The following is a 72,089-nucleotide window of genomic DNA, read 5'->3' as shown; positions in this document are numbered from 1 at the left end:
ACAGAGCTTCTTTATATGTTTCAATCTTTGAAGTAAATGGAAGCTATGAGCTTGGAACAGATAAACTGGATTTCTGAAAAAGTATGAGATTCAGTCCACATTTGAATTGTTCAGATTATATTTTAATGGAAAATGAAGCTTGAAAAGAAGAAATGGGCATGTCATTAAAATATCTAATTCAAGATGGTAGTCACAACCCAATCATGCTGCCTTAGACTCTTTCAAGCTTTAAAAGTTTTATTTTTCAAATATTATACTGTATTGAAGCATGGAAATCCTCCCCATAGGCTATAGTCAAATAGTGCGTTGTAATACTAATGTTTATATCTTGGAAACAGTTGCTGGAATGTGCTTCCTAAAGAAATGGATCTTGAAAGAGACCAAGGATATTGCTCCTTCAGTGAGATAGTGAAAAATGGTTCACTGCATTTTTGAAATAGGTACTGAATTGTTACAAAGAGTAAAAGAATCCAGGGAAATGAACTAAAAGTGATAGAAAAATACTATTTAAACTTTAAGCTCTGTTAACTTCCAAAAATAGAACACAAAATATAACAAATAAAAAATGTCATTTTTCTTATTTTGGGGTATATATTTGTATGTAACAATATAGATACATGAAGGGAAAAGGAACACACAACTTTTATGAACCTAAGTATTTGTTTAGTTAAAAAATGCTTCACATATCAAAAAAGAAATATTTTATTCATAATTAAGGGTCAGAGAAATAAAAGAAAAACATGTATCAATATAATGGCATGGATAGTTTTAATTCTTTATATGACAGTCTGATTTATAAAGCACTCTTCATGGAGAATTTTTTTTTTAATCTAAAATCGGTTTTGATAGGTTAATATCTGATATTGATCTTTCTAAACAGTTTAGGTAATAGAGAAAAATAGAGAAAGCAAGCAAGCAAGAAAAGTAAGGAAAGAAGGGAGGGAGGGAGGAAGGAAAGAAGGAAGAGTGAGCTAACCATATTGCTTTTATCTGGATATTTTGGTCATATAATTTTAAAAATCACTGTAGAGAAAATTAACTGCACACATTTACTTACTGGTACTTACAAAGTTCTTACATATATTTTTAAAATCTAATTTTGCCTTATAAAATTAATACACAAATTAAAAGAATATGCATTTAATAAAATTAGTTTAACACTTTTATGTTTATACTGGTTATAAACTCTACCTTATTATTTTGGAATGCTGTATTATTTAAAAAGATTCTTTTGACTATATATACTGTTTAATATAGTAATATACTGTTTGTATAATTAGCATATTAGATTAAGTAATATTAAAAGATGAAAACTAGGGCGCCTGGGTGGCTCAGTGGGTTAAGCCGCTGCCTTCGGCTCAGGTCATGATCTCAAGGTCCTGGGATCGAGTCCCGCATCGGGCTCTCTGCTCAGCAGGGAGCCTGCTTCCCTCTCTCTCTCTGCCTGCCTCTCCATCTACTTGTGATTTCTCTCTGTCAAATAAATAAATAAAATCTTTAAAAAAAAAAAAAAAAAAAGATGAAAACTAGCTATATCTTGCAATCCCAAGCATTTTGGACAAATAAGTGTCAGAACTGAAATCTCTGCAGAATATCAGAGCTGATTCTATAAAATGGGGTAGAGATTTCAGTCTCTATCTTATTTCATGAATAGATGATTTTGGAAGTAAGTGAATGAATCACTTCTTTTTGAGAGTACATAGGGATTAAGTGCTCTCAGTGCTGGTGAATTAAAATTCTGTCCCTTATAGAAAAAACAGTATGTCTAATATTTCAATAATCACTTTTAAAATGTGATAACAAATGATCTACTTTCCAAGTGAAAAATTATGCAAACATATATTTTTTAAAAACTTGTTTTAATAATGGAGATTAACTACATCTTAAGCATTTAAGTAACAACAATCCATGCATATTAAATTATATTTCAAATAAGCTCTTTACTAGTATTTAATATAAAGTATAAATGATTACAGTATAAAGCTTGATGGATTATCATAAACTTATCACACCTATGTAACCCAATCTAGATCAAGAGTAAACATTACTATTATTTATGAAAACTTTTATGTTACTGCTACCTAAGTACTCCTTTTTCTTTAAGGTAACTGCTTTGCTGACTTTGAATACGATAGATATTTTGCCTGTTTTTAAACTTTAATGGAAACATAAGGCATATATTAGTTTCCTATAGTGTCTTTCAACACTATTTTTGGAAGATTCATTCATGTTGTTATGTAAAACAAGAATTCATTCATTGATGATTATAACAGAAAAATCCATTCCACTGTTACTGGACATGCACTTTCTCCCCCAGAGTTGACTTATTGTGAATAATACTGACATGACATCTTGTACACTTGTGATGCACATATGTATACGTTTTAGTTGGTAAATACTCAGGGTATATACCTAAGGAAAACTTCTGTTTCACAGGATATGCCTATGGTAGTAGATACTGTCAAAGATTTTCCAGGGGAGTGGCTCCAATTTACACTCCTACCAATGATGTGTGGCCATATTCTAGCCAACTTGGACAATTGTCACTCTTCAAAAAAAATCTTAGTCATTTAGATACTAAAATAGTATAATAGTATAGCTTTATTTTGCATATTAATGATGCTGATGTTGAGATGCTGAGATGATGTTGAGATGTTAAGCAAGTTTTAGTATCGGTTATTTCAGTAAACTCTTTTATCAAGTAACTCCTGAAGTCTTTTGCCTTTTTATCTTAGGATATGTTCTGTATAGTACTCAGTTACATATAATGCAAATGCCTTCTACAACTCTTAAAATGAAATCCTCTGGGAAATATAAATTAAATATATTTTACATAGATATACAGACATGCAGTATACTTATGTTTTCTATATTTCTATTTAGTTATAGCTACCTGATTTTCTATTATTTTCCTATCATTATCTAATTTTCACATTGGATATTTCGAAATACCTTTGAAATATCCAGGAAAGATTGTCCCTAAGCAAGAATGGAGCTCTCAACTGTCAGTGTAAGAGATTTTTCTCCCCCCCTGAGGTGATTATCAGAAAGCAGAGTGAATACACCACTAGGGTAAAGAATGAGGAGAAAATACTGATATCTCAACCTCAGGAAACTTTATATATAAACTATATTAAGAAATGTGAGAAAATATAATTGAGAGTTGAAATTTTTACTGTTTTTCTCATATCTTTCAATGAGTATCACTCATAATATATGTTATATTATAGTAATTCAATTAGCTGAATTATTTACCTATCAAGCTTTAACCTCTCTGATAAAGTTTTCAATTCCTATTTTGAGTTCCATGAACATTTAATGAATTAATTAACAAATGAAAGAGGTTTTATCCTAGGCATAGTCAAAGGTAAATAGCAAATAAATTACTTCAGTACCATATTTAATTAAAAAATAAAATAGAATAAAAATAAATGCCACCACATTAATTTCTAAACTAACAACACAGGTCATCAGTGCATGAAAAAGAGACATATTTATGGGCTGGGAAGATATTTAGGAAGAGCAATATAATGTAAATGTTAAATGGAGGGGATCTGGATGTGACTTTTTAAAAATTTCTCCTGATTATACCACTGATGGTTACTTCTGTTATGACAACCTCATTCAGAGCTTAGAGCACATAAGTAGATACTCAAAATAGTAGGCACCTCCCTCCTCTGGAGGGTGAATATTATCACAAGATTGGTGGTCAGCATACTGGAGCACATAATGGCTGAAGGGTTTCATCCTAGTTATACCCTGTTGATAAACAGCTTAGAGAATTCATAGTGTCCTTGCACAGGAGAAACAATCTCCCTTTGTCTAGAATTACTTAATAAAACTCAGAACATCATTTTATGGCTGGCTGAGCACTCAGCCCTTTAAAGCATTAAAATATACCTTTAAGCATATTTTCAGAATTTGTAAACCATTGAAATTTCTAAATAAGATTATTTGAAATTCCACTTCCTTTTACTTCACTTGACCATTCTTCTTTCCTCACTTCTTTCAGAAAATTTATTATATTTCTCAGTGACATACAATTGTGAAACATACAAATAGTGTTAGATAAATCCCATTGAGAAACCAAAAATTTAGGTGTGTCAGCTCTAGGAAGGTAATTACTTCTTCTTGGGAATGAAAACTAATTTCATATTGTTAACTCAGAAATACTTAGCATGTGGTTTTGTAGTTTGCTGGACTGCAGTCTAATATATCATTTGCAGTCTTGTGTAGCAATATCTCTAGTGTTCTTCTTAAACTGTTACAGCTAAGAAAAATGGTATCATTAGAAATTTATGCTTTAGATCAAAATGGCTAGGTGGCAGTAAGTACTTTCAGGGTTTTAAGCAGTGGGGAACCACAAAGGAGTTTATATCCCAAACACATAGCTTGGATGCCTTAGAGAAGGCAGTGGGATTGCCTGCCATTAGGAGGATCTTAGTGGAGAAATCCACTTATTCTTACGGTGTGCACTTATTCTTCTGCACCCCAAACCTCTGCTTAATTGAATTGTAACTCCACCATTTAAAGTTAGTATATTATTTTCTTAATGTGCTATTTGACACAGGCAGACTTTTTTATTTGAGGTACAACTGACATACAATACTGTATTAGTTTCATGTGAACATAGTGATTTGACACTTGAATACACTGCAAAATGATCACCACAATAAGTCTAGCTACCATCTATCACCATATAAAATTAGACAATATTATTGACTATATTCCCCTTTGTGTACATCATATTTCCATGATATTTTTATTTTATAACAGGAAGTTTGTACTTCTCCATCCCCTTCACCTATTTTTCACTCTTTCCCTACCTCAGCAACCACTAATCTGTTCTTTGTATCTACAAATCTGGGTTTTGCTTTTTTATTTGTTCTGTTTTTTAGATTCTACATATAAGTGACATCATAAGGTATATGTCCTTCTATGCCTGACTTACTTCAATTAGCACAATACCTTCAGGGTCTATCCATGTTGTAATAAATGGCAATATTTCATTTTTTATAGCTGAGTAGTATTCCATTCTGTGTGTATGTGTGCATGTGTACACATATCCTCATTTCTTTATCCAAACATCCATTGATGGACACCTAAATTACTTCCATACCTTGACGATTGTACGTAATGCTGCAATGAACAGCATTGTTCATTGTGTGCATATATTGTTTTCAAGTCAGTGTTTTCATTTTCTTCCCATAGATGTCAAGTAGTTGAATTGCTGGATCATATGATATTTCTATTTTTAATTTTTTGAGGAACATCCATACTATTTTCTCAGGGTGGCTGCACCAATTTACATTCCCACCAATAATACATGACAGTTGCTTTTCTCCACATTCTTTCCAGCACGTGTTATTTTTGGTCTTTTTGATAATATGCATTCTGACATGTATAAGGTATTATTTCATTGTGGTTTTGACTAGCATTTCCCTCATAAATAATGATGTGGAGCACTTTTTCATGTGTCTGTTGGCCAACTACATGTCTTTTTCAGAAAAAAAAAAAGTCTCTTCAGATATTCTGCCCATTTTTAAAATTCATTTGATTTTATTTATTGGATTTTGTTTTAAGTTGTATAAATTCTTTGTACATTTTTAGTATCAACCCCTTATCAGACATACAATTTGCAAATACCTTCTCATATTTAGTAGTTGCCTTTTCATTTTGTTGAAGGTTTCTTTGCTGTGCAAAAGCTTTTTAGTTTGATATAGTCTCATTTGTTTATTTTTGCTTTTGTTTCCCTTGCCTGTAGAGTCAGATCCAAAAATAATCACTAAGACCGATGCCAAGGAGCTTACTATCTATGTTTTCTTCTAGAAGTTTTAAGACTTCAGGTCTTACATTCAAGTCTTCAATCATTTTAAATTGATTTTTGCATATGATATAAAAGAGAAGTCCAGCTTCATTATTTTGAGGGTTATTTTGATCAGTTTTCCCAATATTATTTATTGAACAGACTGTCCTTTCACAATTATTCTTGCATCTTTTGTCATAAATTAATTGACCATGTATGTCTAGGTTTATTTCTGGTCTCTCTATTCCATTGATCTATGTGTCTATTTTTAGGCCAATACCATACTGTTTTTATTACTATAGCTTTGTAATACAGTTTAAAATTAGGTTTTTTAAAAGTTCTGGCTATGTTCTTTTTCAAGATTTTTAAATTATTCAGGATCTTCTGCAGTTCCATATAAATTTTAGATTTGTTCTAGTTCTGTGAAAAATGCCATTAGAATTTTGATGATTATTGCATTGAATCTGCAGATTGCTTTGGGTAGTATGGACATTTTAACAGTATTAATTCTTTTAATCCATGAACATGGAATATATCTCCACTTATTTATGTCTTCTTAATTTTTTTTCATCAATGTCTTATAGTTTTTAGTGTGCAGGTCTTTTACCTTCTTCTTCATTTCTAGATATTTCTTTAAATATGATATGATTATAAATGGGATTGTTTTCTTGATTTCTGTTTCTATTACTAGTGTATAGAAATGCAACTTTTTGTATATTAATTTTATATCCTCCAACTTTACAGAATTCATTTGTTAGTTCTAACAGTTTTTTGGTGGAGTGTGTACGACTTTCTATAATTTGTATCAAGTCAACTGCAAATAGTAACAATTTTATTTCTTCCTTTCTGATTTGGATGACGTTTATCTCTATTTCTTGCTTAATTGCTACAGCTAGGACTTCCAATAGTGTGTTGAATAAAATTGGGAATAGTGGAAATCCTTGTTTTGTGCTTCATCTTTGAGGATAACTTTGAAACCTCAAATCATCGAGTATAATTGTGCATGTGTCATGTATAGCCTTTATTAATGTGGGGTATGTCCCCTCTATACCCACTTTGTTGACTTTTTTAAAATAACAAATGGGTGTCAAATTTTGTCAAATGCTGTTTTGGCATCTATTGAGATGACAGTATAATTTTCATCTTTCATTTTGTTAATGTGGTGTATCATGTTAATTTGTGGATGTTGAACCATGATCATATGTTTGGAATAAATACCACTTGATCATGGTGTATGATCCTTTTAATGTATTGTTGAATTTGGTTTGGTATCATCTTGTTGGTAATTTTGTATCTATATTCATCAGGGATATTAGTTGGTAATTTTCTTTTTTGTCATGTCCTTGTCTGGTTTTGGTTCCATAGTAATGGTTACTGTGTACAATGCGTTTGGAAGTATTACCTCCTCTTCAAGTTTTTATAATAGTTTGGAAAGATTGTTATTAAATCTTTGACTATTTATTAGAAATCACTAGGAAAGCTATCTGGTCCTGGACTTTTGTTTTGGTGGAGGTTTTAGATTACAGATTCAATCTTCTTGCCAATAATTGGTCTATTAGAAAAAACACAACTCTTCATTTCTCTTTTTTAAAAAAATTTTTTTTAATTCTTTTTTTTTAATTTCTTTTTTTAAATTTTTAAAAATTTCTCTTCAGTGTTTCAGAATTCATTGTTTATGCACAACACCCAGTGCTCCATGCAATATGTGCCCTCCATAATACCCACCACCAGGCTCACCCAACTTTCCATCCCTCCTCCCCTCCAAAACCCTGTTTGTTTCTCAGAGTCCACAGTCTCTCATGGTTTGTCTCCCCTTCCAATTTTCCCTAACTCACTTCTCCTTTCCATCTCCCAAATCCTCCATGTTATTCCTTATTCTCCATAAGTAAGTGAAACCATATGAAAATTGACACTCTCTGTTTGACTTATTTCACTCAGCATAATCTCTTTCAGTACCATCCATGTTGATACAAAAGTTGGGTATTCATCCTTTCTGTTGGAGGCATAATACTCCATTGTATATATGGATCATATATTCTTTATCTATTAGTCCATTGAAGGGCATCTTGGTTCTTTCCACAGTTTGGTGACTGTGGCCATTGCTGCTCAAAATGGATAAAAGACATCAACGTGAGACAGGAGTCTATCAAAATCTTAGAGGAGACCATAGGCAGTAAACGCTTCGACATCAGCCACAGCAACTTCTTTCAGGATATGTCTCCAAAGGCAAAGGAAACAAAAGTGAAAATGAACTTTTGGGACTTCATCAAGATCAAAAGCTTCTGCACAGCAAAAGAAACAGTCAACAAAACAAAGAGGCAACCCACGGAATGGGAGAAGATATTCACAAATGATACTACAGACAAAAGGCTAATATCCAAGATCTGTAAAGAACTCCTCAAACTCAACACACACAAAACAGATAATCACATTAAAAAATGGACGAAGTCGTGAACAGACACTTCTCCAAAGAAAATATACAAATGGCTAACAGACACATGAAAAAATGTTCATCATCATTAGCTATCAGGGAGATCCAAATCAAAACCACATTGAGATACCACCTTATACCAGTTAGAATGGCCAAAATTAACAAGACAGTAAAAAACAAGTGTTGAAGAGGATGTGGAGAAAGGGGAGCCCTCTTACACTGTTGGTGGGAATAAAAGTTGGTGCAGCCACATTGGAAAACAGGGTGGAGACTCCTTAAGAAATTAAAAATAGAGCTTCCCTATGATCCTGCAATTGCACTACTGGGTATTTACCCAAAAGATACTGATGTAGTGAAAAGAAGGGCCATTTGTACCCCAATGTTCATAGCAAAAAACTCTATTCATTAATGATACTGTGTTGAAAGATTCTCACTCTCTAGTTATTTATAAATTTTTTTGTAGATTTTTCTCTTTGTTGGCATATAATTCAGAGTAGTCTCCTATAATTATTTATATTTCCGTGGTATAAATCATAACTTTTCTTTCATTTCTGATTTTATTCATTTGAACCCTCTCTCTTTTTTCTTGAGTCTATATACAGGTTTTTGTTTTGTTTTGTTTTTTTGAGATTTTATTTATTTATGTGAAAGAGTGAGAATGAGAGGGAGAGAGAGCATGAGAGGGGAGAAAGTCAGAGGGAGAAGCAGACTCCCTGCTGAGCAGGGAGCCTGATGTGGGACTCGATCCTGGGACTCCAGGATCATGACCTAAACTAAAAAGACAGCTGCTTAACGAACTGAGCCACCCAGACACACCAATAAATACAGGTTTTTTTTAACTTTATCTTTTCAAAGAAGCAGCTCTGAGTTTCACTTATTTTTTATATTGTCTCTTAAGCCTCTATCTCATGTTTCCATTCTGATCTTCATTATGTCTTTCCTTCTATTAAATTTGGGTTTCATATGTTTTTCTTTTTCTAGTTACTTAAGAGTAAAGTTAAATTGTTTATGTCTCTTAGAACTACTTTTGTCGCATCCTATATATTTTGGCATGTCGTATTTCTATTTTTCATTTATCTCTATTTTTTTTCTCTTTGATTTCTTCTATGACCCAATGGTTTTTCAGTAATGTGTTGTTTAATCTCTACATATATTTTTAAAAATTTTGTTCATTTATTTAACAAAGAGAGAGAGAGAGAACAAGGAGGGGGAAGAGCAGGTAGAGCAGGCAGAGGGAGAAGCAGGCTTCCCGTCAAGCAAGAAGCCTGAGCGGGATTCGATCCTAGGACCCTAGCATCGTGACCTGAGCCGAAGACAGACATTTAACTGACAGCCACCCAGGCATCCCTAATACATACGTGTGATTTTTCCAGTTTTCTGGTTTTCACTGAAATCAGGCTTCATAGTATTGTGGCCAGATAAGATACTTGATACAACTTCAGTCTTCTTGAATTACAGAATTATTTTGTGGCATAATGTGTGATCTATCCTGGAGAATGTCCAAGTGCACTTGAGAAGAATGTATATTCTGCTGCTTTGGGTGGAATATTCTGCATGCATCTATTAAGTTCATCTGGTCTAATGTGTCACTGAAGGCTGATGTTTCTTTATTAATTTTATATCTGGATGGTCTACCCATTAATAGGTATGGAGTGTTGATGTCCTTTATTATTATCATATTGCTGTCAACTTTTCTTTAGGTCTGCTAATATTTATTTTATATATTTTTGTGTTTTTCTTTTGAGTTCATATATATTTAAAATTGTGCTAGATTGACTGCTTTACCATTAGATAGTACCTCACTATGTCTTTTACTCTAGTCTTTGTTTTCAAGTCTATTTTGTCTGATATTACTTACAGCTACATCAGTTTTTTATTTTCATTTACAAGGAATATCTTTTTCTACCCCTTCACTTTCAGACTCTGTGTGTTCCAACTTCTGAAGTGAATCTCTTAAAGCTAGTATGTGGCTGTCTTGATTTTTATACATTCAGCCACTCTATATGTCTTTTTAAAAATTTTTTATAAACATATATTTCTATCCCCAGGGGTACAGGTCTGTGAATCACCAGGTTTACACATTTCACAGCACTCACCATAGCACATACCCTCCCCAATGTCCATAACCCTACACCCCTTCTCCCAACCCTCCTCCCACCAAAAACCCTGTTTGTTTTGTGACATTAAGAGTCACTTATGGTTTGTCTCCCTCACAATCCCATCTTGTCCCATTCTTCTCCTATCCCCTTAACCCACCATGTTGCATCTCCACTTCCTCATATCAGGGAGATCATATGATAGTTGTCTTTCTCCGACTGACTTATCTCGCTAAGCATGATACCCTCTAGTTCCATCCATGTTGTCGCAAATGGCAAGATTTCATTTCTTTTGATGGCTGCATAGTATTCCATTGTGTATATATACCACATCTTCTTTATCCATTTATCTGTTGATGGACATCTAGGTTCTTTCCATAGTTTGGCTATTGTAGACATTGCTGCTATAAACATTCGGGTGCACGTGCTCCTTCGGATCACTACGTTTGTATCTTTAGGGTAAATACCCAGTAGTGAGATTGTTGGGTGATAGGGTAGTTCTATTTGCAACATTTTGAGGAACCTCCGTGCTGTTTTCCAGAGTGGTTGCACCAGCTTGTATTCCCACCAATGGTGTAGAAGGGTTCCCCTTTTTCCACATCCTCACCAGCATCTGTCATTCCCTGACTTGTTAATTTTAGCCATTCTGACTGGTGTGAGGTGATATCTCATTGTGGTTTTGATTTGTATTTCCCTGATGCCAAGTGATATGGAGCCCTTTTTCATGTGTCTGTTGGCCATCTGGATGTCTTCTTTGTAGAAATGTCTGTTCATGTCTTCTGCACATTTCTTGACTGGATTATTTGTTCTTTGGGTGTTGAGTTTGCTAAGTTCTTTATAGATTTTGGACACTAGTCCTTTATCTAATATGTCATTTGCAAATATCTTCTCCCATTCTGTCAGTTGTCTTTTGATTTTGTTAACTGTTTCCTTTGCTGTGCTGTCAAAAGCTTTTGATCTTGATGAAATCCCAATAGTTCATTTTTGCCCTTGCTTCCCTTGCCTTTGGCGATGTTCCTAGGAAGATGTTGCTGCAGCTGAGGTCGAAGAGGTTGCTGCCTGTGTTCTCCTCAAGGATTTTGATGGATTCCTTTCTCACATTGAGGTCCTTCATCCATTTTGAGTCTATTTTTGTGTGTGATGTAAGGAAATGGTCCAATTTCATTTTTCTGCATGTGGCTGTCCAATTTTCCCAACACCATTTATTGAAGAGGCTGTCCTTTTTCCATTGGACTTTCTTTCCTGCTTTGTCGAAGATTAGTTGACCGTAGAAGAGGGTCTATTTCTGGGCTCTCTATTCTGTTCCATTGATCTATGTGTCTGTTTTTGTGCCAGTACCATGCTGTCTTGATGATGATAGCTTTGTAATAGAGCTTGAAGTCCGGAATTGTGATGCCACCAACTTTGGCTTTCTTTTTCAATATTCCTTTGGCTATTCGAGTTCTTTTCTGGTTCCATATAAATTTTAGGATTATTTGTTCCATTTCTTTGAAAAAAATGTCTTTTGATTAGACAATTTAGTCCATTTACATTTTTTTTAAAGATTTTATTTATTTATTTGACAGAGAGAGATCACGAGTAGGCAGAGAGGCAGGCAGAGAGAGAGAGGAGGAAGCAGGCTCCTGCTGAGCAGAGAGCCTGATGCGGGACTCGATCCCAGGACCCCGAGATCATGACCTGAGCCGAAGGCAGCGGCTTAACCCACTGAGCCACCCAGGCGCCCTAGTCCATTTACATTTAAAGTAATTATTGATAAATACATACTTAGTGTCAGTTTAATTATTTTCTATCATTGTATTGCATTATTCCTCTCTGTAAGTTTTGCCTCTTTCTCTCTTCCATTTTGATTTGATGACTTCATCTTTAGTATTATGTTTAAATTGCTTTCTCATTTTCTTTTGTATACTACTATAAGTTTTTGCTTTCTGGTTACTGTGATGTTGACATATATCACCCTACACATATAACAATCTCTTCTAAGTCTACAAATTTAAAAATATTCTAAAACTCCACATTTTACTCCCAAACCCACCAATGTTTTATGTGTTTTGGTAGCACATTTTATAACGTTTTATTTTATGCATCACTTAATTAATTACTGTAATTTTAGTTTATTTTTATTGTATTGGCTTTTAACTTTCATAGTAACTATTTTATACTGACTAATCCACTACCTTTATTGTCACCTTTTTCACTGAGATTTTAATATTCATGTATTATTTTTTTTTAATATTCATGTATTATTTTTGTTTTTTCTAGCTAAAAGAAGTTCTTTTATCATTTCTTGTAAAACTGGTTTACTAGTGTAAACTCATTTTGCTTTTGCTTGTCAGGAAAACTCTTTTTCTCCTCAAATTTGAATAATAACCTTGCTAAGTAGAGTACTCTTGTTTGGAAGTTTTATTGTCATTATTGTTCTCCTTTTAGCAATTTGAATATATTATGCCATTTTTCCTCCGGCCTTGCAAAGTTTCTACTGGGAAATTCGCTGACCACCTTATAGGGTTTCCCTTTTATATAACAATGTGTTCTCTGGGGTGCCTGGGTGGCTCAGTCAGTACACATCTGTCTTCAGTTCAGGTCATGATTTCAGGGTCCTGGGATTGAGCCCTGGGTCAGACACCCACTTCTCCCTTTCCCAGTCCCCTGCTTGTGTTCCCTCTCTTGCTCTCTCTTCTCTCAATCACTCTCTCTCTGTCAAATAAATAAATAAAATCTTTTAAAAAATGTGTTCTCTTGTTTCTTTTAAGATTCTTTAGCTTCTGACCCTTTATTTTTAACATGCCTTGGCATAGATCTCTTTAGTTTTATCTTATTTGGAATTTTCTGAGCTTCCTGAACCTGGATGTTTGTTTTATTCCCTTGGTTAGGAAAGTTTTCAGCCGTTAGTTTTTCAAGTATGTTTTATGTACATTTCTCCCTCTTTCCTCTGAAATCCCTACAATGACAATGTTATTTTACTTGATGCTGTCTAATTGGTCCTTTAGTTTATCTTTTTTTTTCCTTTTGCTGTTGTGTCTGCATGCGTTCCATTACTTTTTCTTTCACCTCAATGATCCATTCTTTTGCTTCACCCAGTTTTCTGCTAAATACCTCATGTTTTGTTTTGTTCTGTTTTCTTTTCGTTCATCATATTTTTCAGCTCTGTGACTTATTTCTAGTATTTTCTCATCTTTTCCTATTCCTTTTTGGAAGTTCTCACTCTGTCCATCCACTCTATTCCCAAATTCAGTGAGTATTCTTTATGACCATTATTTTGAATTTTTTACCAGGAAGACTATTTATCTCCATATCACTAAGGTCTTTTTCTGAGCTTTTGTCTTACTCTTTCATTTGGAATATATTTTCTGTTTCTTCATTTTTCTTGATTCTCTGTGCTTATTTCTATGTATTGAGCATAAGTGTTACCTTTCTAGTCTTGAAGGTGTAGCATTATATAGGCGATGAACTTTATGGTTGACCTTGTTCTAACTCTTGCTTCTTTCTCAAACTTGGTGATTATTTAAGCAGCCTGATTTATTATTAATTAATTAATTTAGAATTGGTTTCTAATGGACCTTAATTGATGGCCTTGACTGATTATTCAACATACTTGTTTTGAGAGACAGAATGACAAATGGTTAAGGGCATAGACTCCATAGTCAAACTGCCTGGGTTTTTAGTGTGACTATACTTGTCTGACCCTGGACAAGTTATATAAACTCTTTGTGCTTTAATTTTCTCATCTTCATAATGGTTATGAATAATAATGATGTTTACCTCATACATTTGTGCTGGTGCTTGTGTTTTTATTATTATTATTTTCAATTAAGATATAATTGGTCTGATATAATATTAGTTTTAGGTATACAACATTATTTGATATTTTTATATACTGTGAAATGATCATCATAAGTCTAGTTACCATTTATCACAATACAGTTATACATTTTTTTCTTATGCTAAGAAATTTTAAGATTTATTCTCTTAGCAACTTTTAAATAAGTATTACAATATTATTGACTATAGTCATGCTGTACCTTATATCCTCATGACTTATTATAACTGGAAATTTGTTCCTCTTGATCTCCCTCACCCATTTGCCTACCTCCCACCTTCCCTTCCCCTTTGGACAACCACCAATCTGTTCTCTATGTTTATTAGTTTTGCTTGTTTGTTCATTTTTAAAAATTCAAGTAGAATTAAGATACAGTGTTATAGTAGTTTCAGGTATTCAGTATAATAATTCAATAATTCTATACATTTCTCAGTGCTCATCATAACAAGTGTTCAGCCACCTCACTTCTAGCAACCACCAGTTTGTTTTCTGTATTTAAGAGTGTTGACTTTTTTTCCTTTGTTTTGTTTCTTAAATTCCACATATGAGTAAAATTGTATATATTTATCTTTGTCTGACTGACTTGTTTAACTTAGCATAATATCCTCTAGATCCATCCATCTTGTTGCAAATAACAAGACTTCACTCTTTTTTATGGGTATTACTCCATTATATATATATATACATATGTATATATATCCACACATACCATATATTCCTTATCCATTCATCTATGAATGGACACTTCAATTGTTTCTATACCTTCTGATTTATTCTTGGTATGTCCCTGTTGTTGAGGGTGTGTCAAGGTTTCCAATGTTGTAAGGAAAATAATCACATTTACCACCAAATTTCAGGCTGACTAGAAGCCAGACTGCCAGGCAGCAGCAGTTTTTAAAGCATGCAAATACATGCCCTGTGTACATGCCTTGTATACAGCCCTATGGAGTCACAACTGTAATCACTGCTGGCCTCTAGGCCAGGAGATTTGACAGTGTTCCCTAGGCAACAGCTGTAAAAATTAAGGTTCCAGACAAGTGTGTAAGCTCCTTTCTAGGAAGTTTTGTTGAGCTGTGGTGAAGCCAAGAAGGGTATATAAAAATGCTGTCTCCATGATTACTTTCACTGGGAATGCTTTCCTTGCCTCCAGATGTGTGGAAAACTTGAAACCTGTCCTTCAGGCTAAAGCTCAGACAAAGTAAATAGGTCATATTCACAGGACAATAAGTTGTGTTTCAGTCTGCCGTCTGTGCAGAGCCCTGGGGGAGGGGTGGTCTTCTAGGAAATGCTTCTTTTTATAGTTCCATGGAGCTCAGTAATACCAACTCCCTTAGTCATCAGGGTCACACAATCAAGGGATGGTCCCTGTGTGATCATTCCCAATAGCTTCAGCAAAGCTGTTGTAGAGTATAGGGGCAGAATATATTCCACAGCTTTAGAAAAGCAGTGGGGAATTATCTTGATTGCATATACCCATGGGCTTTAGTAATACAGTGGGAAAAAAAAAATGCCTTCGCTGTGCACATGCATGAGCTTAAGCTAAGAGCAGGAGCATGCCATGACCATCTGTGCTTACTATGCCTAGCCAGGGGAATGGAGAGTATTGCAACTGCCTGGACACACTTGCTTAGGGAGTGAAAGGACTCTACCACCAATCATGCCCATTTGCCCTGGTGTAGGAGTAGGAAAATGCTGCAACTACACACACTCTCCAGCTTCACCAAGGCAGCAGAAGAGTGCTGCTACCAGTCACCACTGCCTGTCTTAGTAAGACAGTGGGTGGATGCCATGTCTCAGCTTGTCCAGCTGTGCTAGACAAGCAGGTAGAGAGTGTGATGGTACCTCCCAGCACCTTCCTTTCTGGGGAGAGGTTCAACTATGCCCACCCAATGCAATGGATGCTTTTAGATTAGCAAATACATCTTCATATACAGTCTAGGCTCTTTTCAAACTGCTAGTTTTTTTTCTCTCTGAGTTAGATGAAATTTCATGTGAGTCCTTTAAAAGGATCCTGTAGCATTCAGGATCATATGGATGTCAGCCCTCTTGGTTTTCTAAGCCAGACCTTTTGGGGATTTGTCTTTCCTATGTAAATCCCAAGTGTTAGAGTGCCCTATGTGGGGGCATCAACCCCTTGCTTCCCTGGGAGACATTTCTTCTTATTATGTGTTGCCAACATTATTATGTGTTGCCACACCAGGGATGGAGTTTTTGGTGAGATCATGTTTCTGCCTCTCCTAACTGCCTTTACATAGTCCTTTTGTTCTTTATTGTGGAAATGCAGTTCATCTAGTTTTCAGATCTTTTTCAGAGAGAAAAATACCTATATTTAGCTTAGATTTGCTATGTCTGTGGGAGGAGGTAGTTCAGAACCTTCTTATGCCTCCATCTTAAACTCTCCTTCACACAGTTTTCTAGGTGGTAAAAAGTAAAGCAGACTGTGACTGTCACTACAAGCTGAAAATTTGAAAACACAAATGAACATCACCTTAAAATACATTATTTCACACTTACAATTATAACGAAAACTTCCTTCAGGCACTTTGCCTGGGAATTCAGTGTCAGTCTGTACGAATGAAGCAATCATGGCATGCCTGATCTGCCACTGTTTACCTTCTCTAGATTATAGAATGGGATCTGCCATAGTTTACCTTCTCTAGATCATAGAAAACCCAAGTCTAGAAGTGCACATGGGCTTGAATAACCCACTACAATATTATATTATTATTATTATTATACTTATAGAGGTTCTCTTCTAGCTAATGCTTATTCATAAAGAGATAAATGATGTTTATAGAGATGTTATAGAGATAATCACTAATGCCCAAAATCCAAAAAGTTACTTTTCTTGCATAATGACTAAACTAATTAAAAATGATTAATACTTGACATCCTTTGCATGTTATGAGACAAAAAATAACTCAGAATAGAATAAAACAAAACAAACAACACTGCTGCAATAATGCTGCTATGGCAAAACAAAGAACAGATTACATTTTAAAAACTGGATTTAAATGGATAGATAGAAAATTAGGTAGCTGTAGCTGAGCAGGTAGAAACACAGAGTTAGATTTATGTGTATCTATCTACCTATGTAAAATATATTTTCTCTCATAGCTCCCAAAGGAGTTTTTTAAAATTATATTGTAAGGTTTTGTTTCTAGTTCACTGAAAAATATGTAAAGAACTTGCTTTTTAGATAATTTTTTACCCAAACTACAATACTGCTATGTTATATACAAACACTGAAAAAAGACCATACAATGTTAATTAAAGTGCCTCTATTTCCCTTTAGTGACATTAGACAATAACCTCAATGAGACTTGAGATTAGCAACAAAATTAGTATATGTGAGGGTATGGATTGATGATTCTTGCAAATACTGCAGGAATAAAAAAAATCAGTAAAATATGTTTATTCATTGACTAAATAATTCCCATTGAAAATTATTAAGGAACCATCATAAACAAAATTTTTCTTTTCTAGTTCCTAACAATACATCTGAAATGAAAAGAAACATATTCCTGTCTGCATGGAACAGACATTCTTCCAGGAAATAGCATAGTAAGGTCCAGATCTTATTTTTGTAGCCGACAATATACTTTTTTAACAGATTTATCTTATTAGTCTGCTCTCACATTTTTATTTGGTATATAGGAAATAACAACAAAAAAAAATACGAAAGAAAAACTAAAAGGGAAAAAGAGAAAACTTTCTTTGGACTCATTTCAATGTTTATATCCTTTAAACTTATATATTGATTTTTATTTCTTAAACATGGAAAAATCATGAGGCGTATGATATTGAAATAGATAGAACACCTATAAATACTAATAATATCATTTTTTCTTTCAAAAGTCTGACCACTGTGCTCTTTGTAATACAATGGATTATAAACTTATAAACCTTTAAAATAAGGAGGAAGTAAGTAGTAGCTATACAAAATTATGTTTTTTACTTGAACCTAAGTAAACCAGGTAGATCCCAGCTAACCATAAAAAAGAATATTTTTAGGACAAATTCAAAAATAAGAAAGATTTCTTAATCTATATTTCTCTTAATATTTAAAATATCATGAATCTAAGTTGATTTTCCACAAATGTGTTTTTTGAATCTGTGAATAGAATAATTAGGTTTGTTAGGTTTGATACTTACTTGATCTCAAAGACTATCTTGAAGGAATATCTATACCATTATCGAATAAAAAAAATCTTAGTCATAGGAAGTATCTGGATCAAGTTTAATAGAAGAAATTGTATACTCGAAGAAGAATAACAAAAATATTTTATTAGAGCAAACATAAATTGCAAAGATTTTACCAGTCACACATTTTAGAAATATCAGTGTTTTTACAGTAGCAGCAGCAGGATTAGAAGTAGTAGTAATACTTTGTGTCAAAATGACAGAATAGGAGGACCCTAAGCTTACCTCATCCCATGTTAACAACTAGATATCATACACATTCAAGTCAATAAACTGGAGAAGAAACTGGCATTCGAAACTCCACAACTAAATATAGAGAAGATGTTGCATCTGAAAGATTTGGAAACTCAGAAAAGCGGAGGGAGGCTGTGCGTGTGGAGAAGGCAGAAAAATGGGCCTTTATACCAGGGACCTCACATGGGGAAGACAAACACCCAGAATGTGTGGCTTTAATAAGCAGAGGGGTTGAATTCGGTGAGTTTGTAAAGCCAGTGGGACTTAGAGCCTAGAGCTTCAAAAGTCATCTGAGTCAGCACCAGGCCAGCCCAGAGAGCAAGAGATAGGTGGGTCGCCATGCTTAAAGAGATAGCAGCCCCTGGGGAAAGGCAACAACAAAAAAATGGCAGTTTACACAACCCTGGGGTGAACTTGAGACAGAACTTTTCATGCTGACTTTGGACTGTGTCTGGGGAATTCTCTGAAAATGAGGGAGCTGGCAGATGCCATTTTCCTCTCTGACCTCTCACATAAACAAAGGGCCACCTGAGGGAGTCAGTGCTGTATAGACAATTGTTACCTAATCTGCTAGCAGTGTACCATGCCAATGAGTTCTCCTGAGGACTTGCCCTTTCTAAGCCTGCTAGCCTTGGCCCTGGGCTCAGCATTAATTTTGTTAAAGCTGCATTCGTGTCTTGCCCAGCTGCTGGGTGCACAGCTGCTGCCATGTGCCACACCCAGTTGCCACACCTTGCCCAAATGCTGTACCCAGCTACATGCCTCCAGGCACCATCATGCAATTACCTCCAGCTTCATGACCCTGGTTGCCCCAGTGTGCAGCACTCAACTACCACAGCACTTCAAGAGATAGGGTATAGGACAAGAGACACAGCTCAAATTTTGCTAACACTGTTGCTCTGCTCCAGAATTTCCAGGTGGGCACTCCGCCTCAGAGCTGGCCTACATGTGTCCCACTAACACCACAGAGAGCTAGCATAGCCCCACAATAGGCAGAGTCAGTACAGATGACTGCAGTGAAAGGACAAGTAACTCTGACACAATAACAGGATGAAAGTAACATCATAGGATACTCTCCTAAAGTCCCAGGTTCTGGTGAACAAGGGACATTAAACTGCAGGGCACTCTAGAAGCTCTTTTTCATAAAGTCACTGCTTTCAAGAGTAGAAGACATAGCTGACTTTCCTAACACATATAAACAAAGAGAGACAGATGAAATGAGGAGACAGAAACTTCTCCTAAATGAAAGAACAGGACAAGCCCATGGCCAGAGATATAAGTGAAACAGATAGAAGTAGAAGTAACATGTTTGATAATGAAGTTAAAGCAATGATCATGAACATACTCACTGGATCTGAGAAAAGAGTGGAAGATATGAGCCTCAACACAGAAATAAAGGATAACATAGCAAAGATAAAAAGCCCAATAAATGAAATGAAAAACATGCTTCATGGAATGAACAGCAGGATGGGAAAAGCAGAGGAAAAATTAGTGACCTGGAAGACTGAGTAATGGAAAGTAATCAAGCTGAACAAAAGAGAGAAAAAGCATTATATAAAACAAGAAGTTGCAATACCATAACAATAATTAAGTTGAGTACCCTTCAATTCACGCTTGAATGTAGATACCTGAAAATATGTACTGACTCAGAAAGACAGAAACTGTTGTTTAGATTAGATAAGCCAGATGGCAATTTAGAAGGCAGAGTTCCACAATCAACAAAAGAAACATATTCACAAAGCTGCATATAGATCCTACTGTAACTTCTGCCAAATACCAATTTGTACATTTATAGTCTGAAAGTCAATTTTTCAGAAATCACAAAGAGCTGGGAGTCATGGAAATTCTCACAAGCCAGAGTCGAGATGAGACACACTATTAAAATCATGGTTAAGTATCTTAAATATCACATGTCTACATCTTAGGAATATGGTAAGCTAGTCCCAAATTAAAGGATGCTCTAGGCATGCCCTATTTAAGCTTAAAAACAGACTTCAGAATGAGTTAACTGATCTATAGTTAAATCTATTGCTTGCTAGAGCAAAATGTAAAACAATTTAATAGCATTAAAAAATCCAACATTTAATAATGTAAAATTTATAAATCTGGCATCCAATAAAAATTATTATATATATAAAGAAGGGATATTTAACGTATAACTAATAAAAATAAGCCAATAAAAATCAACCAAAACATGACTGGAGATGATAAAATTTGCGAAGACATTAGTTTTACTGTTTCAAAAATGATCAATATGTAAACAAATGTAAAGTGAATCGTGAACAATAATGAGTAAAACAAATAAAATATATAAAAAAATACAAAACAAACACCTGGACATGAAAAAAATAATGTCTGAAAAATTTCACTAGACCATGTTAACAAGATAAGAAGATATTAGATACTACAGAACACAGTATCAGTAAAACCAAAGACAAAGCAACAAAACTACTAAAAATTAAGAACATCCAGAAAAATAATACTAAAAAATGTATATAGCACTTTAGTAATGTGTTTATAAGATTAAGGAATCAACATACATATAATAAGAGTTCCAGATACAGAGCAGGCACATACATGATTATTTTATTTGATGAAATTTACAAATACAAACATACAACTCAAGAACCTCAAAAACCACAAGGAAACTCAACTTAAGAAAATAATGCCAATACTTGATAATTGATCTGTTTACTATCAAACAGAGAAAAAAAGTTTTACTATGTATGCTACAAAGAAAGAAAGTAATAACTGCATGCTTTTTGTCAGGAACTATTTAAGTCAAAAGATAATTTCATCAAAAAATACTGTGAAAGAACAACAATCTAAAATCTAAATGTGCAGCTCTATATAGCCAATAAAATTATCTTTTAAAAAGGCAGATAAGGGGGTGCCTGGGTGGCTCAGTTGGTTAAGCCTCTGCCTTTGGCTCAGGTCATGATCTCAGAGTCCTGGGATCGAGCCCCTCATCGGGCTCTTTGCTCTACAGGGAGCCTGCTTCCCTCTCTTTCTCTCTCTCTGCCTGCCTCTCTGCCTACTTGTGATCTCTGTCTGTCAAATAAATAAATAAAATCTTTAAAAAAAAAAAAGGCAGATAAGGGGCTTCTAATCCATGCTTAGCAATATAAAACTTCAGATTGTTGTTTCCACGTTTATAGAAACAAACATTCGAAGCACAAAATTTACCACTTTTCTTGAACTTATCAACTCTGAGTTGGCAGAGCAAAAACTAACCTGAAATCTATGGAAGTTGAAATTTATAATGTGAAAACAGCAGCTGTTGAGGAAACATATGAAATTAATTCCCTATCTACTACCTCCCATAAAGAACAAAAGACTTCAATTGGAAGGTAAAGGCAATATACAACATCACTTTTATGACAGTGAAAAGAAACATACACAAAACTCCTAGCCCTGGGGAAAGAGCAGGGATGCATGCTGCACCCAGAGCTATAGCTACAGGAGGAGCAGGAATAGTGAGAAATCCACACTCTAAAGACTTAGAGAAAGAGTGGCTGACACTGAAGCATAATAATTGTAACAGAAGGTACTTTCCCCCATAATCCAACAACTAACACCAGCTCACAAAAGCCAAATACAGTGAAATACCGGAGAGAGACCCTCTCCAAAACACAGCAGAATGGGAAGGCCTAAAGTGAAATGTGGAACAGTAATCAAAAGAAAACTTCTGACAAATAAATTCCCACTCTAAATGTTAAGTATCACTAAAGTAACCTAAAGCCTGCTGGGCATTAAGGGCAAAAAAATTAATAATACTATCCAAATAACCCACCCACTTCTGAAAAACTAACTTCAAACTAAATGTGAAAAGTCTAGAAGTAGGAAAAATATGAAGGCATGTGTATTTCAAAACATAAATACTTGTTTCTGTGTATTTTTTCAATCTTTATTACACTACCCAAGCTTTCCTAAATAAAAATTAAATAAAAACATGTTAAGAAATACAAAAATCAGAAGAAACAGACTGAGATATAACAGGAATTTAAAATAAGCACAATTAATATGTTAAAAGCTCTAATGGAAAAGGTGGGATAACATGCAAGATAATACAAGCAATTTTAGCCTAGAGATGGATACTGTTATGTAAACTGAAAGTAGAGAGAAAGAAGACATGAAGAACTACTTTTAGTTTCAAAATACAATGCACTGAGCTATGAAGAAAAAGGAATTTTAGGATAAGTCATTACAATTTACCCAAACAAAAATATTAGGAAAACTGTCTGGCAGGCCATGGGAGGCACTCACTCACTTCCTCCTTCCAATGTTGTTGATTTCAGGGAAGGATAACATGGTGGGGTAGGAATACCCTGAGTTTACCTCCTCCCAAAGGTACAGCAAATCCACTACATATGGAATAATTCCCTCTTGAAAGAGACCTAGGAACTATTATTTCTCTGTGCTCATCTAGTTTACTAATCTTGAAGTACCTGCCAGAGAGGGAAGCAGTCAGGACTCTCCCTGGGAACTGAAATACTCGTGGTGGCACCAACTGCTACTATATCATATTGCTATACTAATCCCGGCAGTGAGGGTACTACTTTGGAATTCTCCTTCTAGACTGCAAGTACCAGGGAAGTGTGTCTACTGAAAGTCCTGCATAACACAGTACCTCAGTCAGAAGTCACAGAAGATAGGATAATCCTAAAGATGTGCTCACCAGCACATCTACAGATGTCATAGCTTGGCCCTGCAGCTAGATGGACCAGGAGCCAGCCATATCCATCAGTACTCCCACTGCATTCATGGACCAGACACAATGGGAGGGCACATACAGCACACTGAGAATATCTGGTTTTGGTGACCAGGTTAAACTGTGCCTCTGGATGTCACAGGGGAATTTATTTGTCAGAAGTTTTCTTTTGATTACTGTTCCACATTTCACTTTAGGCCTTCCCATTCTGCTGTGTTTTGGAGAGGGTCTCACTTTATTTGGTACTTGATGTACCAAATGGTGGCTAACTAAACATAATAAAAATAAAAAAAATAAAACAAAAACTATAACTAGAGATAAGGGTATTAAATATTGATAAAAGAATCAATTTAACAAGAAGATAAAACAATTATGAATATCTATGAATCCAACAGAGGAACACCTAGATATATAATGCAAATATTAGCAGAAATAAAGGAAGAAACAGACAGCAACATAATAATAGAAGATTTTAAAAGCCTACTTACATCAATGGATAGATCATCTAGACAGAACATTAATAAGGAAACAGTGGCTTTCAATGACACATAAGACCAGATGGACTTAATACATATATACAGAACATTCCATACAAGGCATTTTTTTTCCAGAAAAACAAACAACCAAAACAAAACAAAAAACAAAACACAAAAAGATAAAAACACATGGAGGCTTGGGGCACCTGGGTGGCTCAGTGGGTTAAAGCCTCTGCCTTCACCGCAGATCATGTGGGATCAAGCTCCATGTCAGACTCTCTGCTCAGCAGGGAGCCTGCTTCCCTTCCTCTCTCTCTACCTGCCTCTCTGCCTACTTATGGTCTCTGTCTATCAAATAAATAAATAAAATCTTTAAAAAAAAAATAACCATGGAGGCTAAACAATATGCTGCTAAACAACCAGTTGGTCTATGAAGAAATAAAAGGAAATTGGAAAAAAAAAATGCCTTCAGACAAATGATGAAACACAAAGTTCCAAAATCAAGAAGACCCAGCAAAAGTAGTTCTAAGAAGGAAGTTTATAGTGTTATAGGCCTATTGCAAGAAATAAGATATATCTCAAATAAACCATCCAACCATACATCTAAAGAAGCTTGAAATAGAAAAACAAAAAGCACAAAGATAGTAGAAGAAAAAATATTAAAGATTATACAAGTTAATAAAAGAGCTGAAAAAAAACCCCTACAAAACAAAATGAAACAAATAATAGAAAAGATCAATGAAACAAAAAGCCAATTCTTTAAAAAGATACAAAAAGCTGATAAACCTTTAGTCAGACTCATAAAGAAAAGAGAGGTCTCACAAATTAAAATAGAAAATGAAAGAGGAAAGGTTAGAACCAATAGCATTAAAAATACAAAGGATTATAAAAGACTACTACTGTGAGCAACTATATACCAACAAATTGGACAGCCTAGATAAAATGGATAAATTCCTAGAAATATACTATCTATCAACACTAACAGGAAGAAATAGAAAATCTAAACAAATCAATAACAAGAACAGTTAATACATACATTTCTCAAACTACTCACAAAACTGAAGAAAAACAAGTACTTCCAAATTCATTCTATGCCAGCATTACCTTAATACCTAAACCAAAGACAGTACAAGAAACGAAAATTATAAACCAATATTCCTGATGAACATAGATGCAAAAATCCTTAACAAAATATTAACAAAGTAAATTAAAAGTAAATTGAAAAAAAACAAAAGTAAATTGAAGGGATCATACACAAAGATCAAGTAGGATTTATTTCAGGGATGAAAGGATAGTTCGATATTTACAACTCAATCAGTGTAATCCATCAAATTAACAATATGAAAGATAAAAATCATGATCAACTTAAGTGCAGAAAAGCATTTGAAAAAACTTAACATCCATTTATGATAAAACTCTCAACAAAGTGGTTAGACAGGAAATTTACCTCAAATTAATAAAGGCAATATATAACAAGTCAATAGCTAACATCATATTTAATCATGAAACTCTTGAAGCTTTTCCTCTAAGATCAGGAATAAGAGAAGGATTCCCACTCTTACCATGTTTATTCAACACTGTACTTGAAGTCCTAGCTTCAGCAATCATATAAGAAATAGAAATAAAAAAAATCCAACTGATGAGAAAGAAATAAAGCTGTCACTATTTGCACATGACATGTTACTATAAATGGAAAACCCTAAAGATTCCACCAAAAAAACCCCACATTACAATAATAAATGGATTCAGTAAAGTTGTAGGATATAAAATTAATACCCAGAAATGGTTTCATTTCTATATACTAATAACTATAACACAAAGAAATAGGAAAAAAAATCACAAATGTGCTAAAAAGAATAAAATACCTAGGAATGAATTTAACTATGACATTGAGGGAAGAATTTGAAAATGGCACAAGTAAAGATATTGCATAATCATGGATTGGAAGAACTAATATTTTTAAAATGTCCATACCACCAAAAGCAATCTATAGATCAGTGTAGTCCCTTTCAAACACTAAAGGCATTTTTCACAGAACTAAAATAAATAAACCTAGGATTTGTATGGAGCCACAAAAGACCCTGAATACCCAAGACAATTTTGAAAAAGAACAAAGCTGGAGGTATCACATTCCTGGATTTAAAATAGTATCACAAAGCTATAATAATTAAAACACTGGTACTCACACAAGAAAGACGCATAGGTCAATGCAATAGAACAGAGAGCCCAGAAACAAGCCCATACTTATATTTTCAACTAATTTACAATAAGGAAGGAAGACTATACAATGGAGAAGAGACACTCTTCAAAAAATCACATCAGGAAAACTGGATAGCTACATTCGAAACAATGAAACTGAGCCACTTTCTTACATTACATACAACAATAAACTCAAAATTGATAAAACACCTAAATGTAAGACCTAAAATCATAAAACTAAAAAACGAAACCAAAACAAGACACATTGGAAGTAAAACACTGTACATTAGTGTTATATATATACATACATATATTTGTACACATATATAGCTATGTATGTATACGTATGTTATACATATACACATATATATATATGTATGTATGTATACATATATGTTGTCCTTGGCCAAGGGCAACAAAAGTAAAAATTTTTAAAAGTTGGACTAACTCAGACTAAAAACCTTTTGCACAGCAAAGGAAACTATCAACAAAATGAAAAGGCAACCTATTGAATGGGAAGAGATACAGTTGACCCTTGAACAACATGAGTTTGAACTATGTGCAGGCCCACTTATATGCAGAATTTTTTTTCAACAAATACAGTAGAGTACTATAAATGTATCTTCTCTCCCTTATGTTTTCTAAAATTATTTATTTATTTATGAGAGAGAGGGAGAGAGAGAGGGAGAAACACCACCTGCATGAGGGGAGAAGCAGAGGGAGATGGAGAGAGAATCTCAAGCAAACTCTGCACAGAGCATGGAGCCTGATGCACGGCTCAATCTCACAACCCTGAGATCAGGATCTGAGCTGAAACTATGAGTCAGAAGCTGAACCAACTGCACCACCCAGGTGCCCCTCCCTTATGATTTTCTAAATAACATTTTCTTTTCCTCTTATTTTATTGTGAGAATACAGTATACAATACATATAACATATTAAATACATGTTAATTGACTTTTTATGTTACCAGTAATGCTTTTGGTCAATGGTAGTCTGTTAGAAGTTAACTTTTGGGGGAGTCAAAAGTTATATATAAATTTTCAATTGCATGAGGTGTCACCATCCCTAACTCCCACTTTGTGGATGATACATTTGATAAGGGGTTAATATCTAAAATATATAAAGAACTCAAACAGCTCCCTTCCTCCCCCCCGCCAAACCAACAACGAAAATCAAATAATCTAATTAAAGACTGGGCAGAGGGCATGTATAAACATTTCTCCAAAGAAGACATATAGATGGCCAGCAGTCACATGAAGATGCCCATCATCAGTAATCATCAAGGAAAGGCAAATGAAAGCTGCAATGAGATAATGCCTTACACCTGTCATGCCTATTATAAAAAGCACAAGAAATAAAAAGTGTTAGTGAAAACGTGGAGAAAGGGATCACTTGTGTACTACTGGTAGAAATGAAAATTGGTATAGCTATTATGAAAAAGAGTACTGGGGTTCCTCAATAAATTAAAAATAGAGCTGCCATATGATCCAGCAATTCCACTTCTTGGTATTTATTTATTTGAAGAATATATGTGTGTTAATTTAGATATGTGTGTTAATTTAGACTGACTGTTCAGACAATCTGAACATCTGAGGTAAGATGTGAATCAAAAGAATCATGCCATGCAAAAATCAAAAAACAGAATTCTAAACATGGGGAGAGAATAATTCAAAGGCCTTTGTAAGAAATTGAGCTTGACTTATTTGATTAAGAAAAAAGATAGTGTGATTGAAACTTCATGGAGGGAGATTTTGTAAGAGAGGTTAAGAGGGGCTTTGAAAGTAAAGGTAATGAGATTTTATTTTATATTCAGTGAGAATTAGAAACAGTTGTGGGGTAAAAAGGAAGAAAAATAATCTGACTCATTATTTAAAAGATCATTCTGGCTGTTGTGTAAATATGGATTGTAGATGTCAGGATATTTTAGATAACCATATCATTTAGTTTTCCGCAAAAACCAGTATACATAGGACTATTCCTATTAACCAGAACAAATGATCTTCCTAGGTATAGCGAATACGTTTTGTCCGTTATTTTCCATTGTTTTCTTCTTTCTTTCTAATAAAATCCCAATATTGTTCATGCATCCAGTTCTTATGCAGTCTAGGGAAGCTGGTTCTAGCTCTGCTTAAGCAGACCTTATTTTTCTAAGGTTACTCCCATTGTCCTTAAAAGGAATTATATCAGAAATGGAGTTTTAATCATGACTGTAAATAGGATAACTAAGATAAAATAGATTTTTAAAAGACAGCAGCTGTGAAAGCTCATTCAAGAAGAAATAAATAATGTGAATAGCTCCATTTCTACCATTAATTTTAATATGTAAGGTGAACAAAGAAACAAAACATCTTTCCATAAAGAAAACCAGGTCTAGGTGGTTTCACTGATGAATTCTACCATATCTTTAAGTCAGAAATCATATTATTTGCTTATAAATTCTGCCAGAAAACTGAACTAGAGGGAATACTTCCCAACTTTATGAAGTTAGTGCTATATTAATGCCTGATCTTGAAAAACACTTAAAAAAAAAAATGAGAAGACAAGCCACAGACTGGTAGAAAATATTTATATGAGAAAATAAAGCATACGTTAATACAAATAGATATATACAAATGTATGTAACAGCTTTATAATGTATTAAATCAGTAAACAATCCAACATTGACAAATAAATGAAAATAATTAACAATATATGGTATATCCATATAGTGAAATGCTATTGAGTCCAAAAACAGAGGAACTGAATATTGATTCATACTTTGACATAGGTTTTTCTCAAAATGCAGAATGAAGTAATTCCATTTATGATGGCATTTCTTTTTTTTTTTAAGATTTTATTTATTTATTTGACAGATAGAGATCACAAGTAGGCAGAGAGGCAGTCAGAGAGGCAGATGGAGAAAGGAGGAAGCAGGCTCCCCACTGAGCAGAGAGCCCGATGCCGGGCTTGATCCCAGAACCCTGAGATCAAGACCTGAGCCGAAGGCAGAGGCTTAACCCACTGAGCCACCCAGGTACCCTGGCATTTCTTTTTTTAAAGATTTTATCCATTTATTTGACAGAGATCACAAGCAGGCAGAGAGGCAGGCAGAGAAAGCAGGGTGGGGGGGGAGCAGACTCCCTGCTGAGCAGAGAGCCCAATGTGGGGCTCGATTCCCAGAACCCTGAGATCAAAACCTGAGCCAAAGGCAGAGGCCTAACTCACTGAGCCACCCAGGTGCCCCTATGATGACAGTTTCATAAAATTCTAGGAAATACAAAGTAACACATAATGACATAAAACTGATGAGTGGCTGCCTGGTGATACAAGGTGGATGAAGATGTAGGAATAAGCAAGATGGAGGGATGGCAAAATCCTGGAGAAATTTATGGGGTGGGTATATATGTTCAGTGTCTTAATTTTGGTGACGATTTTACAGGTAATGATTTGACATTTAGACAAATGTCAAAACTTATCAAATTGTATATTTTCAATATATACAGGTGATATGTCTGTCATGAAAAATATTACAATTTGAGTTTCTTAGTTACTTGTGGTTAGGTTGAATATACAAATTTATATCAACTTTCTATAGAAACGTATATTCACAATGAGGATACAATGGGGGTCTGTATTGTTAACTCTCTCTCTCTCTCTATATATATATATCTGAATGTTAAATATATACATGTTTTGTTAATATGTTACATATATTTAGTGTTTGTCACCAAAGAAAAGATCAGCCTCTGATATTTGAATATTTCTCTCTTTTACCATCTTGCAGTGAAGCTCACCAATCAAAATCCTTGCTTCTCACACAGAAATTCTAATGATCGTTCTAGTGTTTCAATCTAAAATATAAACTGCTAGCAATACTTTGCTGGATATACGAAGACAATATAACCATAAAAATAATTAAGAAGACCTTGTCTGAGAATAAAAAAAATATATTTTACTATGAAATAAGAACAGGATGCTATTTAAGAAAGGATCAAACTAAAATTATGAGAAACAAAAATTATTAAATATGATAGCCCAAATTAAAAGCATCAGAAGAAATGAATGATTAAACTGAGGAAATTATTCTGGTATAAGATTTTTTTTAAAAAAGATAGAGATGGGAAATATTTTAAAAAATGATGAGTATACGATTATAAGAGAAGTGTAAGAGATGAGTTTAAGAGAAGTTCAGTTCTAGAACTCTAGAATTTAAGGGCAAGGAAAGAGGTGATAAAGAAATTATCATACATTAACAGAAAAAAAAATCCCAGAACTGAGGATACATGTTCTATATTTTAAAGGGCTCAGTGACACATAACATACAAGATACCCACACAAATATAATAATGTAATTTTTTCAAGAATTAAAAAAATATTCTCAATTTCTGGAGAGAATTTAAAAAGTTCACATACAGAAGATTAGTAATATCATTAGAGTGGTCAAGAATAACACATTAGAATATAATACAATGGACATAATGTCACTTAAATTTTAAAGAAATATGTTCATCCAAATATTCTATACCCAGAAAAAATCATCAATTAAATGTGAGACTAACATTAAAGTATTATCATACAGTGATTTTAAAAATGTCCTTCCCAGATACTCCTCAGTAATCTTCTGAAGGATATTTTCTATGACTAATGAAAAAGGAGAAAGATATGGGTCATGAAACATGGGATTGAAAGAGAATAGGAAGATCCCTGAAGTCAGTCTCAAATAGCTTAATGAAAAGAAACATCTTATCCCAGAGCAAAGAAAAGAGACGGTTTAGAAGGGATGTCCACAAAGGGTAAGAAAAAGTCCTGACATGTTTGACTGAACTGAGTTGGGTTTTAAACTTCTGTTGCAAAGCTGGGGGAACAAAGTATTAAATGATACAGAGAAAAGTAATCCATGTAAAACCTGCAATTACAAATACTAGGGATAACAAAATTGTGTGCAACAAAAAGAGTGTGTTTATTAAGCATTCTTTAGCTCACCTAGCTCTTTACCAGTCTTAGGAAGATCATTAATAGTCCTTATATCTTTGATAGTCATAAATAAAAGAAATGTATATTCATTTAACTGATCCTGATTATTGTTTCACCAATTATTAGATCCAGGTTTTCCCCCCCTATTTTAATATCCCTGAAATTAGAACACATTTTATCATCAGTCCATAGCATCTTATAAAAGCTTCTGACCAGGACTCATTTGTGATACAGTTGTCCTTGCCTGTATATAAAAGAATATGGTTACTAATACTGGTGGCAATCCTGGACAGCAATAACACTATATTTTTCAAGTAATAGACTATTTAATTACTATTTACGGAAGAAATTAGAGCACCAGTTGTGGTCTGAAAATTTTCTACATACAGTTTCTCTTAAGATCAAGAAAATGCTGGAGTGTTAGAGGCTTGGGAAAAATTCAAGAGACAACAGTGAAGCAATCACTTACAGTATTTACCTTTGTAGCACTCTTGATAGTACAGGGGATAATAATATTATTCTGAAAAACAATATTGTCTTGAAAAACATTAAAATAGAGCCCTGAACTGAAAAATGATTCACAAGTCAGATTCTCAATGAAAAGAACTTTCAGGAAAGCCTTAACCAATTTATCTCTCTTTCTTTTTATGTAGGCAAAAATATGATATATATAATAAAAACATTTCTAAATAAATATTTAAAAAGCTTTTTCAATATATATAAAAACTCAATGATAAGAAAATATCATAATAAGAAAAAATAGTTTAGTTAGAAGCATTTTATCTAAGTGACAGCATCCTTTTTTTTTTTTTTTTTTTTAAAGATTTTATTTATTATTTATTTGACAGAGAGAGAAATCACAAGTAGGCGGAGAGTCAGGCAGAGAGAGAGAGAGAAGCAGGCTCCCGCTGAGCAAAGAGCCCGATGCGGGGCTCGATCCCAGGACACTGAGATCATGACCTGAGCCGAAGGCAGCGGCTTAATCCACTGAGCCACCCAGGCGCCCCTAAGTGACAGCATCCTTAACAGCATCCTTTAGCAAGGTAAGTGTTTCCCATTACTTTGTACAAGTCCATGGACAATATTCATATTCCAATCTATATCTACCGTGCCTCCAGAAAAACAAGCAGAAAACTGCAAAGTGGTAGCATAAAGTGAAAGATTTCAAACATTCTATTTCTTAGAGAGAAATTAATACATGACATCTAAAAATGAGAAGTTAGAAAATAGTAATGTAAGTGAAGTATTTTACAAAATGAAGGCAAATACTAGAAGAAACATCTAAAATAATTGAAAGGCATCACTCATAGGCATTGAAGAACAGAGACCATTGACTTATCTTTTTAATTATAAGACTTGTAACTTTGTTTTTAAACTAGTTACCTGAACTACTGTCATAATTTAAAAAAATGGACATAATATAATTTAAAAATTTTAATGCAGCAAAATATATTTGGATGTTTAGTTTAGTTGAGACTAGTAGAGAAGATAAAAAGTAAACAGCTACGATCACATGGACTACTTCCATAATCTGTGTTTTGTTTTGTTTTTGATAACTTAAGTAACACATTTTAGACCGTTCATAAAATGCTTTATCTGCAAAATAATATAGGGCACTTTTGCCTGTGATATGCTATATAATTTTTTTGAAAGAATAACATTAAAATGTTTTATCTCTAATATTAAGAATAATTTTTAGGGATGGATAGTACATAGAAAGAATAAAGGTTTCAGCAAAATTGGGTGAGGCAGGATGAGGAATGAAAAAGCAGAAGGGTTGAGAAGATGTGCCAATAGTTGATGAGAGGAAGTCAGCGACAAGGACTCAAGGATGACATTGTTAGGAGATTGCCAAAGAAGTGGGGCTGATGGTAAATTTCCTTATTTTAAAAGCAGAACATGCTTCAAATGCCCAGAGGTCTCTTACCTACTCACTATAGGAAAGAGCTGGACGATCACTTTTCTTTTACTGACAAAATTGGAGGCTGTTCGAGTGATTATCTGCCATCTGTTGTCTACAGGAGTTCAATTGCTGAAGAGTCCTCTAGAAGGGGGGAGAAAGAGCTCATTCTCGATGGAAGGTTGAATGTACATTCAGAGGTAGATTCAGCTGAGCAAGTGCCCAGCTAATCCCTTTTGCACACAGGGACAAGGCTGCCACCAACCCTAATTGATTCTGAAATGAATCTGTATAGAAAATTAGAAGGTTTTGGATTCCCATGTGAGCTTCAATAAAGAGCCAGGATGTAAGCCTGACAGCTGAATGGATTCAGAAATGAAAATCTGATAAGCAGCTTAAAACTGTACTTAAGTCCAGAAATGATTTGAATGCTGTTGTTAATGGCATATTGTATGTTGTCACCTAGTTAATTATCTCTGAAGATGAATTCTTGCAGAGAAGATATGCTATTCTTCCACAGCTTTTCCTCATCACATATTTATTAACCTCCCCTCACACCCCTGTTCCCAGCTATCATTGCTAGAAGGCAGAAAGAAAGGATTAGACCACTGCAGCTCCTCTGTGGCTGTCAGTTCACTGTGCCAAACTTCAAATATGAACTGTTGCATGTACTGCCACCGACATTTCCTTTTACATCTTCATTTGCAAATGAGGAGCTGACATTTGTTAGGCCTTGTATTTGCACACAGTTCCACCACATGAAAAGCAAACACTGTCACTGCTGGATACTTTGTTTATTCCTTTGCAGATAGTATATGGCCTATTTAGAAATTTTCTTCAGAATTTTTTTTTAAACTAACTGAGATAGATAGTCACAGAGCTACATGTCCTCATATTTTATTCAGTAAGCTGTCTGCAGTTTATGGAGCGTGCACTGCATTTGATAGCTATTTAAAACTCTATTTTTTAAAACTGATTTGCACTTTTCTGGTTTATACTTCTTAGGTTTATTTTCTCTAGATAAATGGTTCATTTTTTGATTTAGGAGTTCAGGTTTCTTAGTCATTGATTTTTTTTTTTAAATAAGAGGAAAATATTTTCTACCAAATGAAAATAATGATGTAAATTTAAAAGATACATTTTCCAAATATTGTTTGTGATTTATTAAAGCCTCATCTTTTCAAAAGTAGCTTGACAATGTCAACATACTCGAAATCATTAAGGCAATTATCTATTATTTCTAAGAGCCTTTCTGTGAAACAGAAGCTTGAAGACAACTTTATAGAGAATATCTATGGCTGCAGGTGAGCTACATCTCTGCCTAAAGAGTTGGGGATCTGGGGATGCCTGGGTGGCTCAGTTGGTTAAGCAATTGCCTTCAGCTTAGGTCATGATCCCAGTGTCCTGGGATCAAGTCCCACATAGGGCTCCTTGCTTGGCAGGGAGCCTGCTTCTCCCTCTGCCTCTGCCTGCCTCTCTGCCTGCCTATGCTCGCTCTAGCTCCTCTCTCTCTGACAGATAAATAAAATCTTAAAAAAAAAAAAAAAAGGCCATTATTGAAAAAAAAAAAAAGAGTTGGAGATCTGTTTGCTAAGGTGGTCACTAAAGGGTTGACTGCATGCTTTATTTCCAATAACAGAATTTAATAAGAGCAAATTTTAAGAGTTTTATAAAAAACAATAAATCAAAATCACCTATGTGGACAATAATATCATCAAGGAAGAGAAAAACAAAAGGAATATTTCATGGTTATTAGTAAATTTAAAAGAACAGCAAATTAAAAGTTCTCATCCTATTTTTACCAGTTCTGTAGAGTGGTATTTATCAGCAATTATGTCCTATAATATATGTCTTGCTAACAGCATTTTCCTCACATATTTAACCATCAACTACAATCCTTCCCTATACCTTCCCAATTTGTTCATTTGATAGGACCCAACTAGTTCACCAAAATTTTGAAATTGCTGTTCTTTATTTCTAACCAACTCAAAAGTTAAGAGGCACAAACAAATGAAATATTATAGATGAAAAGTTCAGAGTATTATATAGAACCAGGGCTCTTTTTATGCCAAGACAATAGAAGAAAATTACTTCCGTCTATCTCACATATTAGGTGGTTAAGTTCTTAGGGGCCAGTGAGTGTGTGTGTGTGTGTGTGTGTGTGAGTGTATCTTTGTATCTCACACTTGCCTCTTATCACACCTAAATAATGATCAGCTAACTTGAACTGAATAATTTTTCCTTCAGTCAGTTATTTTAAAGTGTTTCGCTTTATTTCATATTGACCTGCTTTGACACCTTGCAAAAAAATAACAACTTACATGTTACTAAAATACCAAAAATTTGATGTTCAAAATGCAAATGATGATAAGTAAATGTAAGAGGGAATATTTCCCTAGATATGTCAGTGACAAAGAACTAAAAATGGTCTGAAAATGTTAGAAGTGTAATAAGTGAAATTTAATTGAGCTCAGCTACTCAGGCTTAGAATTGTTTCAACTATTTATTTGAAAACTAAGGTCTATGTCCCAAATTAAAAAAAAAAAAAAAAGAGGTATAAACTAGATATGTGGAAAGAAATTCCTCCACTAGTACACTATTCTCATTCAGATTTATGTTATGTATGCACTGTTTTTTTTTTTAATAAGAAAATAAGAAACTTAAAACAAGTGTCATAGAAAAAGAATGTCCATAAAATATGTTTAGTGTTTAGTGGAGATAGCTAACAGAAGGAAAAAGTACTTTAAAAGTATCCTTTATTATGAGTGTTTGCATTTACTGACAAATATAAGTATATATCACTTTGTGCCTTTCCACTGAGCATTTAAATTTTTCTACGAAACTTAATATTTTATGGGCCTATTATCTCTAGTAAGCAAGGCAAGCTGAAGATCAGTGAAAAAACAGGCAGATTCCTCATTAAAACATCATTTAACCAGATAGCTAGGCTGCTTAGACTTAAGACTCATTTGAAAGTACTGTGAAAAATACCAATTACTTTTGATTTTTCACCATCTTTGATTACTTAATATATTTACTTAATATATTTACTCATCTACTAGATGGTATCCCCTCATGTTTTTCTTTCACTGTAAGTTTATGCCATTTTCTTTTCAAAAATTGAACATCAGATACACTGTCATCAGTATAGCTATGATAGAGGAAGGATTGTCACTTTTGCTCATCATTTAATTTTTCATAACTGCTCAAATAATTTGTTTTAATGTTTGCATGAAATACCTACTTTTCAACATTATAAAACCAAAATCTTATTTTGGTCTCTTATGTAGTACCATTTTCTAATGTACTATGTACATTTTTTCAAACTACAATTGTTTCTCTGCTATGATTTGTGATGGCTTTAATGGAAATAAGTTTTATCTCCATATTTAGATATTCAATATTTGGCTTAGAATGTATTTTTTTTTTAATCCCAGGCCCTTTGTTTTGAAAGTTATTTTAAAAAGGTAATGATCCAGGTCTTGGTGGTACTGGATGTAAGCCTGCAAGTGATAGCCAATTGCACAGCTTGCTTCCAAGCAAGCAGTGAAAGCAGCTCTTATCACACAGGAGGCCACAATTAGTACAACATGACTTCCACACAGGCCACAATTTATTAGATCAAGAACCAAAGAGTGATGCCTCAAATCAGCCTATGTAGTGGCTCTGAGATGTACTAAGAGCAGGGTTTAGTAAAGTTATAACATAGTATTAACTAACTGGCTCAAGTAGACCTTATTTGGGGCCCAGTACTCTTTGAAAAAAATGTAGCTTCAAAACATGAAAAAAAAAATAGGAAGTATGCTAGAGAAATAGTTACATTAAACAAAGCAAAAAGTAATGATTAGTACTAGAATAAAGAGTATGGATTCTTCCACAGGATAACCAACTTATTAGAGCTTTATCTAGAATTGTGTGGCTGCAAACACTGCTTTCTATTCTTCCTATTCTTTCTATTCTATTCTTCCTTCTTAGTACATCCATTCAGTAAATATTCACTAGCAGAATTAATCTGAACATGGCTCCTCTTTTGTGATCTAAAACAAAACAAAACAAAACAAAAACAAACAAACAAACAAAAAAACAAGTATAGGAAAGGTGAAGAGCCAAAAAGTTAAGAGAAATATATTTTTAATATTCAACTTTAGAAATGAATATGTTTCTTCTAAATTCATATAAGCAAATCTTATTCATAGGAGAATAAAAAAATAAAACACTATATTTACAAAAAAGTCACTGAACATCTAAAGGTTTAATATATTTAAATTTTGGGGTGCTTGGGTGGCTCAGTGGGTTAAAGCCTCTGTCTTCAACTCAGGTCATGATCTCAGGTCTTGAGACCGAGTCCTACATTGGGTTCCCTGCTGAGCGGGGAGCCTGCTTCCTCCTCTCTCTCTGCCTGCCTCTCTGCCTACTTGTAATCTCTGTCTGTCAAATAAATAAATAAAATCTTTAAGAAAAAAAAAATATATATATATATTTAAATTTTATGTTTCCACTTAGCTAGGCCACAATATCCAATATTTGGTCAAAAATTAGCCTAGACATTGCTGTGAAGGTGTTTTCTTAGATGAAAATCACATTTAAATCAGTAGTCCTTGATTACTAGCAGATTACTTTCCTAGAAGATAAGCTTCATCTAATCAGTTGAGGGCCTTAAGAAAACACAAAACAAAACAAAGACTGACCTTCTCCAATGAGGAGGAATTCCGTCTTTAGAGTATCTTCAGATTCTAGCTGCAACATCAGCTTTTTCTTGGGTTTGCAACCTGCTGGCCTACCCTGCAAATATTAGATTTGCCAGCTTCTTCCACAAATGCATGTGTCAATTCCTTAAAATCTATCATATATATATACATATATGTATAGAATCTTTGAACAATATGAAGATTAGGAGCTCTGACACCCCATGCAATCAAAAGTCCATGTATAACTTTTGACTTCCCCCAAACTTAACTACCAATAACCTGCTGTTGACTTGAAGCTGTATCAGAAACAAAAACAGTTGATTAACACATATTTGTATATGACATGTATTGCATACTGTATTCTTATAATAAAGTAAACTAGAAAAAATAAATTATAACATTTTAGTTTTCAACAATAAAGATATGAACTATGTGCTGAGGTATCTGAGGGGAGAAGGAGCCACTAAGGAGAATATCATTTCAGTTAGAAGAGACAAAGTATGAGCAAATACCTAGAACTAGCTTAAAGTTAGTATTGTTGACCTCTGAACAACAATATAGTTGAAATGTCAACTGTTTATCTCTTTAGTTTGTTTCTCTGGAAGAATCTTAAGAATACAACATATCTTTGTTGTATCAAATACTTTCTTTGTTATTCATAAATGGTGTCATATTAGAACTTAAGCATAAATAATAAACATATTTGGGGAATGTCAAGGTTTAGGATGGCTATTCTTATTTATTTATTTATTTATTTATTTATTTATTTATTTATTTGACAGTGAGAGAGATCGCAAGTAGGCAGAGAGGCAGGCAGGCTCCCTGCTGACCAGAGAGCTATCTGCAAGGGCTCAATTCAGGACCCCAAGACCATGACCTGAGCCAAAAGCAGAAGCTTAACCCACTGAGCCACCCAGGAATGCCAGGATGGCTATTCTTGATTCAAAACTTCCTACAGTTAACTCTAGGTAGTTCTAGGTAGCCCCATAAATGAAATAGTTAAGTTCCCAACACACAGCTTAATCAGAAAAACTTCCATGCTCTTCACAGTATCAAAATCTGGTTAGAACATTAATCTTTATCAACCACAATATAATTATGGACAAGTGCCAGTATTTACATTTACTTTTTGTTTTATGAATTTACATAGCAAAAGCCAAATTTGACATGGTCACTGACCTCACCTATCCCTGGTTATATACTTTGGCAATCATGCTCATATGGAATAATGAGAAAATGATTTCTAAATTCTGAGGAATGTCTTTACTCTACTCAGTTGGAGTTATTTACATATCCCTTGTTACAGAGATAGCCCTTGTTTCTCTAATCCCCATGATCCTGAAACTCAGACTATCTTCAACAGAGCCATTTTCCTCTTTCAGAGAAGTTCTTAAATCAAGAAATAAGAGGGGGAAAAAAAAAGAAAGAAGTAAAGAGAAGATGCAAAACACACTTTGTGTTAAAAAATATTTTATGTGCTAGAACAAACAGATTATCCTTCTCCTAGTGAAATCTTAGATGAGGATGCTAAAAAAGTCTTATGTGCTCTGCATCAGTCCAGATAGGCTAAACTATGGTGTTATTATGTTAAAACCCCCACATCTTAGTAGTATTTTAGCAATAAGGTTTTTTTCTTTCTTATACTATGTGCCCATCACAGAGTCTGCTGGAGACTGTGCCCAACATCCTCTGGTTCCAGGTCTCAGGCTAAGAGGGCATCCACTACGTAGAACATTTCCAACCACTCTATCTGGGAGAATGGAAGATGCTAAGTCATTCACTAACTTCAGTTACATTTGCCAAACAAAGATGCAGACAATCACTCATAGATTTCATTGTCCAAAGCATTAGCCACAGCTAGCTGTCCCAGCCAAGTGGGACAGTCACAAGTATTTGACAAAAAGATTAAAAGATGACCACACTCACCCTCCAAATGTGTAGTGTAGGAAGGTCACTACAAGCACTGACTACATCAGGGACACTGTATGTCCCAGCCAAAGAATATTAATATGCCAAAAGTAGTATCTACTAGGTAACAAGCAACATATTGAGTCACATATATTTTTTCATTTACATATATTTTCACAATACTCTCTAAACTTCCCCAATATTATGTAACAAAAGTTGTTAAATATTAGAGTTATTTGATCAAAATCATACTCCTATTTAGTTATGGAGTCAGATATCCAACTCAGGACTGCTGGATCTCAGAGTCAAGACACCAAAACCATTTTACCATTCTATAATACTGTCAGTGTTCCTAATGAGGGTTCAAGGATTGGAGACATAGAGAAAAACTATGACCAAAGAGTCAGGGAAGATGAGAGATAAGCAGAATATAAAAACACATAGTGAACTAGATAAATGGGATAATGTTGGAGCAATTTTATTTGTTTTCAATGTAACTTAAGCTCAGTGAAGCTAGAGCTACAATGATTACTGAAGTAGTAATAGCAAGGGTAAAATGTAAAGTACTTATCCTGAATGAACATTATTACTAACTGAATGATTCTGGAAAGTTACTTAATTTCTTTGTTCCTCAGTTTTCTTATCTCTTAATTGTGGTGACAATAATACCTAACTTAAAGTCTGTTAGCTTAAATTAGGTGATGTAAGTTATCAAAAACAGAGAAAACGTAACAGGCATATGTAAATAGAAAGTGCCTATGATTCCTTAAAGATTTTAATATTCCCTCTTCATACATCCTCAAGACCCAGGCACTTTTTTCATTCTGTCTCTCACTGAAACTATCTGATTTATGAGGCACCTGGGTGGCTCAGTAGGTTAAGCATCTTCCTTTGGCTCGGGTCCTGATCCCAAAGATTCTGGGATCCAGTCCTGTGTCTGGCTCCCCATTCAATGGGGAGTCGGCTTCTCCCTCTTCCTCTGTCCCTCTCCCCGCTCATTCTCTCTCTCTCTCTCTCTCTCTCACTCTCAAATGAATAAATAAAATCTTAAAAAAATCCTCTCTGATTTAAAGTTTGGGTACTTTAAATAAATTATAATGCAATTTGTATTTCATGACAATCCTCTTATTATATATACTATGCTTTCAACATTTCCTTATGTTGCTATTTTATGTATTTATTCAACAGATATATATGGGCTTTTACTCTCTTATGTTTTTGTTTGTTTTGTTTTGTTTCAAAAGGAGTCAGGTTTTTTTTTAAGATTTTATTTATTTATTTGACAGAGAAAGAAATCACAAGTAGGCATAGAGAGAGGGGGAAGCAGGCTTTCCACTGAGCAGAGAGCCCGATGCAGGGCTCAATCCCAGGACCCCCAGGACCCTGCAATTATGACCTGAACCGAAGGCAGAGGCTTAACCCACTGAGCCACCCAGGCTCCCTGAGTTACTGGTTTAAAATAGAGAACCTCTGCTTCAATGACCAGTGTTCAAAATCTGGGCATTTTTCCATGTTTCCCAGGTATGTGTACATATGAAATGATTTACAAATGAAAGAGTTAGCTTATACAACGGAAGGCATAGCTTGTACTAAAATGCTTAGGTGGAAACGAAATGTGTATATTTGAGGGAAGTGAAGGTGGCCAGATCGTATGTGGTTGGTGAGAGGAGAGCGACATAGAGAGCAAAGCAGTAAGCAAATCATTATGATATAGGAAGTAAGGAAAAGTAAGGAAAAAAATGTACATTTAATTCTGTTTGTTGTAAGTTACATTGATGAAATACACTGTAATTTACAGGTGTGCCCTGAGAACAAAATGGCAATATGCTGGTTACATCCATGTCGCTTGGCTCCTGGTATGTCTATTGGAGTCAGTACCTATCAGGGCTTGTCACAGCAAACAAAGCAGGGCAGGGGGATCTGAGGTCATTGCTTCTTATGCTCTTTCTTCTTTTTCTAAATAAAGTAGAGCTACTAGAGAAGGATTTTCACTTAGCACATCAATATATTTTCATTATGACCAGCAATTTATTGTTCTTTCAATATCCTCATCAGTCACTTTAAAATGCTCTCACATGAAACATTATTTTTCTTTGATAGAAGATTAAGATGAATGACTGAGATGAATATGCTGTAGATCACACTTACAGGAATCTCTTAAGGGAATCTGAATCAATTCACACATGCAGAAGACCACTATAAAATTAATACTTAGTTACATAGTGCTTATGGAAGATATCCATTGTCTTAAAAACTTTTATTGAAAATCATAAAGAAATCTTTCAGTCACAAAAGAAGTCACAGAATTTCCCCCTGTGATTCAAGGTACCTTTTTATTGATGAAAAAAACATAGCCTGGGGGGCGCCTGGGTGGCTCAGTGGGTTAAGCCGCTGCCTTCAGCTTAGGTCATGATCTCAGGGTCCTGGGATCGAGTCCCGCATCGGGCTCTCTGCTCAGCGGGGAGCCTGCTTCCCTCTCTCTCTCTCTGCCTGCCTCTCCGACTACTTGTGATTTCTCTCTGTCAAATAAATAAATAAATAAAAATCTTTAAAAAAAAAAAAAAAAGCCTGGGCTTCCCTCCCTCCCCCAAGAAAGGCAGCTACAATTCATTCTCTTTGTATTTTCCAAGGTTGGAACAAATCAGGAGAGGTTGAAAAAATATATTCAGGTAAGTAAAATATTGTTTATAATACATACAAATGTAATATCTTAGTATCTTAGATGAGAATTGGCAATGTTAGAATATACTTATGATTTTGAGGGGGGTCATGTTCTGAAAAGGCCTCAGTAAATAAAGTCAATGGTGTCTACTGAAATTTCTTTATTGATTTTTTCATTAATAAATGCTATGATTATAATTAATTTCTTTGCACGAACTCAGCCTAACCTGTTTGCCTATGACAGAAGTGAGAAAATGCTACTGAGTAATGCATTAAGGAGTTACTAACATGTGATGGCAAAACCCCAAATTACTCTATTTCAGCAAAGAAATATCACATTTGGGAAATTAAAGTAGGTGTCTGATGTTTTGTGTATAGGATAGTGAAAGTAAAAACCATTAGGACAACTTCTATTTGAATTATGATAACTTCTCTAAGATTCTACTGTCTTTTGATTCCATTTCTGGTTACTCTTTCTTGATCAACCCTTTATTTTCTTCTACAACTTAAAAAAAAAAAATCAACTAAGAAGGTAAGTGATGGGGCACCTGGGTGGCTCAGTGGGTTAAGCCTCTGCCTTCAGTTCAGATCATGATCTCAGTCAGGGTCCCCGGATCAAGCCCTGTATCCAGCTCTTTGCTCAGTGGGGAGCCTGCTTTCCCCTCTCTCTCTGCCTCCCTGCTTCTCTGCCTACTTGTGACCTCTCACTCTGTCAGATAAATAAATAAAATCTTAAAAAAAAAAAAAAAAAGAAGAAGGTAAGTGATTTGCCCAGTATCATATGCCAAAGGAAGGTTTCTAGCTTGGGTCTGCTAATTCTTTCCAGGAAAAAAGGAAGTGGGATAAGTTTTAAAAAGGAGAAAGCTTAGGGCTGCCTGCTTGGCTCAGTCAGTTTAGTGTCCAACTCTTGATTTTGGCTCCTGTCAGAATCTCAGGGTTATAGACTGAGCCCCACATTGGGGCTTCCTATTCAGCAGGGAGTCTGCCCGGGATTCTTTCCCTCTACCTCTGCCTCCTCCAACCCACTCTCTGTCTAAAATAAATAAATAAATATTTTTTTAAAGAAAAAAGGAGAAAGGCTATACAATGCCATATAGATTAAGGGAAAAGATTGTGTGTGTGTATAGATAGAAGCAATATGTTCCCCCTTTTAAATGTGCTTAGAACTGTAGATTGAATGTGTAACAGTTCATGACAGATTAAAATACACCCTCTTTGACCTTTGCCATCACTTGACCCCAGCTATTACACCCTACCTCCCTACCTACACTGACCAACCCAAGCTGGCCAACCAATGGCTTCTAATCCATGACTCCAGTCTTTTGACCCTATGTCTTATTCCCCAGTGAACAAAACCTATGTTTCCTCTTACTTGCTACAAAGTTGGACAGTGAACAATTCTCATAACAAAATTGAACACTGATATTTCTTCCTCTATCCTGTTAAATCTTGAAGCTTCTTGTTTCTCAGAAATATTCATTTTAAAGCTATTCTCACATTTGCTATGTTTTTTTTTTAATGTAATTTTTTATTTTTTATAAACATGTATTTTTATCCCCAGTGGTACAGGTCTGTGAATCACCAGGTTTACACACTTCACAGCTATGTTTTAATGAAAATTTGAGCTAATAAAGAGTTAAGTGTGCTTGTGAGTCTCCCTCCTTCACTTTTGGTGCCATGGCTCCATCAGTACTGAATTTGTGATTTTACTTTAAAGAGGAAGGATGTATCAGACCGACTGCCAATGCCCCTTAGGGCCCCAAGCATAGACTGCCATATGAGTGCTGCTTCTGTCTTGCATTCTACCTTGTTATTGGCAGCTTAAGCATTAACAGTAACAGTCTTCAGTTAAGAACTCCCACTTTGGCTTGCCTTCACTTTTCTGCAGTGCTTTTGAACACACAGGTAAGAGACTGATGTTGACATTTCCAGCCATACATGTGCATGTGTATTATCCTGCTGATGGTACAGATATTTGGATATTTGGAGAACTTTTACCAAGGAAGTTTTTTTTTTGTTTGTTTTCCCTTAATTTGGTCCAAATTTATTTATGTTGAATTTTATACATAAGCAAACTGTTAACGCATTCTATATGACAAAAAATATTATAAATATAATTAAAAGCCATAAAAACTCTTGAGAGAAAATATTTGTAAAATATATTATAAAAGTGGCCAATGTCTTTTAATAATTTCTCTGCATTTATTATATTATTAGCACCTATATATATATATATATACACAAAAACTGTTCATACCCTTATCCTATTTTTCTGTTGGTGTATAAGTGCTTTTTATATCTTACCAAGGAAATTTAGAATTACAAGGATCACTTAGTACCTTACAATGAGCAATTTTGTTAATTTCACAGGCACCTTAAAACAAAAGGAAGATACCCCGATGAGAAGATGGCCTTTCTTGTGTTTAAGAAATCATAACAATCAACTCTACAGTCAACTAATCTTCGACAAAGCAGGAAAGAATGTCCAATGGAAAAAAGACAGCCTCTTCAATAAATGGTGCTGGGAAAATTGGACAGCCACATGCAGAAAAATGAAATTGGACCATTTCCTTACACCACACACAAAAATAGACTCAAAATGGATGAAGGACCTCAATGTAAGAAAGGAATCCATCAAAATCCTTGAGGAGAACACAGGCAGCAACCTCTTCGACCTCAGCCGCAGCAACATCTTCCTAGGAACAATGCCAAAGGCAAGGGAAGCAAGGGCAAAAATGAACTATTGGGATTTCATCAAGATCAAAAGCTTTTGCACAGCAAAGGAAACAGTTAACAAAATCAAAAGACAACTGACAGAATGGGAGAAGATATTTGCAAATGACATATCAGATAAAGGACTAGTGTCCAGAATCTATAAAGAACTTAGCAAACTCAACACCCAAAGAACAAATAATCCAATCAAGAAATGGGCAGAGGACATGAGCAGACATTTCTGCAAAGAAGACATCCAGATGGCCAACAGACACATGAAAAAGGGCTCCATATCACTCGGCATCAGGGAAATACAAATCAAAACCACAATGAGATATCACCTCACACCAGTCAGAATGGCTAAAATCAACAAGTCAGGAAATGACAGATGCTGGCGAGGATGCAGAGAAAGGGGAACCCTCCTACACTATTGGTGGGAATGCAAGCTGGTGCAGCCACTCTGGAAAACAGCATGGAGGTTCCTCAAAATGTTGAAAATAGAACTGCCCTATGACCCAGCAATTGCACTATTGGGTATATACCCTAAAGATACAAACGTAGTGATCCAAGGGGGCACATGCACCCGAATGTTTATAGCAGCAATGTCCACAATAGCCAAACTATGGAAAGAATCTAGATGTCCATCAACAGATGAGTGGATAAAGAAGATGTGGTAATATACACAATGGAATACTATGCAGCCATCAAAAGAAATGAAATCTTGCCATTTGCGACAACATGGATGGAACTAGAGCGTATCATGCTTAGCGAAATAAGTCAAGCAGAGAAAGACAACTATCATATGATCTCCCTGATATGAGGAAGTGGTGATGCAACATGGGGGCTTAAGTGGGTAGAAGAATCAATGAAACAAGATGGGATTGGGAGGGAGACAAACCATAAGTGACTCTTAATCTCACAAAACAAACTGAGGGTTGCTTGGGGGAGGGGGTTTGGGAGAAGGGGGTGGGATTATGGACATTGGGGAGGGTATGTGCTTTGGTGAGTGCTGTGAAATGTGTAAACCTGGTGATTCACAGACCTGTACCCCTGGGATAAAAATATATGTTTATAAAAAATAAAAAATTTAATTAACAAAAAAAAAAAAAAAAATCATAACAAGAAAGAGGTTACTTTATTTAAATGAACTGAAACAAATCTTTGCTGGGTGTGTGGGGGGGGGAGCTGCATGTGTATGCACATATATATGCATGTATATAAAAAGAGATTTTCTTCATCTGATCTCTTTTGACTCATTTAAAAAGCAAGACAATTAGCTGCTTTTTTGGATAAATAGCTTTTTACAAGGAAAATTTCTAATGTGTCTAAAGCTGGCTCCTCTGAATTCTTTTTCTATCTATTTTTACTGCCTCTTGAACTCCTTTCTCTATTCTTATGAAATTTTTGCACACCAATCTGTAAAAATGTTTTTGTGTCATTATGTGTGCAATCTAGAAATATGTATTCCGGGTAGAGAGTAAAGTTTAAAAAAAGTACACAAAGTTTATATGTTTTGTTTCTTTTCTCATACAATGTTGATTACAGAAAGTCAAACCTATAACTCTGATTAAAGGAAAACATAATAGCTTCTAAGCATTAAAATCTTTAAAATTTAGTTAGGTCAATATAAATATATGGATTTTGTTATGAAAATATTCTTTTAATATTTCTGATAAATACATTAAGTTAATAATATTTGTTTAAAATCTATTCTATATATTCTTCCAGATTTTATTATAAATATTAATGTTCATATAATATTTTAGTTGATACTACTCTAATCTTATAATCAGATAATTTAACATTTCAAAATGTCTACAATGGTTTTATGGGTCAAAGAAGTTACTGTTATTTCTGCAACTGTTTAAGATTTTAAATACATAAAATTATGTTTAAATGAAATTTGAATGATGTATGTTTTAAAGTATTTAATCTTATTTCTTATAACGTCATAAATCATAAGGACTTAATGTATAGAGGTAAATTATAACTTTCATATTTTTAATCAAATTTAATAGCTTGCACTAACATTAAATTGTACTAATTAGTCACTGATATTGGGATAACTGGATAAATTAAAAGTAAAATATAATCATCAAATTAGTCACTAGATTTAGTTTTAGTTTATCTTTATGCATTGCGGAAGAGCTAAAATTTGTCAGTGTATCAAAATGTCTTTAGGTGATCTATTTGCATTCATATATCTATAAAGGTAACACAAATTATCTGTCCATTAAGAAAAACAGTTAAGACATTTGAATGTCCCAACTTCTAATTTTTTCTTGGTTTAGAGAAACAAAACTTGGTTGTTTTAATAAAAGATGAGAGTTACTATTTGAAATTATATTAAGTATTGCTATCTAGATACAAGAATACATAAAAATCATAGATACGACCTGTCATTTTCTTAAGGAAATGATCATATTTTATTAAGATAGACTAATGAATATAAAATATGCATCATTTTGGTATATTGATAGTGTTTATTATATTGGAGCTATATATATTAAAGCTATATATAAACTTAAGCTAAAGCAATGTTTGATATTATCATGCATATAAATAATTATATATTTGCATATACCTTATCCTACACATGTATAGTTACATGTAGGTTATAAAATATCAATATGGGGGAGCCTGGGTGGCTCAGTGGATTAGAGCCTCTGCCTTCGGCTCCGGTCATGATTCCACGGTCCTGGGATCGAGCCCCACATTGGGCTCCCTGCTCAGCGGGGAGCCTGCTTCCTCCTCTCTCTGCCTGCCTCCCTGCCTACTTGTGATCTCTCTCTCTCTCTCTCTGTCAAATAAATAAAATCTTTAAAAAAATAAAATAAAATATCAATATGAATATGAATAACTAAACGAAAATAATGAAACATGTTAAACATTCTAACAATCTTGACTATATTTTAATATATTTAGGGATGCCTCGTTACTGCCTTCAGCTCAGTTCATGATCCTGGGGTCCTGGGATCAAGCACCTCATCAGGCCCTTGCTCAGCAGGGACCCTGCTTCTCCCCCTGCTTGTGTGTGTGGTCTCTCTCTGACAAATAAGTAAAATCTTTCAAAAATATTTATGCATAAGGGAAAAGGTTTATAGTTCCTTTTTTCTCCATAAATACCAAAAGCAAAATTGAAAATTTTTTTGTTGGGGCACCTGGGTGGCTCAGTGGGTTAAGCCGCTGCCTTCTGCTCAGGTCATGATTTCAGGGTCCTGGGATCGAGTCCCGCATCGGGTTCTCTGCTCGGCAGGGAGCCTGCTTCCCCCTCTCTCTCTCTCTGCCTGCCTCTCTGCCTCCTTGTGATCTCTGCCTGTCAAATAAATAAATAAATAAAATCTTTTAAAAAAAAAAAAAGAAAATTTTTTTGTTTTTCAAAAAAATGACCAAGTTACTCTCTGCCTGGAGAAAAGCCCCATTTTTATACATTTTTTATACAACCTTCAATCTGAAGGCCAAATGATATCAATCTAAGACTGCTCTTGAATTTTTTTGGAAGAACCTTATTATGTACTACTACAAATACAGCTATTGAATTACAAGGATTGGATGCCTGGACCTGCATCTGCCAAGTTGAAATAATTCAAATCATTCCCATGACCTGGAGTTCTTGACAGCTCAGAGGGCTATAATTGAGAATCTCTCAAGATACTCTAGAGTAAATGACATCATGAAGGAAATGGATTCCCAAGAAGCTTTGATCTGGCAGCAGATTTCTATATGTAAACAACTTCTACCAAAAGATTCCTAGACAAAGACCCAAATGCCAAGAATAACTGACTGCATCCTTTCATCCTTTTGTCTCTACATCTTCTTCTTCTTCTTTTTTTCTTTTTTTTTTTTAAGATTTTATTTATTTATTTGATAGAGAGTGCACAACTGCGAGAGAGCACAACAAGCAGGGGGAAACTTCAGAGAGTAATATCTGTATTCTAACATCTGGCTTAGCATATTGGCCTCAAGGCCCATGCTGACCAAAAGATAAGACCATGAAAGACCTTGAAAGGTTTATAAATATTCCATCATAACATTTATGAGACTTCAGCTCTTTCTGCTCAGTCTCCTTATAACCCAAATTGCCCAAGCAATGTAACTAAACCATGACTCCAATCTTGCTTCCCATATATCCTATTCCCAAATTAATGTGAAGTAAGCTGTCTTTTGGAAAAGTCTACTTCTTGTAAAATACTGAAACATAAGTAAAACACAAAAGAACTTCGTACTTTTTGTATTTTTTTAAAGTTATTGCTATGTTTTACATTGCCAAATTACATACTCCAAGGCTAAGACACCTTTGGTTTTGTTTTCTTAGAACTTAAAAAAAGCAACAGAGTAACTGTGTACCTGCACTTACTTGGGAATGAAACATAAGATCTAATGGGAAGGTAGGAGATAAAAAGATGCTTTGGTATGATTATGCTTTGGTATGATCATAATTATTCTCATGATCAGGATTTCAGACTATGTCTATCCTTTCATGAATTACCATGCTAAAGTGATGAATCTACTATCTAATTCATCTCACTCAGCAGATTTTCACTGAGTAGATCACATATCCGAGGATGGATCTAATCTCTTTAGATTCAACAGTGAACAAAAACAGACAAAATTCATTGTCCTCCTGAAACTTATAATTAGTAGAGGAAGACAGATATCATACAAGTAACACAAAAAATAAATATGAACTAATATAGACCCAGATTCCCAAGAGAATACCAGTATGTGATTATTGTCATTGATTTGCATTCATTCTAATGTATTTATAGTATTTTATGTGTATATATGTGTGTGTATATGTACATATACATATATACATGTACACACAGGCATGTGCACATACATACAGGTATACACACATTCATACACACATACACATATATATGTTTTTGGAAAAACTGGATTCCTGTTTTTAGAAACTATTTTAGAGTCATAGGAGGTTGCAAAGTAAGTCTAGAAAGGACCTATGTACACTTTACCAGTTTCCTCCAGTAGTTACAACTTACACAATTATAGCATGCCATCTATACCAGGAATTTGATATTGGTATAATGTATGTGCATAGTTCTTTGTCACTTTATCATATGTGTAGGTAGGTGTAACAACTTCTGTAACCAACATATAGAAGATTCCTTCACCACAAAGATCTCCCTCTGCCTCACTTTTATATTCATGTAAGTCCTCCTCCCTGGCATAGTCCCTAAATAAAACCTGGCAATCAGGAGTCTGTTTTCCACCACTATAATTTCATCATTCAAGAATGTTAATAAATGGAAGTACGCAGTTTTGATTTTTTGCATTTGGCTTTTTTCACTCAGCATAATGTCCTCGAGATACATCCAAGTTGTGTGTATCACCAGTTCATTCCTTTTTTATTGCTAAGCAGTATTCGATGGTATGAATATATGACAATTAGTTAAACCACTGAGGGACATTTTAGTTGTTTCAAAGTTTTGGCTATTACAAATAAAGCTGTTATGAACATTCATGTATAGACTCTACAGTGAACATAAGTTAGTTTTCAATTTCCTGAGATAAATAAAATTTCTGAGTCTTATGTATATCCTTTTTTATCTATTTATTGAGAAAGAGAGAGAGTGAGCATGGGGGGAGCACAGGCAGAGGAAGAAGCAGACTCCCCATTGAGCAGGGAGCTCAATATAGGGCTCGATCCTAGGACTGTGGGGATGATGACCCGAACGGAAGATGGATGCTTAACTGACTGAGCTACCCAGGCATCCCATTCCATGTTTATTTTTATAAGAAAATATCAAACTGTTTCCCAGAGTGCTGTACCATTTTACATCCCTATAATCAATGTTAAGAAATTCAGTTTCTAGGTAGCCTCACCAGTATTTGCCATTGTCATTATACACACACACACACACACACACACACACACACACATATATAAAATAGTTTCTTCTGTTGGGATGTGCAAAAATAATCAATGCTGCCATCCACTTGCACTCTACCAGGCTTCAGGCTGCAGTTGCAGACTTATATGTGGCAATAAAAAGTTCCAAGTGTCCTAATAACGAATACTGTCAGAAATCTGAATGATCTTACTAAAATGTTTTGTTATTTACCATATAATTAAATCTATATTTTATTTAATTTTTACTTTATTTTATTTATTTTATTGTTTAGTAACCCTTTTCATTGTTCAGTAATTCCTTTTGGCATCAGTGGGCTCAAAATAAGAACAAAAACAACAACAACAAAACATGGAAAATGAAAACTCCAATACTGGTTTACATATTTTATGAAAGTTGACGGTGAGTTTATTACTTTTTATTTATTTATTTATTTTTTAAAATTGTATTTATTTGTTTGTCAGAGAGAGCATAAGTAGGGGGAGTGGCAAGCAGAGCAGGCAGAGGGAGAAGCAGGCTTTCTGTTGAACAAGGAGCTCGACACAGGACTCTTCCCAGGACCCTGGGATCATGACCTGAGCCGAAGGCAGACATTTAACCAACTGAACCACCCAGGTGTTCCTGATGGTGAGTTTCAACATATTCCTTATCAACATTCTCTAAGAAATTCTATGAAAAACGTAAATAATTCCATACTGCAAAGATGTCATGGCAGAGTTCTAAAGACAGATATAGCTGAGGAAATTATAAAAGAATTTTGATATGTACCAACAGTAACTATTCTGTTTTAATGTTCATATATATTATTAACATTAATATAATCTAAAAAATTAATCTTAAATTATTATTCATATGGATGCTATTTTTATTCTACAGAAATAACTTTAAGAGTACTTTTTAATAGGAATATTTTATAGATTTTAATATCATAAAACCAATTGTTAGTTGATAAACATATCTTTTAATTATGTCATCTTAATTATTTTAGTGACCTCTTTCAGGACTCAAGGGTTCCAAATTCATGGTAAATCATGTCATTAGCCTAATTCTTTACTATGTTAGAAATTGATGAGATTTATGGAAAAACATATTTTAAAAAGAGCAGGGAAGGCTTACTGGAAGCACCAGGATGGGGACTGGGTGAGATACACAGCAAATATAAAGAGTGTTCCGGTTGATACTGAGAAAAGACCTAAAGGAAGTGAGGATGTGTTACATATCTGAGAGAAGAGTGTTTTAGGTAGAAGAAATGCAGAACCATTCTACAGCTCCTAAGGCCTGCTGGGTGCAGAGACCAGCAGAGGTTTATATGGACGGAGTTGGAAAAGAAACAGTAAGGGGAGTTAATAAGAAATGAGGTTAGGCAGGTAATGGAGTCATGCTGGTAGGTCAAATTTTGTAGTCCCAGTGGGCCATTATATATATATATATATATATATATATATATATATATATATATATATATTTTTTTTTTTACACTTTGGTTGAAATTAGAAGCCATTGGAAGATTTTGAGCAGAGTTGTATAATAACCTGATTTATGTTTTAATTGAGAAATTCTGCTTCTGTTTCCAATATGCTAAAGTGACAAGTTACCAGATTATTATTTTAACCCAGCCAAAAGATAGTGACCTGAACCAGGATGGAAAGAGGTGACAAAATTTGAAAATGGAAGTCTCCACTGAACCCAAGCCAGAGCCTAGAACAAATTCTTTCCTCAGAAACTGGATCTGGGTCACCAGTCCAGTCCAATGTCCCAATCCTTAATACTGAATTGGTTTTGGCAACTCTTATCCTTCTTGTTCTCTTACAGAATTCAGCCTCAATCGAATCTCCCTTCTCCAATCCATTTGACATATTTAATGTGTAGATTCCAAGAGTAATTTTCAAAATCAAAATCCCTTTTATTTTACCCTAGCAATCCCCAAATTCCTTGCTACAAATACTACTATCAGTTTAACAATTGGGATGCAGGATCAATGAAGATTAAAATAAAAGAGGTATGTGTTGCTATAACAGGTACCCTCCCTGTCTATCAATAACTTCAACCCTTTCCTCTGCCTTTTTATCACATTACTTATCTTAATATGTCATGAAAGTCACACATAGTATGTCATGAAAGATACAATTCTGTTTCAGTATAAGGACCAATTTATATAATAAATTATTGTATGAATGTGACAACAACCTTATACTTTATGAGGACCACAAAAGCACAATTTTTGAAAGGCACGGGATTGTAGTGCTGTCATGTTCATTTTTTATAACCAGCTTATTCAAGTTTCTGTCTCAATAGGATATAAACCTGGAACCTTTTACATTTATTCTAATAACTTTCCTATAATTGGGCCATATACAATCCTCCTTCGCATTCATGTGAAATCATCCTGAGTGGATGAAATAACTTTCTGGTCATACACCTGATCCACAGCTTTCTTCTCTCTTATTGGTAAGAGGTGTGGCTTGGGAGAGACAGATTGTTAGGAGTAGAGGGGTGTGTTTTTCCACTCCTTTCTATTCCTTCCTTCTGGTGGTTGCCCTACAGGATGGGGATAGGGAAATCAGATATGGGAGACAAGGTTCCAATTTGGCAAATTACCATGCTAGTACTCAGGGTAAGTACTTCATGACTCTGGCTTGGTCACATTTCATCACAATCTACTGGTCTCTATCAATCTGAAAAGGAATGAGATTGTGTTTGGGATACTATTCAACTCCACTTCCATTCTATCCACTAATAAAGTCTCTCTTATAGAGGATGGCTAAGTCTCCAATCATCTATATCCACCCTTTTCTTTTCTGGTGAGGTACAACTACACATAAACAGTGACTAATTGTACAGCTCTGTTTTCTGCTTCTCCTTCCTATCCTCTTCTATTCCCTTTGATATTATTTTCTATTTAGACTCTCCATATTATTGTCTCTTCTCACCTTTTTGTTATGTATCATTCCAACATTGGTAGCTCTGAAGATTCTTCAATTTAATCAGACAATCTCTCCTTTTGTAGGTATTGTGAAACACAAGTGATTATATTGGAGACCTCCCAAATGTCCTTTCCCTTATATTCCCAACTCATTTTAGACAAAGTAAAAAGTTCTTATTATAAATACTTCACTTCCTTCAAAGTGAGTGATTTTCACCTTTTGTTGTCTCCTTCTTTCCACTACCCATTCTTCTTATAGTCAGAAATAGAAGGAGTTGTGATAATATCTGGGATTCATAGAGTTAGTTCTGGCATGTCATAGTAAGCCTTGGGAGGAGGTTTCCAATATCATCTGTTATCTCCTTTTAAAATTAGTGTGCGGTTGGGGTACCTTGGTGGCTCTGGTGGTTAAGGTCCAACGCTTAGTTTTGGCTCAGGTCATGATCTCAAGATCATGAGATGGAGTCCCTGGTTGTGCCTGAGTCTGCTTGTCCCTCTCCCTCCGCCTCTGCTTTTCCGAAGAGCAAGCACTGCATTCTTTATCTAAAATAAATAAAATATAAAACTAGTGTACTGCTAACATGGTTATATATAAAATCCACTCATGGCTTGGCAAATCCATATGAAGGTATATTTAATTTTCCATAGATCTGTATGAAATTATGGTTATTTGCTTTTGTCTCTACAGACAAACTTTTTAAAAGTATTATTTAAAACAAATTTACTAATATTTCAGCTAACTTGGATAAATATAAAGCTTCTATAAAAAGAAATAAGAAACATAAAACATAGGAGTATAGAGATTGGAGGCATATTTTAGGTTAGATCTTTAATATCATTTGACAATAAAATGTTCAATATCTAGCAATCCTTTGTGTCATACTGGCATGTATCAAACAATGCCAGGCAGTAAAGTAATGAGAAGGTTTAAAGAATATATAAATAATGTGGGTTTACTGTTACTGCACAGTTCTTTTGTGGGGAAGGAGGGCTCCTATATAATTTTATAAAGGAGATTCTGGAATAAGATAAATCTCAATGAACACAAAAGTGTTTAAATTGCAATTAATATTTTGAAAGTAATGAAAGTAAGTGGACTCCACTCCCCAGCCATTGCTCCTTCTCTCTTGGTCACTCTCTCTAATAAATTAAACAAAACAAAACAACAACAACAACAAAAAGTTTTTAAAAAAATAAAAGTAACAGAGAAGGGAGCCATTCAGAGTAAGACCTGAAGTTACCTCCTGCTAGCAACAAGGAATGAAGGTAGGTATAGTCAGAGACATGCTGCCAAATAAGGACAGTGGACTTTTGATCTAGCTTCACTCAATATTAATCTAACTGATCTAGTCTGACCCAGATGTCCTTTAGTGTAAATTACCATTCTCCTAAAAACTAGAGTATGTTTTCATAACTTCCCAAAGTACAACATTTCTACCATCAAATTAGCAGCAGCATTTCCATTTTATAGACTACTTTTATAGTTACCACTATTCTTTAACCATTTTTTTTCATTGAAGCATTTTTAATCACATTTTTGAGATAGTCTGAATGACAGAGACCTAACAATGGTAGTGAGCAATATATCATCTAAGAACAGAGATGTTGGGTTCATTCCCAAGTTACTTTGCAAATATTTGAATTGTGTGTGTGTGTGTTTAAATATTTTATTTATTTATTTGACACAGAGAGAGAAAGAGACAGCAAGAGAGGGAATACAAACAGGGGGAGTGGGAGAGGGAGGAGTAGGCTCTCTGCTGAGCAGGGAGCATAATGCAGAGCTCAATCCCAGTATCCTGGATTCATGACCTGAGCCAAAGGCAGTCGCTTAACAACCGAGCCATCCAGGTACTCCTGAATTATGGTTCTTTCCCAGATAGAAGACTAAACTCAGAGCATCTTCTTGAGTTAAATAAGGGAGAATGCAATGCTATTCAAGAACTTTATCAACTACTAGTCTCTCACTCTCTTGGTGAGTTTAAATGAAATACATGCAACATAGAGTGAAATTATTTGGACAGATATCCAGAATAAACCTAGAGAAAATTTTTTAAAAAAGTCTACTGTGAAGGACTTCTCAGTTACCAAAGGATGCACAGGAGGTGTGCAGACAAATCCTATTAATGGGTAATGGGATTTATTTGCATGTCCAGATACCAATTTGAAAATGTGATTCTGTCCAAGACATAAGAGGGAGAGTTCTTAAAGGAACAAAAATTCTGTCTTCAGGAAAGATGGAATATATTTCACTAAAATCACTCTGATTCACCCTTTAATAAACCACTTGAAGGGAAAAAAAAAATGTCTTTGTTGATACAGGAAATGCTGAAGCCTCCTGAGCTTAGTCCTCTGAAGTAAGGTCTACACTAGGCAGTTGGCAAGAGAACAACAGAATCTTAAAAGAGGTAGGCTCAGAAACTCGATGAATTTCTGGCTAGTGACATTATTTATTCTTCCTAGGCAAGGTCTAGAATATCACTAATTGAGTATTTTAAAGAATAACATATATTGTATATATTGTACTAAACACATAGGGCAATATTTATAAGATGCAATGTCAAAATCTATTCAGCCCACCTGAAAAAAAAAATTAAAGCTACATGACTAAGTGTTAATATGACTTTTTGCATCATCCAACTGTTTATCATTAATTGTTTATCCACAAAAAATACATTAGATAGATTATGCTGTCATAGAGCAGGGATTTTTTTTTCTACTGAGAGCCAGACAATAAGTATTTTAGGCTTTGTTGACTATAAATTCTCTATCATCTCTATCCCACTTTATCATTGCAATGCAAGAGTAGCTATAAACAATCCATTAAGTAGTAACCATTGCTGGATTTGGCCAGAAGGTTATAGTTTGCTGATCCCTAATACTAGCCATTCAGCATCTTTATCTATACAGTGTTAGCATCTATGATAGTTCCTGGTATGTTATATAAATTAATAAATAAATAAATTATTAAAAAGCTGGTAGTTCATCCTCTCTGTCCTTTATATATGACTTTTTTTATGTATGACATTTATATATATATATATATTAAATTTATATTTTATGTTGACTTTTATATATGACTTCTTTTTATATATGACTTCTAATCTTTTACATATGACTTTTATATATGTCTTTTATATATGACTTCCCCGTTGATGTGACTCCAATGGTTGGTTCTCAGACCACCTAAACATTTTGAGAAATTTAACCTCAAAGTACATAATAGAGATATCATTTCTGTGTTATCATGGCCAAAAAATTCATAAAATGAATCTCTTCTTGAGAAAATATTAGAATTGTGGGATTATCAAATTGTGGGATCTTCTACAAAAATGTCAAGGTCCAGAAACACATGGCAATGCTGAGATAATGGTCCAAATAAAGACAACTAGAATAATATAACAAACAAATGCAATGAGTATTCCCAGTGTAGATCCTAGTTCAGGGGAAAAACAAACAAACAAAGATGATAACATTTATTAGAAAATGACAAATTGGAATATATACTGTAGATTAAATGACAGTATTGAATCGATGTTAAAGTTCTTTAAAGGGGTTATGAAAAAGAACGACCTTGTTCTTATACCCTGAAGTATTTAGTGATGATGGTTAGGGTAGTGATATCCTAATCTCACTGACAAAATAATATAAACACATATAAACTGATACAGGATAACAAAGGAAATGGGGGCAAATCAGGCTAAAAGTATATAAGAGTTCCTTATAAAAAGTTATAAAAGTAGTACTGCTAGTCCTCTACTCCAGATTTTGAAACCTATAAAGCAGGAAACATCCAAATATTTTTTATGGATAATTTTTTAGCTCTACATAATATCTTCCACTTCAAGCAGATGAAAGGATATAATAGCAGACACTTTGTAAAGAAATGACCTCAACATTTGCAGAAACTTCTAAAAATAAAATGTTTGTAACTTTTTCTTCCAGGAAAATCATTCTTAAACAAATCCCAATAACTAAAAATATTGTCACCTTTAAGCTTTGAAAAATTTCACCAAGGAAATTCCAAGTAATACACTGCAGGAAATATTTCAAATACTTTCTTCAGCTCTTTTTTAATTAGATTATGTTTTGCCTGTAAACCAGATTAACAAGAACAAGAACACAGAGCGTTTGAGCTGAATGCTGAGTAAGGGCACAACAAATAATTAGGTAAACCCAGAAAACAAGTTTTCAAAATGAGACTGAAAGGGGAGGATTTTTCAGAGATTGGGCCTAAAAGAGTGAAATAAACAAGGGAAGTTGGAAAGTCCTGGGGGTCCAGGTAGAAACTGGTTAGAAAGATAAATGTTTTACCAGATAAATAACCTGTTTGGTTAGAAAAATATCCCTTCTCTGGGCAATCTTTGAAGAACTTTGTGTTTGTTCTAAATGAGCTTTGCTGTTACACAGGTTTACTTTTCCTATTTAGTGTTTTTAAATTATTATAAATTATATAAATTTAAATATTATAATTAATTAATAATTAATTTAAATTATTATAAATATATAACTTCTGAACCTCTACATGTTGGTTTATATTAAGGTCTTCCAACTCAGAATACTGAACAAATATGGAAAATCTTAAATTATTTTAAACCACTTTTTAAAACCATGTTGTTGAACTATGATTGACATACAAAAAGCTATAGATTACATATACATAACTTGGAGATAAGTGTACATATGTGAAATCACCACTGAAATCAAGGCTATGCATTTATCCTTCATTTCTACAAGTTTCGTCCGGCCCCCTTTATTTATTAATTTACATTTACACTGATTTCTTGTATGTATAGTAAGAGCATTTAACATAAATTTTACCATTACCATTTTCACATTTATTTGTGAAAATAAATATCACCTAAAGAATATCACCAGATTTGGGGCGCCTGGGTGGCTCAGTGGGTTAAGCCTTTGCCTTCGGCTCAGGTCATGATCTCAGGGTCCTGGAATCAAGCCCCACATCAGGCACTGTGCTCGGTGGGGAGCCTGCTTCCCTCTCTCTCTCTGCCTGCCTCTCTGCCTACTTATGATCTCTCTCTCTGTCAAATAAATAAATAAAATCTTAAAAAAAAAAAGAATATCACCAGATTTAACTGAAAAATAGACATGTGTCACCTAAAAGAAGTTAACTTACAAAAAAAAAAATTAAAACATACTCATTATTATCTCTACATTTTTAACCCTGGGCAGATCTAAGACTTAAGGTTCATTAGATGATGCCTTTTTGGCAAACCTGAGCTCAGTTAGCTTTCCATAGCTGTATGTTATAAGGAGTCAATACATTCTATCACTATAAACATACATGAAAAGTAGCAAATGGTCAAGTTATGACATTAACTTACTAGATAAAGCAATTCCCAAGTGGCCAGTAAAACAATTCTTTAAAAATTAAAGTATCCTCAAATTGTGATTTTTCCAGAAATTGTGTTGCTATATTTATTGCTCTGCAGTAATATCAACTATTTTGATCTGAAATTGGCCAACTGACCTCCATAAATTGCCATTTATCTTAGTTCAGACCTTGCAACATTTCTTCCTCTACAAACTCTTTTCAAATTATAGATATTGTTATCACAGTAGAAGGTCATTTTAAATCTGTTTATAGGTTCAAATAATGGTTAAAATCAATAGTATTTCCTGCATATTGCCACATCCTACTTGATTCAGCAGGTAAAGTGGTCACATTCTACAGAAAATAGAATTTTTGCTGCTGAAAGTCACCCTTATCAAAAGAGAGCATTAGGACCTTATTTATTTTTGTTTTGAAGCTTTACTTTGATTGATTTATATCAAACCAATACCTGTTTCTGACTGATGTTTCTTGGATATGAACTATATTAATTATAGATCATAATTTGGTATAAAGGATTTTTTACAGATCTTACTGAATCTTTGAAGTATTTTTTAAAAAACAAAGATGAGTAGATTATAAAAATATAAAATAGTTATCTGCTAAATATCAATTATAGGTATATTTTTACACATAAACACACACACACACACATAACTATCTGTAGGAGTCATATTTTCAATGATTCCTGCTGTCTATCTCTAGCTCCAAAGGCATTTTTGATCTTGGCTGTATGAAACATGCTATTCACTAAGCAGCTAAGCCACTGCTCTGTCATTCTCCATCAGTAGCAGCAGGCATAGAAGTACAGTGGCTATCCTCTCTTATTATACCAAATTATTTGTTTTAAATCATATTATTCTTTTTGTTTCCTGGGTCAGAAATACACATAGATATGGAGTGACCATTAATCATTACAGCTGTACTGAAAAATCAATGTATGAATTTTATCTTTTTGATTATTTAATCACAGCTACTTCTTATCTAAAAATATCTGGGAAGAATGTAATAGTTATATTAATTTGTCATAGACTTATTTTTTAAACTCTAGATTTTTAATGAAGGCAGTTATCTTCAGATTTTATAATTAATTTCATAGAACAACACTTTGTTTTTATATAATAAGCATTTATATTAGTATGTTTTTACAGGCATACATACATATACATATATATATACACACACACACAGAGTGATATATATATATATATATATATACACACACACACATTTATTTATTTATTTATTTATTTATGTTAAGTGCGATCATTCATTTCCCAAATTATCAAGAAGGTATGGGGTGGCCCAGCAGTATGTCTGCACTGGTAAACTCTTGGGGGCTGGTTGAGATTTCTAAACCCTTTATTCAGCTAGTATCAGCAGAATTAATGCAGACAGTCAAGGTTAAGGGCCTTGATGCCAGGGCTACCAGCTCAGGGCAAAATTCTATAAAATCAGATATCCATAACATCTCTGTCCTGATATTGATCACCCCAAAATGCAGCTATCTTGATAAAAATAAAATAAATTAAATTAAAAGAAAATACTCCCTTTAAACTCAGAAATGAGATAAGAATGCCCACCATCATCACTTCTATTCAATGTTGGGAGGTCTTAACCAATGTAATAATATGGAAGACAAAAATTAAGAGGAAGAATGGGGAAAACAATGTGCTCCTTAAAAAATAAATAAAAATAAGGTTCAAAATGAGACCAAATATACACAATTATGGTAAATTTCCATATTTATTCATAACCATTTATGAAAAGATTTTTTTAATAGAATATTCTCTCATGTCACTGAAATCCCTTTGTGTTATATAGTGCTTAGCCCTTACTTTAAAATCTACATGTTGGGGGCACCTGGGTGACTCAGTGGGTTAAATCCTCTGCCTTTGGCTCAGGTCATGATCTCAGGGTCTTGGGATGGAGCCCCACATAGGGCTCTCTGCTCAGCGGGGAGCCTGCTTCCTCCTCTTTCTCTGCCTGCCTCTCTGCCTACTTGTGATCTTTCTCTGTCAAATAAATAAATAAAATCTTAAAAAAAAAAAAATCTACATGTTAGAATGATCTTGTACACACCAGACTTAAAGTTGGCTTGTGGAAATCATTGTGAAGGCCTATGTAAGTGCATAAATACTTGCACATCTGTACATAAACTTGCTGAAAAAAATATATATATATTTGTATAAATGCCATTCATAGTATTTTTAAATGATGTAAAAGGGCCTTGCTTGATTCCACTAATACTTTTTTTTTTACCAAAATTGTATTATCAGAAATCAAAAGTATTACATCTTTGTTCATGTTCTAGCTGCTACCAAAGATTCATGTCAAATGACAGTTGATTAACATGATTTGAAAGAAAATAAAATATTACATTAGCATTAAGCAAAAACTCAAATGAAAGTATTTATGTAAAATTCATGTAAGCTCCCTATAGTGATATACACATAAAATAAGTGGTCTTTACCTCTAGCCTATTGTAACATATACCTTAGTTCTAAAATAACACATTTCATGATTTTTGTATTACGTTGATAATATAATATAAGTAATATATAAATGATAGCACCATTTGGAAAAATAAAGACCAAATGTAAACATTTGGTATACAGTTCATAGCCTGGGATTTTCTTATATTGTTTTCCTTATGAGATAAATTTCAATCACAATAAATAAGTGTTTGGTTAAAAAGTTATCCCTTTTCTTTTTTTTCTTTTTTATGTGATCCCTTTTCAAGAATTGTATTTTTTTATTTTAGTATAGATAAAACAGAATATATCTCAAAACAAGATATAGTAAAGATGTTAATATGTAAATCATGTCCAAATGAATGTATCTGTTTCATAAATTTAACTTTCAAATCCATTTATTATTTGATGCCATATATAGAACTCTGAAAGCTGTGTTCAACAACTTTTCTGCATCTTTTGAAACATCTCTGTTTCTTTACATTGTTATTGGGTATATTAGCTGAAATTAAAAATATAGATAGGAAACTTTGCCTAAATTTAAAAAGTAGCAAAAAATTTTAAAAAAATCAGCAGGAAAACATGCAGGTACTGTTGATCATTTAAGCTTCTGACTGTATAATGCACATTTAGGATTAGCATATCAATATTAGCTAAAGGCAACACAGACTTTTCCTTTTTATGTCCTTTATTTAAATTTAAATCAGATCAACAGTGAGTTATCTCTCAGTATTAGCAGTAAGCTATTTCTGAACATGGAACACAAAATAAGTAGAGATCTTTTCCTTTGCTAGCACTCTCATTAAAAGCAGCACAGATATGCTGGACTAAAATAATGACAGAAACTGCAAGTTATAGTAAGACTAATGAGTTAAGAATAATAGAATTTCCTGTAAAGGAAAAAAAAAATCTGAGGTGTGGGGTCTTTTCTAGTCCTGCATGGGAATGGCATTTAGAGAATGAGGTCATGCTATAGGGGAAACTAAACCTGAACATCAAAGAAAGAAAGGTGTAAACAAAACAAATCCAAGAAAACTTTGTCTATTGAATAATTTCCCGAGAACTGGTCTTGAGAATATGGCCTAGTGTCCTGCCAACACACATGACTTTGGAGATGAATATAAAAATGTATTTGAAAACATCTATTCCACTTGTGGAAGAAAAATGCTTAAGTTAGTTATTTTCTTAATCTACACACACATGAATATAAACCAAGCACTCATGATATAATCTTCAAAAACTTCCTTTTCCATAAGTATACTGAGATATTGAGTCAATTCCCTCCCTGTTCTAACTCTATTCAATTAATGATAGTCAATTGCTCCTTCATTGTGAAACCCGTTCCTTCCTTGCCACTAACTAGATTATACTTCAGTATACTTTTCCTCTCAGTTTCTCTGTTCTTCCCTACCTCATATCTCGAACTGCTGCCTTTTCCTCTGCTCACTGCCTCTGAAAACTTACTTCCCTTCAAATTCCTCTCTGTCAGTATGAATCTCTAAGACAGATTCACTCCTCTATAGGTGACAGCTACATTTATTTATTTGTTATTGTTACAAACCAAACTTCTAGAAGAAAATTTATTTTCCCTCATGATGGAGCTCTCTTCTTAGCCTATAGCTTCATTTTTATCATTAGCACTACGTATAATTATCTTGGTCCTCAAATTCCTAAGAGTCTACCAATCCTCTTCATATTCTCAGCCATTCTTCCCATATCACACTGAAAATTCTTCCTTATCTTCTATCTTGTTTTTTTAACTTCTAATAATTTTGTTTCTTGTATCTTTGACCTTGAACTTGTCTAATGTTTTGATATCCTCAAAAGCTTTCCCTATAATATCAATTCCTTTTATAGGAAATTTACTTTGGTGCTCTATTATTCCTCATATTAAAAAAAACAAGCAAACAAAAACCAATTGATTTTCCATTGACACTTAAGGCACCTTAGAGTGCTACATTAGTTTTTAGTAACTCTCTCATATCAAGGCCTCCATTTGAGTCAAGCCACCTTCAGTCTTGTGCTAATTCTCATTTGTTAGTTCCTTATCAGAAATTCTCCCATGTTTATTTCAGGCTGTATTTCATAATTTATTCAACATACAGTAAAGACTCACCTTCATTTCTGCTACTTTATGGTCACTTTTCCCTGCTTTTAATTCCTTTAGCATTTGTAAACACAGTTGGGTAATTTTATATATTTATTCAACATATAGCTTTGGGGTTAAACTCCAAATGTGTATTTTTTGTTTTGTTTTGCTTTTTGTGTTTGTTTTTTGTGCCACACAGGTCTTGAATGGACTTATAGACTCTAATTTTCATTAGAACTCTAACTGCTTTTCTTATGTCTTTTGGGAATTTGTTTCGGTCATAAAAGGTATTAATAAATTCAGCATAATATAATTATCTTTGTTAAGAATCTTCCATTTACATTTTGATTCTGTAAATACCACTTTCCTCTTAAATGGGCATTCCTCTTTTTATATTTCCTGGGATTTTTGTTTGTTTGTTTGTTTGATTTTCTTTTTAATTAATTGTTGGTTCATAATTAAAACACAGACAAAAAGAGGGGAAGGCTATAAAGCTTACCTCCAAATCTAATTTGTACTTATTGGTATTTCTTTTCTTTTCTTTTATTTTTTATAAACATATATTTTTATCCCAGGGGTACAGGTCTGTGAATCACCAGGTTTACACACTTCACAGCACTCACCAAAGCACATACCCTCCCCAATGTCCATAATCCCACCCCCTTCTTCCAAACCCCCTCCCCCAAGCAACCCTCAGTTTGTTTTGTGAGATTAAGAGTCACTTATGGTTTGTCTCCCTCCCAATCCCATCTTGTTTCATTGATTCTTCTACCCACTTAAGCCCCCATGTTGCATCACCACTTCCTCATATCAGGGAGATCATATGATAGTTGTCTTTCTCTGCTTGACTTATTTCGCTAAGCATGATACGCTCTAGTTCCATCCATGTTGTCGCAAATGGCAAGATTTCATTTCTTTTGATGGCTGCATAGTATTCCATTGTGTATATATACCACATCTTCTTTATCCACTCATCTGTTGATGGACATCTAGGTTCTTTCCATAGTTTGGCTATTGTGGACATTGCTGCTATAAACATTCGGGTGCACTTGCCCCTTTGGATCACTATGTTTGTATCTTTAGGGTAAATACCCAATAGTGCAATTACTGGGTCATAGGGCAGTTCTATTTTCAACATTTTGAGGAACCTCCATGCTGTTTTCCAGAGTGGCTGCACCAGCTTGCATTCCCACCAACAGTGGAGGAGGGTTCCCCTTTCTTCGCATCCTCGCCAGCATCTGTCATTTCCTGACTTGTTGATTTTAGCCATTCTGACTGGTGTGAGGTGATATCTCATTGTGGTTTTGATTTGTATTTCCCTGATGCCGAGTGATATGGGGCACTTTTTCATGTGTCAGTTGGCCATCTGGATGTCTTCTTTGCAGAAATGTCTGTTCATGTCCTCTGCCCATTTATTAATTGGATTATTTGTTCTTTGGTTGTTGAGTTTGCTAAGTTCTTTATAGATTCTGGACACTAGTCCTTTATCTGATATGTTGTGTGCAAATATCTTCTCCCATTCTGTCAGTTGTCTTTTGATTTTGTTAACTGTTTCCTTTGCTGTGCAAAAGCTTTTGATCTTGATGAAATCCCAAAAGTTCATTTTTGCCCTTGCTTCCCTTGCCTTTGGCGTTGTTCCTAGGAAGATGTTGCTGCGGCTGAGGTCGAAGAGGTTGCTGCCTGTGTTCTCCTCAAGGATTTTGATGGATTCCTTTCTTACAGTGAGGTCCTTCATCCATTTTGAGTCTATTTTTGTGTGTGGTGTAAGGAAATGGTCCAATTTCATTTTTCTGCATGTGGCTGTCCAATTTTCCTAGCACCATTTATTGAAGAGGCTGTCTTTTTTCCATTGGACATTCTTTCCTGCTTTGTCGAAGATGAGTTGACCATAGAGTTGAGGGTCTATTTCTGGGCTCTCTATTCTGTTCCATTGATCTATTGGTATTTCTGATGAAAATATTCTGAGAACCTAGTGCCTTATAAAAATAGGGTCAATAATATTTGTGGAATTATACAGAAACAAAATTATTTGTACCAGTTCCTTGAAAATGTCTAATGGCAGCTAGATTTTTCATGTAAACTGTTAAAGATTTGGGTGTTTTGTGGATTTCTTTCCTCAATGCTTTCCTTGTATCATTTGTGTCTTCTTTATATAGCAAGCATATGACTACAGATTCTGCCCTAAGTGGAAACTGCTATTCCTATGCTAAGACTGAGAAAATTCTATTGAATAAGCATCTGGTTAGTAGTCACTGACCGGTGTGGGAGAAGGAGAGACACAGTTATTATTCTCTTCATTTAAACCATGCCTACCGTTGTTCACCTCCATTCTGTCTTCTCTGTAGTTATTTTTGCTTCCTTCCCAGGTAATTTAGGAAGAGAATATCTAGCCACTGTTTCCAAATACACCTCTACAACCTTGAGCTGGTATCACTAGGGAAAAGGAATTACACAAATCTATAAATCCTAATTATACTTTTTGTTTGTGAGATATTTTTTAGGAACAATATAAAAATAAGTAAATAAATAAACAGGATTATATATATATATACATATTTATATATAAATGTATATTATAGTATATATAATATATATATAATATTAACATAAAAATATGGAGATAGATATACTAAATAGAGATACACATAGTAGCCAAATGATATTAGCTCATATTCTGGTTTTGTTTCTTAAAATTATATAATTTAACTCAATAAATTTATTATATATATATACATATTTGTATGTGTGTATATATATATATATAATAGGACCTAACATATGGTGTTTTTAGAACATTAAATAATTTGATCCCTGTAAGAACTTTAGGACAGTGATGGGCACATGTAAGTATGGTTGGTGTTGTGTTGTCAAAACATGAACCAAAGATCGGTAGCATTTCCCCAACACTTTGTATTTCATTTATTAGATTTCTTTTAAGTTATGTAGTTGAGAAGATTTTAAATGAGTAATTATGGTTACCTTCATTCTACCAAGAAAGCAGAACAGAGCTGATGCAGTCACTAGGTAAGTACACTAGGTAAATTAGGTAAATACATCTTTCAAATCTACTCTATTTCTTTGCCATATTATCTCTAAGACTTACTCCTGATTGTATATGCTCTCAGCCTCATCTGAGTATGAAACTAAACTGATGCATACACAGCATAAATTTATACACAGATGTTCCAGCTATGTTGATGGTAGCAACCATATGTTGCCTATTCCACATGGAATGTTCAGGCTCACTTTGCTTTGCACAGTGGGAGTAATTGGGTTCAGTGGGAAGCATGACCTACTGAGATGCTGCACCTTTTTAGGTAAGAATGCAAATGAGTTGTTGATAAAAAGAAATCACTGTATCTGATAGCAGAAGAGTTAGAGGAAAAAGAATAAATACTTATTATAGTTAAATTGTGTGTCAAGAGACAATTAGAAATAAACAAGCGAAAGCCAAAGGAAGGAATAAGGTCACCCAGAGCAGACTAAAGAAAATACCTGAATTTCTTAGAATTAAACCTGGTATCTTTGGAAAGTATTATTAAATTCTGGCCACCAATTTACATGAAAATCAGAATATGGATCCCAGGACCATTCACAGATTGGTCTTTCAGTGATTTGGCAGTAAGCACTTTTCTGATCATTGGTCTAAATACAGAGATTTACAACAGTCAAAAATTAAGGAAGTACATGCAGGCAAGAAGGTTTAATAAGCACATTGTTAAGGCAGAGCTAGAAATAGATAACTACTGATATCCTTTGACTTCCTTGAAAACAGCTGATTTTAAACAAGCAGTATCCTTACCAGGACCAGCAGTGCCATAATTATGCAACACCTTGCCCATTACTTAATCAGAGATACCTCTAAGAAATAGCATTTCTAAATATAAATTTAGCACATTAATTCTAAAATTTAATTTTTTAAAAAATTTTATTTATTTTTTTGACAGACAGAGACACAGTGAGAGAGGGAACACAAGCAGGGGGTAGTGCAAGAGGGAGAAGCAGGCTTCCCGCAGAGCAGGAAGCCTGATGTGGGACTTGATCCCAGGACCCTGGGGGATCATGACCTGAGCTGAAGGCAGACTCTTAACAACTGAGCCACCTAGGCACCCTAATTCTGAAATTTATTTGTATGTGCTTCTAAAAGGAGTAACCAGATTCATAATGTAGATAGAAAATTATTTAAATTCTCTGAAGCTATGGCTAGTCACCACACCTGTGCATCAATCCTGGCTGAACATTACTTAAGGCTACTTATAAAGCAACACATAACACCACTGTATCAGAAAGAAAGTTGCTGGGTTAATTTATTTTTTTCTTAAAGAGGGCTTTTTTTTTTTTTAATTTCCTTCATATTTTATTTGACTGATAGGAAGCAATTACAATAGTTTTCAAAAGTCCATCCCTGACTATTGGAAATCCATGATATACAAATATGAATATGAAAAAGAGTGAATTTACTTTGTTTTAGATTAAGGTAACAATGGCATCTTGCATTAAATTGAGAATATGACGTATGTCTCAGCTACCATTAGCAATGGATGTACCAAGAATGCTATAATAGAAGCTCACTAACTTTTTATCACCTGAAAGCTAAGAAGAGTTTTTACATTTTTAAAACGGTTTAGAAAATATGTAAAGAACATAATTATGTTGTGGTAGGTGAAAATTATATGAAATTCACATTTGTGCCCACAAATAAAGTTTTATTTGAGCACAGATACACTCATTCATTTATGTATTACCTATGTCTGCTTTCCTACTACAACGATAGAGTTGCAGAAATCTTATGGCTCATCCAGAAAAAGTTACCAACTTCTATTATAAGGTAAAAATAAAACAGCACATTAGTCTTTCCTTAGCAGGCTTAGTGGTTCAAGAGTTGACTCTCGTAGAAACTAAGGGTGTGAGGATTATAGACTAGAGCAGCTAGGTGACTGGATTGATACGAAAACTGTAGGTTTAAAATGTGAGGGGTTCATGATACCCACCGCTTAGGGTGTTCTCTTCCTATCTATGGTTGTGTCAGAGCAGTCAAAAACGTCTATGACTTACTTTGAGCCCTCTAAGGCCTCTTTTGATTTTATTTCTTCTCATTTTTAACTTCATGAAAATTAAGAGTTAAAAGGTAAATCTATGTATTTTCTAACAGAATATTTGTATTTACTTAAGGATAGAAAAATAAGAGTGTGTCAACCCCTCTGATGAACAGAGGTCATACATCACACTCCAGTTACAGCGATAGTCCATTAGTGCCAGGGTAAAGATTCAGGGCAAGACTACATCATCCTCTAGGTGCTTTCAGTCGCTTACCCTTGACCTGTGAAAAAGTTGCTTTGAAGAAAAGGTGGAAGTTCATGGAGAAAGGTTCTATTTATGTGCCACAGCTGCCCAATTAGTGGGGCATGGTGCTGAGTTTAAGGAACAATTATAAGAAATAGATGGACTTCCCTATGTCTAAGTCCCTTCTAAAAAAGGAATGATGGAGCAACTGATCACAAAAGTCATAAGAAAGTGAAGTGCCAAAAGATCACAACATGTTTACAGCAGTAACTTGAAGAGAACTCACAGAATGGGAGATGTAATCTTTTGGATATGGAGTTAAGATTATTTTAAAGCTGGGTTCATAAGCTATATTTTGTTGTTGTTCTTTTGGTTTAAATGTTTTTTTATCTCTAAACACGAGTCATTTTCCACTTTTCTATGTTGTTCATTCACAAAGATCTGTAATGAGAGAGGAGGAAGCAAATTTATTGCACAGCATGCATTCTTGAGCAGTGATGTGCTGATAACAGGCATTATTAGTAAGTACTTCTAGAACCATTCATTGTGGCCTGATATGGAGCCTCTTGCAATCTGTTCAATGGCAAGTGCTCATACAAACTATTTTCTAAAAATCTAAGAGCCTCTTAGAAAATGACAATAGCATCTGACCTATCAAGCATTCACTAACTGCTCAGTCACTTGAGTTCTTTTGGTGCTACTGAAAATAATACTTCACTTTTTTTTTTCTTTTTTATTCTACCTATTGGTTAGTTTTTTAGTATTACATAAATACTTAGTATTTAAAGGCCTTGTCAGAATTTAGAATCTTTCTTTAACATTTCTTGTTCTGTAGTAGAGGATAAACGATTGTACCCTCATCTAGCCAGCATTTTACTTGATTTTATTGTATTGACAGCAAAGGACTTAACTCTGAAGCACACACAAAATGAACACTGTCTTGTTAAATACATCTGATCTTTAAAAGGAGAGCTCACAACAATTCTTTTGAACGGGACTGTCTTTTATTATACCGACTATATTGCATTTACCTCTATCAAAACCTCAGTGAGGCATGATATATTATTAGATAATATAAATAAAAATGTAGAAAAAATTAAAAGGTTTTTGCTTATAAATTAAAATCTATAAGGTGACAATATCTAGCTTGTTAATTTTAGTAAATACTTGTTAATCATCTATAATAGTTCATGCCATGAAGGATAAGCTCACTTCCTAAAACAGAAATAAAAGTAAACATACAACATGATGATAACAGGTATAATGCGGTATGGTATATGTGAAAGTTGCAAAGGGAGTAGAGTGATTTCTCATCACAAGGAAAAACAAAATTGTTAAGTATATGAAGTGATGGATGTTAACTAAACTTATTGTGGTTTTACTATATACACATGTCATGTCATTTCACTATACATCTTAAACTTATATATTTATATATTATATGTTAATTTTGTCTCAATATAATTGTTGTATGCCAGTTATATATCAATAAAACTGGATAAAATAAAAATACTCATCATATGAAAATCAATAAAGGAAATTTCTTACTTATGAACCGGGAAGTTTTATTGAAAAGCATATGAATATATTCTATTATTATATTTTTAACATGGTATTTGGTACACTTGTGTGATATGTATGCAATGTGTTCAAGAAGAGTATGGTGAACTCCTAGCAGCCCACTGCTAAACTCAATTAAGAAAACTACCAACCAATCATTTTTTTACCTGCATATTCTCCTCCATCCCTCCTTACCTCTACTACAGATGAGTATCCCAAGTTTTGCATTTATCATTATTATGATTATTAAAACTTTATCATATTAAATGCAAAACAAATAATATAGTATTACTTTTACTAATCTTTATTAAATTATATCTTCATGTAGGTAGCTTTCTGGCAATCACTCTGCTCACTCCATTGTAGTTTAACATTTATGTATATCCTGAGTAGTTGTCACTTATTCATAGCTTGTTATTTCTCACATCTCATTGTCTACACTGCCATTTATTCACCTACTTTTTGTCAATATTTAGTTGTTTCCAGATGTTTGCTTTCCCAAAAACTGTTACTGTGAACCTTTTTTTTACATATCTCCTGGACCAAATGTGAAAATACTTATTTAAAACACATAATTAATTGATTTAGGATATGGGAATATTAAGGTAATGGCAAGGATTTTTCCAAAGTATGTTATCAATATATATTCTCACCACAGTCTATTAAAGGTTTCTTTAATCCACAGCTTCTTCACTATTTGGTATTAGGTTCCTTGGTAGTTGACAATCTAGGAGATATAAAATGGTCTCCATTGTGGCTTAAATTTGTATTTCCCCAATTAATAATTGTATTGAAAATTTTCCATATATTTATTTAATAAGCATGTCTTCTCTTCCAAGTAACACCTAGTCCTGTAATTTTTTCCCTCATTTTTATACCGTGTCATGTTCTTGCACACGTTTCCCTTCACACTGCCTTACGGAGTATGTCTTTTCAGGATCTTATATTACAGCAATAATATCATTCAGAGTACCATGCCAGAAGCCAGTAAAAATAGTTTTGACTATGTATAAAATAACAATAAAATCAGAATATAAGTTCAGAATTAGAGTATCTACTTTGACATCTAAATTTAAATATAATAAAAGCTCAAACCCAAGGGAAAACAAAAACACCTAGAACTAAGGGGTCAGTCAGGGCTCCCATGAGCTAGTACTTATGATGGGGCTTTATCATTACAGAGAGCAGAAACACCAAAACCAAAAATTCAAACTAAATCAAAGCCAAAAGCGAATTCCAAACTTGAAATCTAAAAGAGAACCCCCAAAATTTCAAATGGGTGAACACAAGCAAATAAAAATCAGGATATAGAGCCTGTTGCCAAGGACCAATACAAAGACACAAGTCCAAGTGTGAACCATTCTCAGAGTCAGTGGGAGGGGGCAGGGGCAACTGCCTAGAAATCCATGCTCTTGTCAGAGATGTGATCTTATACTACTGCCAAAATAAAATGAATAAATTAGACAGCTGAAGTCAAAGGGCCCAAGATGATAGGCATCATATTGTGATCTGCATAAGTTTTCATGAATTATTCAGAGCCAAGGCTGGAGTCAAATCAACTCATTATAAGTTCAGCATTCTTTGGTGTACAAGGAAGACAAAAATGTGGATTTGGAGAAAGGCCTGCCAGTTCCCAGGGGTTCATGTAATACTTAAGTCTAGAAGCAAGCTGGGGAAGTAAACGAAGGTCTGAAAAGTCCTATAGGATACACAGATGGCAATGATGCGCAAGGTAA

This window comes from Mustela putorius, unplaced genomic scaffold (genome assembly GCF_011764305.1).
Source record: "Mustela putorius furo isolate JIRA1106 unplaced genomic scaffold, ASM1176430v1.1 tig00000759_pilon_pilon_pilon, whole genome shotgun sequence".
Classification (NCBI taxonomy): Eukaryota; Metazoa; Chordata; class Mammalia; order Carnivora; family Mustelidae; genus Mustela; species Mustela putorius.
Note: the sequence above shows the minus strand (reverse complement) of the source record.